This window comes from Dermacentor silvarum, chromosome 3 (assembly GCF_013339745.2).
Source record: "Dermacentor silvarum isolate Dsil-2018 chromosome 3, BIME_Dsil_1.4, whole genome shotgun sequence".
Classification (NCBI taxonomy): domain Eukaryota; kingdom Metazoa; phylum Arthropoda; class Arachnida; order Ixodida; family Ixodidae; genus Dermacentor; species Dermacentor silvarum.
The window spans coordinates 113,396,326-113,468,414 of record NC_051156.1 but is presented as its reverse complement, the minus strand read 5'-3'; the positions used below and the strand labels follow the sequence as shown (position 1 = coordinate 113,468,414).

The 72,089-nt window shown below is 46.8% G+C and overlaps 2 long non-coding RNA genes across 2 annotated transcripts in view; both read right to left on the bottom strand.

Moving 5' to 3' along the window:
* Nucleotides 1-4,548, bottom strand: part of LOC119443977 (uncharacterized) — an 8,057-nt gene extending 3,509 nt beyond the window's left edge. Inside the window, exons 1-2 of the long non-coding RNA XR_005190391.2 lie at nt 4,391-4,548; nt 596-641 (exon numbers count right to left, since the gene is read on the bottom strand). This is a non-coding gene — a long non-coding RNA (uncharacterized LOC119443977). The remainder of the gene's footprint in view (nt 1-595; nt 642-4,390) is intronic.
* Nucleotides 4,549-32,220: 27,672 nt separating this feature from the next.
* LOC125944518 (uncharacterized) lies at nt 32,221-44,368 on the bottom strand. The gene is made up of 2 exons (XR_007466255.1): nt 44,296-44,368; nt 32,221-32,411 (listed from the first exon to the last, which is right to left on the bottom strand). It is a non-coding gene; the product is annotated as an uncharacterized LOC125944518 (long non-coding RNA).
* Nucleotides 44,369-72,089: the final 27,721 nt, after the last annotated feature.

Here is a 72,089-nt window from a genome sequence, read left to right as displayed (position 1 = left end):
ACGTTGAGCTAGAGAAATCTTTGTAAGCTGGATCTTACGCGTCGGTGGCTTAGTGGAGAGGACGCGTATTTTTCAAATGCACGTGACGTCATATCGAGACCCTTTCTGATTTTTCTATAGCTGCCATTTGTACAACAATAAATATAAATAAGGCAGTCGCACTGGCCGTTTTTAACGCGCTAACCGGTACTGTACACCTTTAGGTCGAACGATGGCTATTCCTTTCAGCCACCGCATCACCAGCAGCCGCTCGTAATCTTTTTCTTCCAAGTCAATGACCCTATCCGCATTGACACCGAGTGAAGCATCACTTGAATGTATGAAAAAAAAACAAGTTTTAAACAGATTATTTCGTATCAGAAATTAACCTTCATTTTTGGAGTTTATCTCAATTAATAATTATCGATCGCCACGATTATTTAGGGAAGTTCTCTGATATAAAAGTGAAACTACCAAATAGAAAAACTGTCTTATTTCCAACTGTCTCGTAGTTCTGGTCATCATTTTCCGAATTTCTTTATAAAGCGCCAGGCCATTATTCTTGCGACAAAATGAGTTATCGATGTATGCTACGAAAAAAAAGAGAATTGCTCACCGTTCGGTTGCAATATTGACCTGCTGTTGCCTTGGATTCTTGGGGCCTGACAAATAGAAAAAAAGAACGTGCCTCCATCAGAATAAGCTACTCGTGTCAAGATACGTTACCTACCCAATAAGCAGTACAAATACAAGTTGGTATATATTGCGAAGACTGTATAGTATTTTTCCAGAGCACACCTCACTTTTCAATTAGGTGGTGCTAATGCCAGGAAGCAATCACGACACAAAAACACGTCTGTCGTGATAGTTCGTCCGCTACATGGAACTGAACTCGTGTACATTATAAGGCGGACTTACAAGCATCAAAAACATATTTAACAGTAGACGAAGCTTGCGAAATTTTAAGGTTTGAGGTAGTTTGTTGGAATGACTGTTTATTTCATAAATTGCAAATGCGTTTCAATACATTTGGGAACAAGAATGATGTCTTTCTACTGAGCAGCCAAAACGCCTAGACGATGCAGAAGTGTCCAAATCGTTTCACCTTGCAGCTGGCGTTAATTGCTGACACGTGCTGCACCGCCGAGCATGAAGAGAGGAGTGCACAACGCTGTATGACTTCAATTACGCCCAACCTAGGTCTCGTTTGCTTAGTTACATGTCAAACCCAGAATCAGAAGATTGCTGGCAAGCGAACATATCGACGTACATCCAGCCTTAAATCTTTATGCGTAATACGCGCCGACGGACGCGCCACGGGTGGCGGCGTTGCTTAGTGCGCGCTGGAAAGGAGGCAGCTGCCCGCCGCAGTTTTCTGCTTCGTTGCTCGTGATTGTCAGTTTGATTCATGTTTTCGGGACGGAAGACCCAACACCTGTAGCATGTGTGTAAGATCCAAAGCTTTAAAACACGTCGAAGAAAAACTGTTGCGTGGTGGTGTGCTCAAATACCTGCAAGAACTTGCCGGCAGGAACGGTTACAATAATTTCCATCCAAAGGTCGTTTTCTGTGACGGTTCGCTTTGGAACAGGTTCGCTCGCACAAACGTCATTGGACGGCATTTCGTTGTCATAATATGTGGAGGGCGTGATAACATATTTTGTTGTCGCGCCACACGTTGTCAATCACCTGGAAAGCAAACCCGTCGTCTGCTACGAACAGAACCGCTGACAGGTGGTTCGTTCGATGGTCGCGCACGGTCGCGAGAATGATCAAGAGTGGTGCTAAGGTAACAGTGGCCGCGCGCTAGTCTCAGGCTGGCCAGCGTGACGAGACAGAGGCACCAGACGGCTGCTTGGGTTGTGTTGCTGGCTAGCGTTGGTGAGAGACAGCAACCTGACGAGAGGCAATGGCGCGACGCGTTGGACATGAGCGAGGGAGAATTCCGAGGGTATTTTAGGCTCTCCAAAGACACAGTGCGATGGATGTGCGACGAGCTAGAAGAATATCTCTGACCACAAGCTTTAGTGGCGTTGACATGGGCAAGAAAGCGTGATAGCACCGGATTGTAATTTGAATATACGAGAAAACATAATTCAGTTGGCGGAAAGCTTGATAAGCAGCCAGGGATCTTTGAATGTCATCGCATTCAACTCTTAAAAGCGAAGTTTAACCTCCAAATTTTTTCGCGACGATAGATCGCCGAGCGTTTAACCCATTGCGCCACAAACGCATTTGTAGAGAGCTACACAGACGCGCCTTATATATCTAACACTCCTCCGTGTACCCGCGCTCTTGCTCGGGGCGGTGCCGCCGCCTACGAGCAGAAAAGAGAAGTACTGCATTATGACACTAACGCGCACCGACAGTGAACGCTTCGGTGGTCTCAGCGCTACGACGCCTCGATGCCAGCATTCGAAGGGACGCTGGCATCAAGAAGCACTACCAACGCCTTAGGTGGCGTTCACCGTACTCAGCACAGCTGAGCGTGGCCTCCGCAATTAGCTCTGAAAATGTTTCTGAAGTTGATCGCGGAGGCTGCAATTACGACGCGCTGTACGCGCTGATTTGACTCGGTGACGATTCAGTTACGTGCTTTGTCTTGCGCGTTGTATTAGTGTGTCAGTTACGTGCTTCGTCTTTCGCGTTGTGCTAGCGTGTGCAGCGTAGTGCAGCTTCCATATGCACTTTGTAACGGGTTGTTTTCAGCACTGCCTCTGAAATGAAGCAGCGATTGGCCTTTCCCAACCGTCGGTCAGTCGTATCGTCAAAAAAACTACGGGGCTTTGCGTGCCAAAACGACGATCTGATTATGAGGCACGCCGTAGTGAGAGACTCCAGAATAATTTGGACCACCTCTGTTCAATCCAATTCTTCAACGTGCACTTATATCTAAGTACACGGGTGTTTTCACATTTCGCCCCAATGAAATGCGCCCGCTGTGGCTAAAATTCGATCCGCGACCTCGTGCATCGCAGCCCACCACCATAGCCACTAAGCAACCACGGCGGGTCAGTCGCATCGTTACAGCCATCGCTAGGGTCATTACGGTTGAGGAAAAAGAGAAAGTTTGGGCGAGATCACTCTCCACGGCGCATAAGAAAGCCGCAGTCAAAGAAAGCTTCCTTGACGCGGCAAGATTCCCGAAGTTGTGGAATGTGCGGACGGAACTCTGATCGCAGTCCTTCACCCTAAGAAGCTCAGCCCCGGCGAAACGGAATTCTATTAGAGCCGCGGCCTCCACCCAGAGACCCGCCTTGATTGCTCAAGGTACGGCGCAACACCTAGCAACAAAAAATAAATACCACAACGCATGTAAAACTAAACCACCAGTTGCTGTCCGCGCCGCAAGCTCACAGACACTACTGGAAAGTAAACGTGCAAGTAGTTCGTACAAATACTTTTTTTTATCAAACTAGCAACATGCCTCAGTTACTATAATATCACGTTTTAGTGACGTTCAAAAACACAGTATAAGAAACTGTGAATCACGAAACTAACCCTTCACTGGGTGAACCTTGGCCAGAAAACAGGTTGCACTCAAAGCACCAATAGCAACGAGCATAGTGGCCGATCATCGAAAGCCTGATCAGCTATTTTAATTATTGGAAAACATAGCGGATAACCCCAAAGCAACACTTTTGAATATTTGCAGACATTTTTTTTTTTTTGCTAAAGAAGTACGCTTCCCGCACGCATTTAACTTCGCAGAAACATTTGTCATAGCCTTCCTCCCATTTTCTGCAAACTTATTCTTGGTGAAATAAGTTGTTCTGCCGAGGAGACGGACAAAATTCTGCGTGGCCGTAAGACACTCATAACGCTTCGTGGCGCTCGCATACGTAATTACTTGGAAAAGCCACAATAAACCTACTCACTTTACCCATTACTTGGCCCTTACTTCCACCAAGCAAAAACGAGGAACCTCGCTTCTTAGTTCACTGAGGACACCGACGGAATGTTGTACCACGTTTAGAAATACCGAAAACACAAGGGTTCAATGACAATTTGTAACGCTCCTAATTAAGCGAGGAACTGCAAATTTTTGTGACACTTTACTCCCCATTTCTGTCAACAATGAAGATCATGTAACGCAGAGTTTGGGGACAGTGGGAAATGTAGCTGATAACATCAGCGTGACATTTGCAAGCACTTGCTTTCGAAAATGTTTTGCAAAAGTTGCTTTCATCCGTACGAATCGACACTCACACACAGATTCGCAGTATAGATGCGCGTATTGTTGCTAAGTCTGCTCTTGGTGGCATGTGCAGTTATGCCACGGCTGCGTGCACAACGTTGCGTCCCTCGTAAAAGTCAGTCATACATACTGCGTAGCACGTGATACCGCAATTTCTTACCAAAGACCTCATTAACTGAATCATTTTGCGCGCGAAGGTGAAAACATACGTACATTGAAACGAAGACAATAGCAAACGCTACGCAGACAGCAGTTCTGAGCAGACTCATGTCTGGCCAGCAGCAAACAGTGTGCAATGCACTAATACAAATGTCATCTTCGTGTTCTTCCTTCGCCTTTTATAAGAGACTCTCACATTACAATACACCGGCCTGCCAAGGACCTTTGGCAAAGTCGTTGCATTCTTGTTATCGGAATACCTGTGCGTCTGGCCGTAAGCATATTTTCCGGTTCAAGCACAAACAGAGCGCTAGCACACAGCTGTACAGTTAAGTACCGCAACAATAAAGAAAAAGGTGTACGTGACTACAGCTTTATTTTGCGAGCTTTTCTATTGTTAACATCACTGACGCAATCTGCGTCATTGGCACTGCCTGTCCGGGCACGTGCGTGGATTGTATGCCTAGGTTAACAATCCACTCTAAGGACGCACGCTTTCAATGTACAGTATACCTGGTGTCGCACGTAACTTGAGTCGGCCTTTAAAAACATGAAAATGCCACGTATCTGGACAGAACCAAGATAATGTTGCTCGCCATCGCTTGGAGATACTCAGATTACTTTTTCCATCACGCCTAATTACATAATTAGTCCTAATAAATAATCAACTTCTCAAATATTGTAGTTAGATGAAAAGTGTCGATGAGAAAATTGTAGAGCAACACCAAAAACTCCCGATACACATTTTATTGCTCAATACGGCCTACATAAAAGTGCTTTTCCAAGCATGAGAAAAGTCGGCCAGTCGCACGGCAATATTGCCGCGCGACTGGCTGTCTTTTGGCCGACTGACTTCCCCCATGCTTGGCCGAAGTTGCCGCGTGACTGGCCCCTTTGCGTCTGTATGAGTCACTGGTCGGACGGGTAGCGCATCGAGCGGTTGCGCTCAAGTAACAGGGTTCAAAACCAACCATCGGACAAATTGCGTCAATAGTATATGTGGAAACGTGTACATATGTGCCGCTCTTCAACATCTTCAACATATGTGCCCCTCTTCAACGAGGCTGCGGGATCGAATCTCGGCCGCGGAGGCCGCGTTTCGATGGAGGCGAAATGCAAAAACGCCCGTGCGCTTGCGTTGTAGTTCGCGTTAAAGAACCCCAGGTGGTCAAAATTAATCCGGAGCCCTCTACTACGGCGTGCCTCATAATCAGAACTGGTTTTGGCACGTAAAGCACCAGAAAGAAGAAGAAGAACGCAGCTCTTTCACGCCGGCATGATTCACAGTAGGTGAGGGATGTGTAGGTACCGCTAATGAAAGAAACTCTTCGACGCCGATTTGCAGTAATGGGTATGGTCGGTCGATGCTGGTCTTCAGTTACCTTCTTTAATGCCAACTTGGGTCAATGCGTATGTGCCAGTAGGTGCGCGCCGCTTTTTAATGAGCGTATTTGACGGGAACTCGGGTCACTATGTGCTACTGGAAATGTTCTGCTCTACAGCGACGAAAACATCCCCTAAACTTCTCCGATGCGGAGCGGAATCGAACCCATGCAGGTCACAAGGGTCCCTCAAGGACAGCGACCCAAGGCATTAGCAGGCAGCACCACAAATGCACGGGCTATGTGCCGCTTTTCAATGAACACCTTTCACGCCAACGCTTCAGCGAGCTGCGCCATGAATGCACATGGTATGCGCCGCGCTTCAATGAGCCTCTCGCTCACTTAGCCCACCGAGTATTTGCCATTACGTGTGCCGCACACGAGGGAAAATTTGACCCAGTGCTTGCAGGCACCAGCGCCCCACGCTTCTTCTCTCGGAGGAGATGTGCGGGCTTCTCAGCAGTGCCATTGGACGGCGCAGCGTGCCCACCAAAAAGCGCGAGAAAGGAGCCCGGCTGCCGCACGACGCCTTTCTCAGCGTTCGCACGCACCGGCGCACCGTGAGTTTCGCAGGCCACGCACTAGCTTCGCAGCCGTGGCGCTAGATGGCGCCTAGGGTTCTAGAAGAAACGCGAAAGAGGAGTCCCGCTCATACACAACTCATATTGACGGTGGAATAACGTCGTGTCATCTTCGTGTTCTTCCTTCGCCTTTTATAAGAGACTCTCACATTACAATACGCCGGCCTGCCAAGGACCTTTGGCAAAGTCCTTGGGCAGGCCGGTGAATCCGCTGTGTATGTTTGTTCAATGCTAACGAATTACCATCGACGATCATCGTGAGGTGGTTTCTGTCGCCATTAAATATATTTCCTACCATATACAACACTTTTTATAAAGAGTGCATTTGCGCGCAGTTTATATGTTGTTTATCTATTTATTTAGTTGGTACACGCTGCGGACATATTCGGGCCCGAACAGGAGGGGGAATGTAAAATCATCAACGCATACATGAATCAAGTGAAAAAAAATCTAGAATGAAACAAAATCTACCATAATACAAAAATTGTTTTACAACTTCAGTATGGTATAGTTTGCTCTGGAGGTATAAGAAAATGAGGCCTTTTTGGTAATGTATTCCAGTCGGTGATAGTCCTGAGAAAAAAATTAATGGTTACATACATTGGTGCGTGCGAAAATCGGTTTAATATTACGCATATGTTTGTGGCGGGATGCTCTTGTTGTATCTTCGTTGAAGACATCTTCAGGTCCACTTTCCTGCTCCCCAAAGTACTATATCCCCTTCAGTCACGAATTAAATGTGGCGATGCTAAATGCATGGGTACTTTTTGGGGCCATATGAGGCCCAGTGATGAATTTAAGACAATTAAAAAAACATGAGCAACGCACGCAGTTTTCTCATCGAAAAACGAGTATGCAGCGTTCTTCCCTACTGTCTTTTAAATCCATACAGTGTTATGGAGCTGGCGTATGTAGGCAAGTGTGCAATAAAAAGTAGTCGGAGGACGATCTGTTTTGAATATAGCGCGCCTTTGGGCAAGCGGCTGTTATATTACAAAGCGCATATGCTACAAAGCGCATATGCAAGTTTGTCGGCATTCCTCCCAAGAAGAGCAGTGTTAAAATTTTCCAATACACGTACTCAATGAATGGCCCCTTTTTTATAAGAGGGAAGTAATTTGCCAATTGTCTGGTTTCGTAGACTACCTTTGCACTTCAGTTATCATGGTGAAGCTGGCACCTATTGTACGGACACTAAGAAACGGGGAAGTTTTTCCGGGAAGCAAAGGAAAATTGTGTCTCGTTCTAAGATAATAATTCGGAAACTGCAACACCACAAGGTGACTAAAGGCCTTAAATATTCTCGTATTTCATCTCACAAAAATATACTTAGTATTACAAACTCTACATTTGACTACAATAATTGGCGATTGTGCGCTTTATTCAGGAGACTTGCACATTCTTGATTGTAGAACCTCCGCGAAAACATATGCATGTTTTCTGGCAAGGGGTGACTTGTACAGAACAGAGGTATATGTTGTTTTCAAGTTTGCCAACGGCACGCCACTAAATAAAATCTTTGTTTAAGTACATGTTTATTGTATTGACGGGGTTTTCGAAAGGCTATCGACAAACTGTGAGCACGAATATGTGTGGCTGTGAATACTAGCGAAATGAAGCGTTACTAAATTACGAAAGTTGCCGCACTTGCCTGTTTAAGTACAGCAAAGGTATTGAGTTTGCCCTCCTGTCTGAATAAATTCCGTTTCGCCTTCTTCGTGATATAAAACAATATCGCGATAAGTAAATTTGCTGCTGGGCTAGTTGGCTGAATACAAAAGAATATGTATTAGCGTTAAAAGGAAGGAGGGACTTCGCTCTGTTCTTTCTATTCCCTCCTTCGTAAGGCTTTCTTTAATTGTAGCGCTAATATGTACATCATATATCGCTGTGGCATAGCAGTCCCTAATAAATAATGCCACTGGTATGGACGAATGCCTGTTTAAATGTCGTCATTACAGGTACAATGACATTGAACCAAGCACAGGGACGCCACTTTACTTTAATGTTTCCAAAATAGCGATGGTGAACTTGGCGAAACGATCTCCATAACCATCAGAAATAAGCGCTTGTAAGAGAAAACTGCCATATCGCACCGGTTCACCACAAACGACACCACCTTTGGCTGCCCACACCTTTCAGCGCTGAATATATATATATATATATATATATATATATATAGGAAAATCAGAAGCACAACTTCGCGGTTATCGGTGGACCGGATCAAGGGTCGGTGGACCGACCCTTGAAAAAGGCCGGTCCACCTACCGAAACTGTTGGGTTAATAATAAACCTAAGATAACCGCGAAGTTGTGCTTCTGATATTCCTAAATACGCTTGGCCCATTGAAAAATCCAGTTACTACTATATATATATATATATTGTCACGTACGAGTTTGTACCGCTGTGGACAAAATGACGTTGGTTGGGGAAGAAGAGGCTGAAGTGTCTCGGAGCTCGGTAGATGGTGTCACCCTGGCCACAGAGCTACAACCCTCTGTATATATTGTAAATACATATATTTTCTCCCCGTAACATTTTGGTGGAAGTGAGGGGTAATCTCGCCACAAGCCGGCCCTGGATCTTCGCAGCGGGCGTCACATCGGTTCCGCTGTTATGGCTACTGACGCTGCCTCCGACGCTGACGCTGCCTCCGCCGCTCAGACACCGGCGGAAGTGGTACTAACCCAGCTACGTCACCCGGGAATCTTCACTGGCACTGGCAAGGTCGACGTCGAAGACTGGCTGACGTCGTATGAGCGCGTCGGTAAGCACAACAAGTGGAATGCCACACATTTGCTGGCCAACCTGATCTTTTACTTGGGAGGAACCGCGAAGGTATGGTTCGAGACGCATGAAACCGAAATTACAAGCTGGGACTCCTGCAAGGAAAAGCTACGCAATCTTTTCGGAAGGCCTGTGGGACGTCAAATGGAGGCCAAGCAAGAGCTAGCGTCTCGTGTCCAGACACCAACCGAATCATACGTCGCGTATATTCAAGACGTTCTGGCTCTCTGCCGTAAAGCGGACGCGGACATGCTAGAGGCCGATAGGGTTGGACACATCTTGAAGGGCATCGCAGACGACGCGTTCAACCTCCTGCATTTGCAGGAACTGCTCAACGGTTGAATCCATCATAAAGGAATGCCGGAATTTTGAGCAAGCGAAGAGCAAACGCATCGTACAACGCTTCGACCGACTTCCCAATACGGCTGCCACTTCCTCTTGCAACGACCCTCCGGCATCACATCCGCCTGCCACGCCAAGCTTGACACAGGTCATCCGCCGCGAACTTGAGGCTATGGCTCCAAGTTCTCACTGTCCCCATACGCACGACAACATGACCATCTCGCTCATTCAAGCTGTTGTCCGCCAAGAAATTGCCAACATGGACATCCAGTCTGCCGTCCGCCCACGTCCCACCCCTACCACTCCTGTCATTGCCTCTGCTGCACCTCGCCAGTCGTTCCCGAGTCGATATCGGAACCCATCTGAGTGGCGAACACCAGATGACAGGCCGATTTGCTTTGCTTGCTCCCGGGTCGGTCACATCTCCCGCCACTGCCGTAGTAGCCGCTGGTACTCCTCGCCTCGACCATGCGCTGATCGCCGCTTCAACCGAGACCACTAGCCGCTCGCCCTCGCCGCAACGCCGTCAGTCCCGCTCGCCTACACCTCGACGCCCCGCGTCCCCGTCCTACGCGGGCCGCTTCTCGGGAAACTAAGCAATGCAGCCCCCGGAGGTGAGGCTGCGTTGACGACTCGGACTGCAAAACCTCTGCTGACCCCTGCTGCTCGACCGAACCTTGTTGCAATTTTTGTTGATGATGTGCCCGTGCAAGCCCTCATCGATACTGGCGCTCAGGTGTCGGTTATGCGATCAGATCTTCGTAGCCGTCTCCGTAAAGTCCTGACACCTGCCGAGTCGCCTGCCGTCCGAGTGGCTAATGGCAGTACAACAGCCGTGATTGGAATGTGCGCCGCCCGTGTTACCATTTCCGGTCGTCCTGTGTTAGTCCTGTTCACTGTACTGGCCGAGTGTCCCCACGAAGTGATTCTTGGAATAGACTTCCTGACTGCTCATTCAGCACTTATTGACTGTGCAACCGGCACCCTTCGCCTTGAACTGCCCCATTACTTTGCCGACCCGACCGAAGACCACAATTCCCGACTTCGTTCTGCTGAATTTGTTCGCCTGCAACCTGATGCTGCGACCTACGTCCTCATGTCGCCTTCTCCTCCACTTCGAGATGGTCCTTACGTGGTGTCCCCACTTTGCGACGTTCTCCTAGCACGCCAAATCACACTACCCAGCTCCATTGTCACTCTTGTTAACAATCGAGCGTGGCTTCCCCTTCTGAACTTTGGTTCGTGTCTGCAAGTGCTTCCTGAGGGTGTATATCTCGCTTTGCTGTCCCCTTTGGAAGAGTGTGGAGTAGCTGCTCTTACGCCCGAACCACGATTCGACACTGCTGAAGCTTCCGACCGTCCTACTTCAAGCAACGACAAGTTTACGCCCATGATAGCTACTGACCTACGGCCTGCTTACGCCGACGCCCTTCGCCGTATTCTGATGTCCTATGAAGACATCTTTGATTTTGGAAATCGCCCGCTAGGTCGCACCCGTGTCGTCACCCATCCCATCCTCACTGGTGACGCTCCTACTATACACCGGAGGCCCTACCGTGTGTCAGCAGCTGAACGCCAGGTGATCCCAATGGAGGTGGACAAAATGCTCTCCAAAGATATTGTCGAGCCTTCCTGCAGTCCGTGGGCATCACCTGTCGTTTTGGTTAAAAAGAAGGACAATACCTGGAGATTTTGTATCGATTACCGTCACCTGAATAAGATTACGAAAAAGGACGTGTATCCACTTCCGCGTATTGATGACGCGCTGGACTGCTTACACGGTGCCAGTTATTTTTCATCGATTGATTTGCGCTCCGGCTACTGGCAAATCGCAGTGGATGAACGAGATCGCGAAAAGACCGCCTTCGTCACCCCAGATGGTCTCTACCAATTTAAAGTGATGCCTTTCGGACTGTGTAATGCCCCTGCTACCTTCGAGCGCATGATGGACTCTCTTCTGCGCGGATTCAAATGGACCAACATGCCTCTGCTACTTTGATGACGTCATAGTTTTTCACCGACGTTTGAGAGCCACCTTCACCGACTCTCAGCTATCCTTCATGTTTTTAGACGTGCCGGCCTACAACTCAATTCTGCAAAATGCCATTTCGGCCGCCGCCAAATACGAGTACTTGGTCACTTGGTTGACGCTTCTGGCGTCCAGCCTGATCCTGACAAAGTTCGTGCCGTTAAGGAGTTTCCCCTTCCGCGTTCTCCTACCGATGTCCGCAGTTTTCTAGGGCTGTGTTCCTATTTTCGGCGATTTATCCAGAACTTTGCCGAAATCGCTCGCCCTCTCACAGACCTTCTGAAAAAGGACACCACTTTTCCTTGGGGACCCGACCAGGCTGAAGCATTTTCAACGCTTATCAGTCGCCTTACCAATCCACCTGTGTTGGGTCATTTTGATCCGCACGCCTACACCGAAGTTCGCACTGATGCAAGCGGCCATGGCATTGGCGCTATCTTGTCCCAACGACAGCGGGACACCAATCGCGTGATCGCGTATGCTAGCCGTCTTCTTTCTGCACCAGAGCGAAACTACTCGATAACAGAACGTGAATGCTTGGCCCTTGTTTGGTCCATTGCTAAGTTCCGCCCTTACCTGTTCGGTCGACATTTCACCGTCGTGACAGATCATCATGCCTTATGTTGGCTATCCTCACTCAGAGACCCGACAGGCCAGTCTTGGCCGCTGGGCTTTACGCCTGCAAGAGTACACGTTTTCCGTGTCCTACAAATCTGGGCGGTTACATAAGGACGCTGACTGCCTCTCCCGCTACCCTGTCGACCCACCGGATGGCACCGAAACCGATACAGATACCTGCGTTTTGTCGATCTCCGACTTCTCACGCATCGCCGACGAGCAGCGTCGTGACCCATATTCGCGATCAATCATCGAACGCATTACCTCGGAGCACCAGGACGCTTCTCTCCGTATGTTTGTTCTCCAGGACGGGACCTTATATCGACGCAATATGAATCCTCATGGTGCTGAACAGCTCCTCGTCGTTCCCCAGCATCTGCGCTCGACAATTCTCTCGCAGTTACACGATGCGCCTACCGCTGGTCATTTGGGTGTCTCCCGTACATACGACCGTGTGCGCAGACGATTTTTCTGGCCTGGGCTATATCGCTCTGTTCGAAGCTACGTCGCTGCCTGCGAACTTTGCCAACGCCGCAAGAAGCCTCCATTGTCTCCCGCTGGCCACCTTCAGCCTATAGATATCCCCAGTGAGCCATTTTTCCGCGTCGGCCTGGACCTCCTTGGCCCATTTCCTACCTCATCCTCGGGCAACAAGTGGGTGGCTGTTGCGACGGACTATACCACGTGTTATGCCATAACGCGGGCCCTCCCTACAAGCTGCGCAACTGATGTGGCTGATTTTCTCCTCCATGAAGTAATCCTACATCATGGTGCCCCACGTCAGCTACTCACTGATAGAGGCCCCTGTTTTCTTTCTAAGGTTGTCGACGACCTTCTTCGTTCTTGCTCAACGTCCCACAAGTTCACGACGGCTTACCACCCACAGACAAACGGACTTACCGAGCGTCTCAACCGTACACTTACGGACATGCTCTCCATGTACGTGAGTGATGATCACCGGGATTGGGACTGCACCTTACCTTTCGTGACGTTTGCATACAATTCGTCGCGTCACGATATTACTGGTTATTCCCCGTTCTATCTACTATATGGCCGTCACCCTCTCCTGCCTCTTGACTCACTGCTCCCTTCTGACGCCACCACTACCACGTTCTATGCTCACGAAGCCATTGTTCGCGCGGCCGCAGCACGTCGTATTGCCCGTGACCGTCTTCTGGCATCTCAGACTATCCAGAAGCACCGTTACGACAGTCATCGTCGGGACGCTCATTTCAGCCCTGGGTCCCTTGTTCTGCTTTGGGTACCCTCCCGTCGCGTCGGCCTTTGCGAAAAACTGCTGCCACGATACGTCGGGCCATACCGAGTTCTTCGCCAAGTCACCAGCCTCACATATGAGATCTCACCTGTGCATTCAAAGTCTTCTACCACCCCAGGAACTGATATCGTGCACGTTTCGCGACTAAAGCCCTATAACTCGCACGCTGATTCGACACCCTAAGAAGCATCGAGACGATGCTTCTGCCGCCGGGGGGTTCATGTCACGTACGAGTTTGTACCGCTGTGGACAAAATGACGTTGGTTGGGGAAGAAGAGGCTGAAGTGTCTCGGAGCTCGGTAGATGGTGTCACCCTGGCCACAGAGCTACAACCCTCTGTATATATTGTAAATACATATATTTTCTCCCCGTAACAATATATATATATATATATATATATATATATGCGTGCGTGTGTATGTGTGTGTGTGTGTGTGTGTGTGTGTGTATGCCCTTTATTGCGCAAATGGTTCCAGCGCACTGTATACATTCATGGATATTGGATATTTTCTTAAGAGGGTCAAACAAGTGACATAAACAGCAGCGAAAACGTAACCAAATAACGTTCCACGAAAAATATACAAAATCTTAATATTGCGCAAACTGGCGAACTTCGGCACTCATGGCGACCAGTAAAATACGGAACACCCTGGCAATAAAGACTTTACGGCTACATTTTGCGGCCATCTCAGAAAGCACTTCCCAAGTGAGTAGAGAATAGGTGGTCTTCAAACATATCAGTCTATGGCGTGTTTGCGGCTCCGCACTTAGCTTGCGGTGCCCGTTATGAGCAGAACGCTCGCCTTCGAAAGCTGTTTGTGTTATTCCTAACAAGAAGTCGGCTGCTCCTAGAGTTTGACATTGCCGGTACCGTCCGTTAGATCACGAAGGCGGTGGCGTCGACAAAGCGTCTAAGGTTTGATGCAGCTATAATACTTGAGGGCGCAAGCTGGGCCATTACCTCAACGCTTGAATTGCGTGCATTGCCCCAAAGCAAGGGCATCGCCGCCTAATAGGTGCGCTGGAATGCCACATGGGAATTTAGGACTGTGGAAGCGCCCCGACACCCCAGGCGGAAATATGACGCTGGGCCACACTGGCCTTAGGTGACACGTGCGGGTGCAACTGCAAGCATCTAAGTACAGCCACAAGCTTTATGACGCTGAATAGAGAGAGGGGCGCGGGCCACTCCGAACTTCCAGAACACCCTGGCGAGCCGCTGGCCTACTATTGTAGCTTGTACAGTAAGCGGACACACTCCTTTATAGCGTTGTATCACGCGTCGTCTGCTGAAATAAGTTCGTCACAACATCTCGAATCACGGCCCGTTTGGATAAAGGGCTCTTAACCGTACAGTCGCGTGGTGAAATACCATAAACATTCGAGAAGGAATTTCAATAATTTAGATTGTGGTTTATTTCTTTCTTTTCTTTTTGTATTGCGAGAGTCGTTCTTCACGAATGCAAATGTTTTGGTTTGCAGCGTTAACCGTCCTTCACATTAAAGAAGTTTAACGTAGTAGACAGTTTTACTATATAAGCACCTTCTTTGAGTGATCGGTCTCACGTCTGTGGCATGATACGCGTGCCCGAAGAATAGCAACGGCTCAAAGTCGAGCTTCGTCTGAAAGAATATCTCCAAATGGGCCTAGCTTCACTTACCAACTGACCACTGAAGGCATTCAACAGGATAATAGAGGCACAACGCCATCAAGGTAGGATATGCCATGCTCCCCATCAGCGCCTACCTAGAGCAAGAGATCAAGATAACGATAATCGAATTGTTGATCACGGCATCAGATGGCTTCCTGCCCCCCCCCCCCCAAAAAAAAAAAGTAATCAGGGAGAAGACTGGATTTCGCGTGCATGTACTGCACAGTGCGCCGCCGCCTCAATGAGGCAGGCATGACAACTCGAATGGCCGCGTAAAAGCTGGTCTTCAGCGAAAGCCACAAAGCCGTCAGACTGCAATTTGTGCAAGCACGCGAGACTTTGACCACCGAAGGGTGGATAAGTGTAATTTCTTCCGAAGAATCAACGTTCACCACCAAACAGGACCAACTAAAACTTGTTTAGCAGCTCGCAACCCAAGGTAATGTTAACCAGCTGTCTTCGATCGGTGACAGATGATCGAACAAATACTTTCACATTTCTCGATAATCCAATCACTCCAAAGAGGGCGACATATTCCATAATTTTTGCTGTAGTACGTATGACCTATACTGGTGATACTCATTTTTGCAGGCATAATGCGGATAATACTCAAGCTGTCACCACAAGCGGCCGCCGAACAATTGACTTTTGGAAAGCGGTTTCCCACGAAGGACTTCGGCCATCGGCCGAGAAACACGGACCAATGTTGGTCCGTACGGCAGAGCACTATACTGCACAATCCTAAAAGATGCCCAGATACCCTAAGGACGGCGAGGACGCTTTTCTAATGATCACTTGATGTTTCAGCACGATCTCTGTCCGAGACACACATCGTGGCGTGTGAAATCTTTGCTGTACGAGGGATTCCTGGAGGTGTTGCAGTGGGTTCAAAAAAGCCCAGCTGTAATAATGTTATGTGAAACACTGACAGAAAGCTATTTACCAGATATATTTACATAGTGAGTCCGATGGAAATGGATCTGTGCCACTTCGTTTTTCTCCTCTTTAGTGCAGCCACGCTGAGGTGGCGTTTATCTGCCGTTATCCAGTGTCTTGAACACCAGGCGGTAGAAGCACCGTCCCGATGCACCCTCGGCGAAACGGTAGTTGAATGAGAGTGGTAGGACTTGAACATTGCTACGTGAACGATGTCACTTGATGCTGAGCAGCACGACGTTGAGGGACCAACCGGGATGACCTGATATGTGACATCCGTCACTTGCCGCGGCACGTGGTATGGACGGGTGTGACCCGGCAGCAGTGTTTCGGAAAGGCCTACGTCGAGCGTGGGTGGCCAAAGAAGCACCAGAGCACCCAAAGAAAAGCGTACGTCTCGATGCCTGCAGTTATAGACGCAACTGTGATTGCTTCCTGCGAGGCATGCAGGTGAACACAGGTAATGGCGTCGCCAGCATATTCAGTGGCAGAAGGTGTAGTTAGGTCGGCAAGGGTCTGACGGTAAGGCTGGTTCTCGGCTGTACACGAAATAGCATGGTGAATAGCCTGTGGTGTAGTGGCACGATGAATAATACGGAACCGTCACCTACACTAACTGAAGGTCCCAGGTGTGGTGGCAGGCCGCAACGTACTTCGACAGCATGTCGTTCGGTGACGGCCTGATTAGGGCGCTCAGTGAGGCCGTAGGTCGATGGGTGGTATGACGTGGCGTGTTCCATCAAGCATCAGCGCTGGATGCCATTCGATGACCGTGGAGTAGGAAGTTACGGTCGCGGTCAGTGAGTAATTGGCGCGGAGCACCACGCACTACGATGAGGTTGTAGAGGAAAAAGTCCGGTACATCCATGCCGTAACTTGAGAGGGCTCGAGTCATTGCGCACCGTGTAGCGCAATCGGTAACTACGACAACACAGTCATTTCCAGAAGTAGGGAAGGGGAACCGGCTAAAAAGGTCTAGACCAACCCGGAAAAATGATTTGGCCGTAATGTCAATCGCTTGCAATATATCATAAAATGCTGTGGGGGAAAATGAAGGTGTAGCTGCCCAGACATCCACTTCAGCGTTAATAAAGGCTTGAACTCTGGCAAGCTGCGAAAAAAGTCACAGTTTCGCCCGAAAGGCGAAGCATCAATTGCGATAGAAAATTAGTAGAGAGGTATACGGAGTAAGGATAGTAGTTTTATCAGCTATATAAACTTGCACATATTCGCTTACTTACTGAATTACAAAACATGGTATCAGCACGCACAAGGAAACATGAATAGATTACGCTCCATGACCGCACACAACCGCTGTCAATGCGCTGGCGTGAGCAAGCGCGGCTGCAGCAGCCAGCGAAGGTTAGTGCGGTCTATCGCTTCAACGGAAATTGAGCGGCGACAGCACAGCGCATACAAAGGTAGGAGCCATTTGCCGATCGCCTTCATGATACGGTGCGCGCGACCACCCGCAGCCGCGCAAAGTAAAAGTACGCAGTTGCAGGTAGAGTAGAAGCCGCACGCCTCCCGGCCGCGCAGCCTTCCCGCTTTCCTCCTTTCACTGGCGAGATTGAGTCGCCAGTTCCTCTTGCGCCCGGTCGCAAGACACGCAGTTGGTGCCGCAGCACAACGTCGCCCGCCTCCCTTCCTACCATCCCCCCACACCCTTTCGCGCAACGGAAGACGTCGCGTTTGCTCTCCACCGTGCGCTTACTCTCCGTGAAAGCGCGTGTCCCTCGCCTGCTTTCACGAGCACATACAGCATATGGGGCGCGACGATATTGTCGCCCTTGGATTTTATACGGAACCTCACGGCGACGGCAGAAATCCGCTTGGAGTGTCTATATAATTGCTGTCGCAACAAAACAGAGTCGGAGCATCTGCGGGAAGACACCGCAGATGCTCCGACTTTTTACCGATGCTTTTTATGCTACGCTGCGTGTGAGGATGGTTGCTTCTGTTCACTTGGGCGGAAGCGCTACACGCTGTTGAACTAAAGTGACTTCACGAACATACCTAAGTGGCAGTCCCACTTTGCTTTCGAGGGCCGCGCGTGCACACACGAGAACGATGCAGGAGAGAACCCATGCGCTTTGAATTCCAGCCGTAGAGAAGGCTACAGCACACGATTCGCGAGTGCTATCAGTGATTACGTCGATGCTTCTGCTTAACTTACCAAGTGCGATAGTGCATCAGCTATTTGTCAGAGTGCTTTGCCTGCACGGCGGGGCACGCGCTTCCGTGTTGACTCTCTTAAAGTGGCCCTGAACCCCTTTTTATAAAAGTGGGAAAATGTCCTGAAGTTAAAATAGGCTATCTCAAAAGAAAACGCACGTGTGGTCTGACCTTAAGTTTCGCATGCTACTTCGAGGTTAGTTGAGCGTTCAATGCTAGTCGAAATTATCAGGACTCGACCTCTACGGCAGCGATAAGCAGGGTGGCCAAAGTACGCTTTTACGCTGGCGGCCATGGCCGAGAGGGAGCAGACTATAGCCGGCTTCTTCCTGAAGTACGTAATTATTATCAAGATTCCAAAGCAGATTTTCGCTTACTTCGGCCTGTTTATAAACTATCATCAGTAAATATACACAGTAACAGTAGGAAGAAGCGCACTGATCCAAATAGATCCAAACACCTTTCTTGATTGATGCTAGCTATTGACCAATAGCAGCCGCGTTTTCCGGACGCTTTATGACGAAAAAAAGCCAGAGCTCCGCCTACTCTCAAGTTCCAGCGATCGCGACAGAGGGCGAAAAGTCAACCGCAGCGCGTTTCAGCATGAAACGCGTAGGTGGTGCTACTGTAATTTGACGCATATTTCAATTGGTATTTTTTCTCCTAGGGGCGCTCAACGCGGCTAAATATTTGTTGATAAATGTACATATATTAACCGACAAACATAATTAAGATGTCATTGTTTTGCAAAATAAGCAGAAGTTTGTTTTAATTCAACTTCTGTTATTAAACTCTGTTTTACTTGAACAAAACTTTTGAGACCTCAGTGACGTACAATAAGGAGCTACCCACTGGTATGGATTGCAGTCCGTGCTGTTTATGGATTCAAATTGTACGGCGGTAATATTTGCGAAAGGTTGTCCGTTTCATTTGAGCAGCATCACGAAGGTTCGTTTTGGTTCGATAACAATACTATAAATAATATCAGTATTAAGAATAAAATAATAATTGGAGCCAGTTAATGCGTCCAACATTCGATAGTTGTCATTAGGGAACTCGTTTAAAGACGGCGAATTTTATCAGCTGCACTGTTTCACTGGCATAACGGCTGCACTGCTTCTGTCGTTAGTGATCTGCCGCGCCTGTCCGCGTAATGACGTGTTGCTTAAAAACATGGGCTGGCTAGCACAACAATTTATCGCTGCAACCAAGCACAGTCTGCTTGGAGGCTACCGACGAAAGCAGATTAACCTTGCGGCTTTTTTTATTCAAAATACCCCTAAAGGCCCTCGCGCAGGAGGGTATTACATAGGGGGTGTTCAATACAACAAAAAAAAATTTTATAAAGTGAGATTAGTCAAACGGGGAAAGAACAACGCATGAGCGAACACAAATATCACAAAATAATATTAGCTCCAAATAACACAAAGATAGACATGGAAGAAGCAACAACAAACAAAGATAGAACAATGTGTCGGAAGTTATACAATAAAAATAGCGATAGTTTTATTTTCACTTCACAACTTCCGTCATTATTAGTTCATGAAATTTAACAGAATCAATGACGGTGGCTATGTGTGATGGCAGTGCGTTCCAGTCAACGATTGTACGTGGAATGAATGATTGTGAATAGTTAAAGGTATGACACGCAAAACGCTTCACTTTGAACGGATGGTCACGTCTGGGAAGGATGGCAACTGGTGAAGAAAAGAAGTCGTCATGAAGCAATGGGTGATGATAAAGTTTGTGAAACAGTGATAACCGTGAAACTGTGCCTCGTTGAAACAAGTCTGGCAGTTCTGCACGAATTTTCAATGCTGAGACACTAGAATGACGGGAGTAGTCTGAAAAGATGAAGCGAACTGCGCGGTTTTGAAGTGATTCGATGTTAATTAAGTAAGCTTGGTAAGGGTCCCAAATGGCACATGCATACTCGATTTTAGGCCGTATTAGGGTGATGTAAGCAAGTTTACGTAGGTGCGATGGAGCATGCTTCAAGTTATGTTTTAAGAGACCTAGTGAGCGGTTAGCAGATGCGAGTATGACGTTGATGTGATAATTCCAGGATAAGTCTGAACCAAGGTAAACACCAAGGTATTTGTAAGTAGTAGTAAGTTCAACTGCAGTATTAGTTAAAGAGTACGAGGTGGCAATGCGATTACTGCGTTTAGTGAAGGACATAAACTTAGTTTTAGAAGTATTAAGGCACATTAACCATTTAGAGCACCAAGAGGTTACGCAGTCCAGGTCAGCCTGGAGTGCCCGTTCATCATCTTTACACAAAATTTTGCGATAGATCACGCAATCGTCCGCGAAGAGCCTGATTTTGGATAAAACTGTGTTAGGCAAATCATTAATAAAAATTTTAAAAAGCAAGGGGCTTAGGACGCTGCCCTGAGGAACGCCTGAGTACACTTTCCCAAGGGATGAGCAACTGTTATTGACGGATGTGAATTGGACTCTTCTTAAAAGGAAATCTTTAATCCATGCGAGTACAAGCGGATGAATATTAACCTGTGTTAATTTGATTACCAACCTGTGATGAGGCACACGGTCAAAGGCTTTGGAAAAATCAAGAAAAATTGCGTCAGTTTGTATGCCAGCGTCAACGGAAGAATGTAAATCATGAACGAACCCAGCAAGTTGAGTGTCGCACGAGTAGCCCTTTCGAAAGCCGTGTTGGTATCTGAAATTGATGTTATGCTCTTCCAGATAGTTAATTACCTGCGCGTGAATTATATGTTCGAGAAGTTTGCAAATGGTGCTAGTTAATGATATTGGCCTATAATTAAGTGGGGATGAACGATCTCCAGATTTAAAGATTGGTGTTATTTTAGCGATTCTCCAGTCTCCAGGGATTAAACCAGACGACAAGCACTGAGTAAAGAGAGCAGATAAGATGCGATGAATGCCCTGAGCAACATTTTTTAGTATCTTGTTATTGAATCCAAGGTGATCAGATGCTGAAGTCGTTTTAAGTTTGCTGAGTAAGGAAAAGATACCGGCTTCGTCAATAACTATTTCGGGCATTGAGTTAACGGAAAAAGGGATTACAGTTGGCGATGTCGTAACGTCCTCTTGAGTAAACACTGACAAAAAAAATTATTTAGGACCTGCGCGCACTCGTCCTCGGGAATCGCGTCACCGGTAGCATTTGAAAGGGTGATGTCGGGATGATTACAAGGGTTTATTGTGCGCCAAAACTTTCTTGGGTTGTTGGTTAACATTGATGGCAGATCGTGAGTGAAAAGTTACGGCGGGTTGATTTTAGCAGCGATTGGTACTGACTGTCACAAAATTTGTACCGGGACCAGGAAGCCGATTCTTTCTTTTTATTAGCTTGCCTGTAAAGGCGTTTCTTTTTGTTATTAAGTCGCCGAAGCTGGTTATTAAACCAAGGAACTGTGTTAGTACATGGAATTGTTATGACGGGTACAAATTTGTTTATGAGGTCGGCAAATTTAGTTTTAAACAAACTCCAGTTTTCATCTACTGATCGGGTTTCATGATCGTCGAGAAACACTCCTGCGAAAGTAGACAATTCCTCGTTGATACGATCGTAGTTAGCTCTGCCGTAACACCTAATTTGCTTTTTAGTAACGCTTTTTGAAATGGATGAAAAGTTCAGGTTTCCTGTGATAATGGCGTGATCGGAAAGGCCATCATGATGTACAGTATCAGAACAAAGATTGGCATGGTTTGTTAAAGTTAGGTCAAGTATGTTAGCCGAGGTTGAAGAACGTCGTGTGGGCTGACTGATTAATTGAAACAATGAGAAATCAAGGCAGATGTCCAGGAAAGCACGAGGCTCCGATTCCAAGGAAGCTTCAGATAAGGTAGACCAATCCATAGTGGGAAAATTAAAATCACCAAATATGACTAGCGTTGGAGCAGAAAATTTCGATGATATCTCGACTAATACTCTGCGAAATTCGACTGTGAACATATTCTTATCAGGGGGACGATAAACAGTACCAATAATTATGTTGGTAGCACCATTCTTCAAAGACACCCATGGAGACTCGAGATACGTATGAATAAAAATGGGAATAGCAATAAGGTCTTTACTAAGGGCAAGAAGAACACCCCCACCTCAGCGGTTTTCACGGTCGCAGCGATACAACTTAAATTCAGAGTCAGCGAGAAGGATGGAATGATCGGGAATGCTGTCATTTAGCCATGTTTCCGTTAGTGCGACGACCGATGCAGAGCATAAATCGATCAGCGAGGAAAGAGGCACGCTTTTCGGCACTACACTTCAGATATTAGTAAACAAAAAACTCGTAGTCATGTTCGTATTAAGACGTACACGTGAGCAAAAATGCTGATTAGCCCTAGTAGTTGGGCGAAAGACTGCAGAGTGTCAATGGCTGTCGCTATTGCACGGTTTTGAAACAGGCTGAGAAGCACGTACAGCGCATTCAGCTTCAGTGTCCCAGAAATACGTCTCATTGTTAATAGTAAGTTTGTTAAAGTTAAGGCGCACGCGGTCACCATCTTTCTTTACCGTTTTAGAGAACTGCCGCAGCTTACGTCGGATATCGCGAACAGCTTCTGAGTAGTCACGGGAAACGCTGAATGTCGTGTTTTTCAGCTTGAAGCCGTTGGCCACAACTGTTTCAACTTCCTTTTCGTTGAACAGCTTAGCAATGATAGGCCTTGGTTTATCAGGTGAAAAACGGCCTATGCGGTGCGCCCTAGCTATGGTGGACATGGATATGCCAAGTTTGTTAGTGCAAAATTCACGGGCGAGACGCTCGGAGATGTCCCATGCTTCAGATTTGTTCGTATCGCTAATACCATAAAAAAGAACATTAGAGCGGCGTCAGCGGTTTGCCAGGTCGTCTATTTTTTCTTGCATTTTTGAAATGTCAGGTTGAAAGGAAGTAGAAGCCCCGGGTGATGCTGTCGCCTGGCTTTTTAACTCTAGTTCTTCGACACGTTTAGTTAGAGCCTGTAAATCATTCTGCAGTGAAAGATGAATCTATAAAATTTTGTTAACGCTTTCAAGTAGGTTATTGTTACTGGCCTCAAGCCACTGTACTGTGTTGAACAAACTTTCAAGATTCTCTTCTTGGGCCTTAGTCATCGGCCCAGGATTCATCTCAATATCGCCTCCAAGAACCAAAAGACGCCACATGTGCATTGAAACCGCTCGGAAACGCTTCAAAACATGAGGTTGGGCTGGCTAGCACAACAATTTATCTCTGCAACCAAGCAGTCTGCTTGGAGGCTACCGACGAACGCAGATTAACCTTACAGCCTCTTATCGTGTGCACTGATGATTAAAAAAGCAGTGCTTTGCATTTTCAACTTTCAATTGGTTTGCGTGAGAAGCAGATAAAACGGAATCCTGGGGCACTATAACGTAAAATGATTCCAAACAGTTTTGATTGCAAACTCCTGACGTCAAATTTACGTAACCACCGACGCAAGCATCGGGCGGTGACCCGCAGCGTTGTCTGAATAACCCAATCAAGCACTCTCCTCGTTTATAGGAGGTCACCTTTGTTCGCTTTCAAAACATTGCTTACACTCAGCGGTTTTTCTTATCTAATTGGCTGACAAAAGGAGCACGCTCTAGTGGAGAGGGTTTCGATGGGGCCGAGCCAGCAAAGTGAAAATAGGTAACCGCATGAAGAGGGTGGTGCCGGCTTCTCCGATTGGTCCGCTTCGCCTTACTAGCTTGCGGTGGCTGGTCGAAAATCGTGGCGGCGTGCAACGGAAGAATAAGGATGCCGCTAAAACGGATCCTCAAGCAAGGAATAGTTGGCAAAGCGATGTCGTATGCATGCCGAAAAGGCTCGATAACGTTTTACTGATACACAAAAATGTTTATCATGAGCAAATAAATACACGCTCATCGGCAGGTGCGAGTAGCGAGAGCCTGAGTGATCCGCGGGCAGCCATTTTTTATTCCTTTCGGAACGGGGCAGTCTGTGGCTATTCAGAGAAATTTTCAGTTTTGTTCGGCATAATAATGCATTTTTTTCGCGTACACGTCACTTTGACGTGGTGAGTTTTCGCAGTTTTGTGAGGTCGCGTGACAGACAGGCGAAGTGGGCGTATCCAGAAAACATTGTACCAATAGCAGAGGGATAATGGTGATAAGGCGTCGAATCAGGAATGATTATTTTTCGTTTGTGCGGTTTAATCATGCATAATCAGTGTGTACACTTTATATCAGATGGGGAGATGTCGCGGTTTTCATGACGTCGCGTGACACACAGGCCAAGTTTGGAGTGGCCCAAAAATGTTTTGACCAATCGTGGAGGCTGATTGCAGAAATTGGAATCAAAACAGTTTGGAATCATTTTACGTTATAGCGCCCCTGTAGTGATTTTATAAAAGTAGAAAATTATAACAATTGTAAAGTTATTGATCTTCAAAGGCAATTCAAGTGAGGCCCTTGTTATATTGTGACGTTGCTAAATTTCCTAACATAGAGTACAGTATAAATAATAAATAGTTTTAGCTGTTTCTGCATAAATGATACACCGCGATAAGTTACAGTACAGTTAAATGTACAGTTAGCATGAAATCAATAACTTGGCTAGCCGTGCACCGTAAGGTAAAGGATAGCTAGAAAAGGCAAACTCACACAACCGGCCTATTTCACACTTCACAAACATGACAAATCGCTAAAAAAATTTTGTTTCACTTCAGAAAGCGCATGACAAACCTGAGAACAGTGTGTTCCCAAAAATATTTTAAAGTAGGCTAGCACAATAAGTGCGGCTTAATATTCAGCCAATAAACAGAAGATCCAAGAGAAGGGAAGCGCAGTCGAGGATGGCAGAAAACTAGGTGGGGTGATGAAGTTAGGAAATTGGCAGGCACTAGTTGGAATCTTCTAGCGCAAGACAGGATAAGTGGAGATCGCAGGGAGAGGCCTTTGTCCTGCAGTGGACGTGAATAGGCTGATGATGATGATGATGATGATGATGATGATGATGATGATGATGATGATGATGATGATGATGATGATGATGGTGGTGGTGGTGGTGTTGATAATGATGATGATGAAACAGTGGATGAGCAAGGGAAGCATCAGCGTGGGAACTTCTCTTCGTCTCGGCTATCACAAATGTTTGCTTGTTGAAACGTTGAACGCCATATCCAGAAGCCTAAGGGCTCCAGGCTGAGGCTTCCGTTTGCTCACCTCTGTTACTCAATTGAAGTCGTCATCTCCTTGCAATCTCTTTGTCTTGTTTGAAGACAAACCGCAATTTGTTTTACAGTGAAGCTACTAAGGGCTAGGTTCTAGGAGATCGCGTCCGTAGACCTACCGGCGTGTACAACAATTTCGGCTCCATGTGAGTGTCGGTTTGGATCCATGTGCGTGGCGGTTTCCCGCAAGTTGTGCCTTAGCGCAGGTGTAAAGATGCATGATGGATGGCCCAATGTTATACCCCTCGCCACCGCCGATGCCTCATTCCCAAGTGTCGCGATACTCGGTGGCAGCACGTCCCACCAATCGTTATGCCCCTTTTTGTCGCATGACGTAGAGGTCGAGCTGTTATCAGCAGTTGCACTTTGGAGTCCTTATGGGACGGACGCTCGTTTAACCACATCTTCCAGGATCCTGACCTCAGCATCCTGACGATGCCGTGCCGTGTGCCGCGGCTATGAACGCTGTGGCTCATACGCTAGTCTATGACGATGGGATGGACTTCGCGCAGCAAACGCTTTACTTGGCCATCGCGCCAGGCGAAAACAAGACGCTGGTGTCCTTGCTCTTTGACGAACATGCCGAAGAGGCTCAACATAGTCAACAATGCTAATATGCAAATTCACTATAGCAATATACACTATAGCAGAGCCACCATAGTCACAGCTTCGCTGGCTTTTATCTTCGCAGTAGTGAAGGGCGTTGAATTTTTTTCACCATGAAACCGTAAATTTAATTTTCCAAGGATCTCTGAGCATTAATTTGGCTTGGTTATATCTTTATTTAATATCCTTGTTCATTCGCACAATATTGTCAGAAGTCCTTGCAAGCACTGTAGTCTCCATAATGTTCAATGCTTTTCTATGAGTACTCGACTTGCATCAAAGCCTTTACTGCAGGAACTGAACACTAAACGTGTACCAGAAATTTCAAGACCAGACAATATGTGCTCGACAACTTCGGATGACGTTTTTTTCCTGCACTATGTGCATCTCGCCAATGTGCTAAAAAAGAATGGGACATACTAGCCTGAGCTTATCTTGCTGGTACTACACCTCTGCCAATCACTTTTATGATTATTTTTTTAATCTATCTGAAATTGTCGAACGCAAACAATATATGTAAGTATGAAACCTGTCAAGCGGCACTGTACGCAACTACAGCACAAGGCTGCTTTAGCCCTGCATAAATATCGTTGTCTGAAGCTTCGTTCTCCCTGCTTTAGCGGCACGCCGAACACAATGAGACAACTTCGCTCGATTCCAACTTTCAGTCCAATTAAACAGATGGCTATCTGTGTTTCTGTATGTTTTAAACTCATTCACTGCCAGCATTAAGCTCACCTGACCTGTACAAAATGTGTGGGCATGCACTGCTTCATTCACCATTGACAATAAACAATGTAAGCTAACTTGTTTAAGGTGACTTTGTTTTGCTAGCTGAGATTTCTAGGTCACCTGACGCCATAATAAATATATCTGTAGTCACGTTAGAGTACCCCAGACACGACTACCACCCCGACAGCGGTAAAAAGCGCCCCAAAACCAGCCGGCGAGAAGCGGCCACATTGCTCACTACGTAATGATGATGGCATTAGTTTTATTTTGTCAGCGCCATCTCTTGGCCACATGCTTTAGTTCACAACACCAGCGCTATTGTTATTTCGGTTTCACTGTGGAAGGTACAGTTTTCCTCGTCTGCGTCTTATAGGTGTTCTGTGGTAAAGGGTCCGGGAAAGAGTAAGGAACATGAATTCTGTTGAAAAGAGACAGTTTGAGAGAAAGATGACTTCGCGCTTCGCTTACGAGTTCTACGCGCCGCGCACGACTGCAAAACTTGGCTGAGATTTTCACAGCAGCGTATGCTGTCCGCGGACTATGTTTTTTTCACCAACCCCTAGGGGTGGTTCAGGACCCCTTTGAATCTTGTGAATGCACGAGATACCCACGCGTAGTGGGCAGCTTTAAATTAGCACTGTTTCGTCTTCTTTTATAAGCCGTAGTCTTGCGATGCTTTTTCTAAGCACAGTCCATATCGAAAGCAGATATAGATAAATTTTATTTCTATAAAAAAAACAGAGAGATCGAGCGGAGCTAGTGTGCTCTAGTCTGCTACTCTGTACTGGCGAGGAGGGAAAGGGAGTGAAAGTACTGTGGTGGATGATGATGACAAGAGGAGTGGTGAGTGCTTATGTACATTTAGATGGTGGCCCTACTTGAGCCGCTCGTCTAGCTTCGTGTCCTGCAGAAACTTAAACAGTGCTTTAGTTGCCCGCATTGAAGTTGCAGTAGGAAACGCGAAACGACGTCACTGACGGTATGCTCACAGTCCGCCGTTATCGCTTGCGTGTGATGTTTCAAGTTTGCTCGGCGGCGTGGTTAGCCGCATTCGCTAGCCATTGCCGCTTGCGATTCTTCGAAATTAAGTTTCTTCAAAATTATATCTGTCCGTTACGCAAGACAATGAATGGCTCATACCCCCTCAGGCAATGGCTCATACCCCCGTAAACACGGCATCCCCATAACGACGACCGAAGAGAATGAAATTTTACGCAGGAAGGATTAGCGGCTATAATCACGCCGCCGAGCAAACTCGAGACATCGCACGCAAGCGATAACGGCGGACTGTGAGCATACCGTCAGTGGCGTCGTTTCGCGCTTCCTACGTGACTGTGGCATCTGTGAAATTGTGACAGCAACAGCGCTTTCAGAGAAAGTACATCGTAATGTGTTCTCAAACACGTGATTTTTCAAGCAAAGCTTTATATGTCTAGGTGAATTCAGTTGTGTACACAAAACTATTATCATCATCAGCATTGGCTCGAGCGTCGTCGTCTTCTTGCGCAGCTGGCTCGTTGGCGCCCTTTGGGTTGCGCTCGTGCTCAGCACGCGCTCATGCCACTGCTCCCGCGTTCGTCGTCTTCTTCCTCAGCTGGCAACATTGCCGATAATCATCCGTTGATCCAAGCCGTCATACGCAAATAGTTCGTGATCACAGGCATTATTCCACCTGTGCTGTAAGCCGGCTTGCGGTCGGCAATATCTTACGATCTCCGCGCCAACCATCGACCTAACTCAAATACCGCGATCCACACCAGTGGCACATGCGTGACGATAGGCCGATATGATTCAACTACAACGAGATAGGCCAAATTCTCCGCCATTGTCGCTATCGCCTGCCATCGCCACCTCGTCCCGCGTACACTTAGCACCCGGCAAACAGTCGGTCCTCTTCGTTTTGTGCTCGCAGTGACCCACTGCACCCTGATCTTCCTGCCCCGACTCCACGCTATATACGACCGCTCGCCTGGCCCGCAGAACTGGCGTTCCCCTTTCCGCTGCCCTGTCGCGTGCCCGTCCCTCACTGTCGCCATAGCCTCGTCGTCCAACTTCGAAAAAATGACCAGTGCAGCTCTCAGAGGTGATACTGCATCAACCAACCGACCCGGAAACCCTCTGTTGACCCTGGCTACCCGACAAAAGTGCTGGTGTGGAGCAGAGGTGAAACACCGGGCTTCTAATCCGAAACTCGTAGCTTCGAATTCTCCTCCAGTCCACTTCATTTTCAGGCTTGGAGTGGCGTCTGACACCGGCAAAAAAAAGAAAAAGAAAACTAATACCACATAACATTAATACCACAGAAAGTGGATGGGAAAGCGAAGCCGCGGTAGCTCAATAGTAAGAGCATCGCACGCGTAATGCAAAGACGTGCGATCGTTCCCCACCTGCGGCAAGTTGTTTTTTTTTTTTCATCCACTTTCATTTTCCATTATATTTGTCATTTCTCTATTTCAATTAGTAAGTACGCGTAATTTACCCCATGTGGTCCTTGGTGTCTATGTTTGTTGGCTTCTTATGATATGATTAATGAAAATACGGTTCCTCGGTTCCCTTTCTTCTCGTTTATTACATAACGAGGATATCGAATTCGGCAACATTTATGCCTTCAGCTAGCATATGTGGGTTTATTGACCAGTTGCCTTCACCCCAAAAGATCACGTACTCGTGACGCCTGCGACAGAAAGGATGTTCTACATCCGCCACTAAAGCTTGTGAGTGGTTGCGCTGGCTAACACTCCCAGGGTTACTTGTAGCAGAAAAATCATAAATACCCCCGAAAGTGGATGGGAAAACGGCGCCGCGATAGCTCAATGGTAAGAGCATCGCGCGCGTAATGCGAAGACGTGGGATCGTTCCCCACCTGCGGCAAGTTGTTTTTTTATCCATGTTCATTTTCAATTAATTTATTATTTCTTTGTTTCGATTAGTAAGTACACGTAATTTCCCAGATGTTCCCCTATGTCGGAAAATAGCTTTCATTGGTTTAAATTTATTCGACAGTTTTTGCGACACCTTTCACGACTTTGCATCAATATTTAGTGAGAACTTACTGACATTGTCTCAGTTGAGCTACCAGCTAGAGGAAAGTTGCAAAAACTGTCCACGAGGTAGATTGACGGCAAACGAGGCGAGAACGACATGCCGCGAGGACAAATGAAATAAACCAACAATCAAAACAGAAACATTGCGAGAAATAATGAGCACGGTATTGTATTCAGGGATATCTCACACAGGAAAAGATTACCAATTTCAAGTCCCTTGCAAATTGGCCTTCTTGTCACTACGATGAACTTATGGAGAGCTGCCATAATGAACCTGCCGCATTGTGTGTGTGGTAGAAGGACGACTTGTGATCGGTGTGCGGGGCCGATATTTGAAGTGCGCGGGTGTTCCGGGGCTTGTGCTTTGCTTGCGGGGCCGAAAAGCGCGGGAGTGAGCGTGGCTGGTGCGCGTGGTCGGTACGCGTGCCGGGGGAGGCCATCTGGAACGACGGGGCAGCCAGGCTGACAGAACGGGCAGTGCAGCGAGATGGAGTGGACCAAACGCCGGCCCACGTCCCGGCATCCCGGTCCTGTACTGCAAATCGGGCACCGCCCCGGCTTCTACCATCGTCGCGGGTCCTGCTAAGCTGAGCCCCGTCTTGGCTCGCACGAGCGCTGCCGTGCTGCCGGGCTCGGGCTACGTCCCAGAGCCCTGATCCTGTTCTCCAAACCAGGCGTCGTCCCGGCTTTCACCCCACTGCTGTGCTGGCCTTCGTCCTGGCTCTCAACCCAGTGCTGTGCATGCTGCCGAGCTCGGGCTACGTCCCAGAGCTAACACACCGGAACCGGGCTACGTCCTGGTTCCACCCTGAACTTCAACCGCCGCCCGTACTCACCGCCATCAGAGCCAAGATGCCGAGCCATCGCCACGAGGTCGGAACTCCTGATTAGCATTGTGAGTGCTCAAGCTTGACAGTTACCCAGCTTATCTTTATGGTCCATGCGTTTCTGCATGAGTCCCATGTGCCGTTTCATGTTATAAAGATGTCTCTTTGTGTATCTGGTTGCCTTCTTGTGCGTCTGGCTGACCTGCTCCCACACAGTTGTCCACAGTGTGTGTGTGTTTTTTATGGTAAGCTAAGTTTTGATAAGTAGTATGACATACGAGAAGCATTCTGCGGGCAAAGGATAAGAAGCGGCAGGGAAAAAAAGAAGAGTCAATTGCTCCATGTTCATCAAAAAATAATTGTATGCAGGTCCCTCGCACCCTGGGAATTGATGGTATTCAAAGCGTTTTGTCGGTAGCCGTTTGTCCAGCATCGTTTGGTATTCTGCAAAGCGTTACCAGATGTTGTGTTAGAAAGAATAAAGTGCAGACACCGACTATGTCAAAAAAGCAAAAATGACGTTTGAGGTTTCCGAAACGTTATTCTTGCATTCTTTTTACGTGGTCCGTGTCTGCATTTTATTCTAACATGTTTCCTAACACGTTTGATTGCCGTCAAACGCTTGACTACATATAGAATGCTAGTGGTAGGAGGTGGGAGTCTAGGTGTCATACTAGGGAGTTGCTTCCTTGTGTTACCGCGGTGTAACACGAAGTTAGCTAAGTGGGCCCAAGCCGTTGTCCGACTCATCATGGTCAGAGTGTCTTGCTAGAGAGCAGATGAGGTTGGGAGGCTGAAGGAGCAGTGGAGATTTAATTTCCATTTTTGCGGGATGTACCAGTGAGAGCATAAATGAAGTGAGAACTAAGGCGTACTTTTTTGCAGGAATATCGACACACACGACAACATGGTTATCAGAATACACGTTTACACAGAGATCAGCACGATAAGTGAATACTCACTCATACTGGCTCACTCATTTTTTTTCCAGGTTATATACTCGCTCACGCCTGCTTAACCACATTGATGCTCATTCCCATTCGCACCCACCCGTACTCTCGATCGCTCTCAGTCACACTTATACTCGATTTTATTCACATTTACCTACATTCACTAGTGATCAAACTGGCGTCCACTCATACTCAACAGCGCATTCTCACCTTCGTGCTCACGTCCACTCGGAAGGGCCGACCGTCACTCACGTTCATACTCAGCGCGATTCAATCTCACCAGCGTTCTTTTAAACCCATACATATGTCCAACAACACCTTTGTCAGTCACTCACTCACACTATCCCATGTCTGTGAAATCAGTGTGAAACCAGTATGAGTCAGTGAGCTCGTATGCCGGGCTGTGCGTTTGCAATTGTATCGAAGCATGCATCTGCATCTTTGTCATAGCACATTTGGAAAACACATGTTGGGTAAATGAGCGATTGGTCGGCCCCAGATTTTTACACTAGGAAAGCGGGTAAGGTCCTGAAAGCCCAGTCAGGTGGACCGAAGCCGTCACAGAATTTCCCCTTCAAGGGAGCAAAGATCCACAAAACCGTACGCGCGTTGCCTCTGAGTCCAAACGAGGTGGCAGGTATTTGAACACAAACGTGGTTGCGCACAAATGCGGTAAGATGCACTGCAGTCTTTGTGCCCGGTGCTTTCATGACTATATCCCCACCTCCCCTCTTAGACCTCCACCACTGTAATCATGGCATATCGAAACAGCATTACTTCCAAATGAGACTTTTATTTTTCTTGCATTTGTCATCGCGAAGCCCAGCACGATACGGCCCCTATGACTAAAAAGATTTCACGCAAGTTCCCGGACCACTGAAATTTGCAGGTGTAGTAAGGCCGTGTTCTTCGGAGCTACACCTGCAGGGTTCTTGACAGCCACTTCCGAGGCCATTTCTAAACGTGCACTGTAAGAGATCAGTACGTTATTCATGTGAAATAGCAGTTTTGCATTCATACTCGTAGTCCACTTAACACAACAAAAACAACCGAACCTGCATACGCAATTTTTATTATTATTATTGGCCTAGTTAAATGGTTCAGCCACGGTAAGTAAAAACAGAAAGAAGGAAAATATAACGAGAAACAGAACTACTTCAGCAAATAAAAGGGAATACTATATCCAGACTGATGAACGCAATTTATTTATAGCCCATAGCAATAGGTGGCAAAGGCTTTAGCATACCAGTGAGGAATATTTAAATACGGCGTGAGATTGTGTACAAAAAGGCAAATGGACCTAAGGCAGGATAACAGATGCACGATATCTCACACCAAACGTTCTGCCTGCAGTTACGACGACACATTTACAGACGTATTAAGTTGGTATACTGAACGACGCTTTAATACTTCATAACAGAAGCATGGCAAATAATCAATCAACACACCCACATTCATAGCTGGACAGCGCAAAATAGCTTCGGCATTCTTCTAAAAAGTTTCGGCATGGTTGCACCCTACCAGTGAAATATTATCCTATCCTTGGTGAACAGTGCCCTCGGCTTAGTTTTGCTACGTCATTTCCTATGCTGTTACAATTTCTTTGGAATACGATTACGATTCGTTGGGAGGTTCACGCACATTCGAGTATCCGTCGTTGTATCTACCCATTTTCTAGCCGCACTATTTTTCTCTCCACTAGTGCTCTTTGGCCGTATGCTCGGGTCGGAGAAAATCATTGTCACAGCAGTCGTCCTGTTGACCGACGATAAAAGGGAGAGAGCTGTGTTTGGTAGACTGCGGGAGAGGCGTCATCCTCTCTTGGTCACCGTCCTATTTCTTGCGTGTCGCCGTCTATGCACCTTTCGCTTTGTTGCTGCCGAGTGCACAGCTGGAGTGTGGCGGCCGGCCACATGAGAAAATGGTGGGGGGGGGGGGGGGGGAGGCACTGTGGCTTTCGCAATGTTGCTGTCGAATTGAACAGTGCTGTCGGCTTTGTGTTGCTACTATTTGCTTATTTTTGTACTGCCTCAGGTCGTCGATAGTTTATGCCTGTATGTTTAATATTAGTTCAAAGCAATTTTCAGTCGGCGTTCCGATGTCACACTTCATGTTGGAGAATTACTGCATACTTGTCTCGCGACCACATATCTTGCAAATGCCAACTTTAGAGTACACTCAACAAAAGGTAAGGACTAAAGATAGGCCACTCCGTATTGTAGTTGAATTCACCTATGCAGTGATCATTCATTTGAAGAAGTTAGATCAGATTACGTTATGAATGATACAAGAGTAACAGATTTCATTCCACTAAGAAAAATGCCTGAAGCTTCCTGGCTCGTTAAGCCATAAAAGCAATGTGCAAATTCTGGCTGGGTCCACACCCTTGCACTGCGCAGCGTTGACTTTTCAAAGAAAGCAAAAGCGAAAACGTAATTCTTCTTTTCTTTATGGCATGTTGTCTAATTTGTAAATACTGAGGTTTTTCTGGCGCCGTCGCAGTAGCGGCGTCGATAAAACATGCTACAGTAGCAAGAAGATAACCACATACACAGAAAAATAAGAAATAGGTAACCAACATAAGCAGTATAATCGAACAACTGAACATTTTCCCAACTCAAAATTGCTTATTTGCGGCTTATTTTCTTGCTTATGCTTTACGCACCGTGTCGTGAACTATTGCAGTGGATAGGAAATCTTTGAAAGCCATGGCGAGAAATTAACGCTGCGTCTCTGTAAACATAATTGCTACAAAATAAACGCGGAAAATTATACAATAGGCAAAGAAAATATATAACTACAGAAACATACGTTCTTTACACAATGCATTCCAAAATGACATCTTACAGACGGCAAGAAGCTTTCACAAATCAGCTTTGACAAATATTTTTACGCATCAAATAGTGAGTTGCTGAAAAGCGAAACTAATAAAGCTAGAGGTGAATTAAAATTAGAGGAGCCAATAATGCCTACATTGTCTTGCATTTCAGTTGTCAGTTTTATATCTGCAGGTGTATTTCATCAAGAGTGGTATTTCTCATGATCTCATGGTATTTCTCAGTCATTCTATAGAACGACGTTTTTTGGTGGGAAGCGCAGTAAATAGTAAAAAAAGAAGTCTTATCTTCTAAAAGATATGGTGAAGCCAGTGTCCCTCCTTCACGTGATTTCTAACTAAACATACATGTTTTATTTCATTCATTGTTGTGGTAATGTCGACCTCCTGCGAAGCAGCGACGATAATTTGGGCGATCAGTTGGGTGTAGCAGTTTGGTTGTCCCCTGTTCCCATGGTGGTGCACTTGGTGTATGGCATCACCTTCTGCTGTTCCCGCATATAAAATACGGTTAGTCGGCATGTGCATTCAGTTGCATCACTTATACTAGTCCACATTTCATGCTGTTTGGGCCGGTGGTAAGCTTGCCACGCCAAGTGAAAGGCCATTCATTACCTGCAAGGCTTCACTCCGTTGTGAATCTTCGTTAACTCCTAAAGAGGGAACTCAGTGAGCCCTCAAACGTCGGATTAAATAAATTGGAGGTGACAAGGGTGGTTGAATGACGCAGCGAGTAGCTGGCATGCATTTTACGAGTCAGTGACACTTTAAGTGAGCACTTGGGCATTTCTGAAAGTGCCTGTATGGGACATTCATCCGCGTCGATGACACAGAGTATCATTGTTGTATTTCCTTTTCAGTTTAAAGTACTAGCCATGCCTTTTGATTGCAAGTAGCACGTGACATTCGTGATGAGAAAGGTGATGGCGTGCTCTACATAGAAAAGTCAGCTCAACCTCTTCAGAAGGCAAAGCTCTTCATAAGCTCGACTTTTAAGAGACATGCCAAATACGCAATAATAAAATGTTGAAATATTGTATAGCTTGCCTTTATACCACTGTTCTTGGTGTACGCTAGCTAAGCACCTGTCCTACGAGCAAGGCCCAAAACAGCCATGCACACATTTGCTGGCATAGGAGATCGTGGATTCTAATGGGCTCTGAACAATCGTGAGGCCATACTTCTGTATAGCTACGTAAAGTGTGGAAGGACCCGTTGTTTGTTCCGGTCGTCTGCTACACAAGGAACGCGTTGGCTCCCAATTTGTACGCAATATATTTCACGGGTAAAATCTCATTTAACTCTTTTGGTACAATGCCAATTGACATTTATAACCACAAAGTAATATTTTTAACGCCAATTTCGGCACGTTCCAACTGTTTTTCAGAAAATTAACGCTGTCATGAAGGTCGCCTAGGAAAGGGGCTTTTAGAATCAGTTCAGATTTCGTTTCTCGAGCCCAACTGTGATTTAAAAAGCAACTCTTGTTAACTAAGGTGTACGAATTCTTGCGACAATTTATCTAGCCTATGCCCGTTGGCGCTCTTGAAAATCAAGATTATTGCGTCCGGGTGATGACTTTGCCGCATCACCATCTATTACATATGATCAAAACACCAGCAGTAAGTCGGCCGAAAAATTTTATTGAGAAATTCGCAATCTCGCAGGGTGGCATGGTGATAATTGGAAGAAAAGGACGGCGGGTCGTCTGCTGGGAAGTGCAGCTTTTGAATGTGAGTGGTTTTACTCCGAGTAATTCCGCATGAAATGGTATGCCGCACGTCTTACGTGCAGAACGGGGCATGTTTATGATTTTTCAAACAGCTACAGTTTAAGACAAGCGCCAACGTTGGTCAGCTGTTAAAAATTGAGCTCGTCCAGCTGCTGTTGCGGTTCGACAGAATATCACAATGACATTCCTCTTCCACAACCAGTAGCAGAATTTCAGTGCCGGCATAAAAAAGATTTAAAAAGGCAGAAGTAAAATCTATGCTTTCTAGAGCGCGAAGAGGTAAAAAAGACGCAAGAATATTGCGACTTCAAGGAATCGCAACACAATTTTCAGCGAAGCTTTTTCGTTCGAGCGGTTGTATTATGAACCTAGGTTCCCTGCAGTCAAACCACATATTTTAAGATGCTGCTGGAATATGTCTCGCTCGCTTGAAGCACTGACTGCATTTAAAAATATCAAGCACTGGTTAAGGGGAAATATATGTTCACAAATCGTCATTTTAAAATGTTTTTTTTAATAATTTATTTGCAAGTGCGCTTTAACCGTCTAATCTCGCGTAGCAATAGGAAGTTCAGTTACTGTAATTAAACGATATATGTGCCCCCATGACTCGCCCGTTTGAAACCTTGCTCATATATAATGCTTTTGCGCCCTACGTTTGACAAATATTGGATAAGGTTAGCGTGACATTTACTGCTAAGACCAGAACATACACACATCAAATCAGCAGGAACGCTGGCGTGCCTAACGTGTGCGTGCGCACAACGAAGGCACAACGCCGCATTTGCTGCGCCCCCGGGGCGACTGAGCCTAGCGTCGACGGTGTGTCCACTTCGCTTCGTCCTTTTGGCGGCCAGGTGCGTAGGCGTCTCTGGAAAACCCCTAACAGTTCGCGCAAAAGTGACGCATGCGCCGTCAGCCGATGCGCTTCGTGCTCGATTCGCGTTGTGGATATGTGTCGTAGTATGCAAATCATAACCATAACCAACACGCGGCGATCACCTCAAAGAGCTAGTTAGTAGACCGATATGTACCGCCCGCTTCTAGGACAATCCCACGATATGGGTGTGTGGCATAGTATTAAAATAATCGTCATAATGTACATGGTCGGCTTGTTCATTATGACGATTATTATGGCGCACTCCTGTTTCATGTGCCAGTCCTGTCTGCATTTCCTGAAGGCGCCATCAGGTCTCTAAGGACAATTTTTGTCACTGATGGAATGTCTTAGATATTGTATTGGATTGGCACCGCTTTCACAAGTGCGAACTTTTATCAGTGTGTCATCAGGGTGTCACCTTACCACCCTGCGTCCAATGGAAATGCATAGCGTGTTGTTCAGGTCGTAAAAAATAAGCCGGAGATATTGCCCCCGGCAAATTTCAAACGAGGAGTGCTAGGCTACTTTTCCAGCAAAGGACAGCGGTGTCACAGTCTGACAGGCCTGTCTCCAGGAGAGCTACTTATGGGCCGGACATAACGTACGCCTCTCAAAGCCGTGTCGCGTGATCTCAGAAATAATGTGATTACAATGCACCTCAAGCAGAAAAAGAACACACAAGACAAATAAGCATCCATTCTTAATTTACCAAGCCCAGGTTCTCACGTGCTCATTAAAAATTGAAAGCCTGGACGTTTGTGGTAGCCTGCAGTAGTTATCAAGCCATCAAATGCATCATATGTATACAACGACAAACAGAAGACAGATTTATTTGCTAGAGGCATGGTGACAATCTCCGACATGACGACCGGGTACCCACAGTTGTCTAGGTAGAATTCAGAGCTATTCGGGCAAACTGTCACTTAGCGCCGAAGCTGTGACACATGACAAGACGCCACCAGCAACAGCGAATCCAGGAGCAACGATATATAAATAACAAGTGACCACACAGAAATCGGATTGCGTCTTCTATGTCTGCCGAGCAGCTGCAGTTTGGTGAGTAGGCTTTGAGTTTGGTAGTGTTGTGAGAGTTTCGTTTACCTAAAACCATTGGTAATAATGAAGTTAAAAGCAATACTTTTGATTTGTAGTACAACACACGGGCTCGTCGTATTGGCGTTGCTTGCATCGAGCACATTGTTGCCGGTGAGGGAGGCGTTATCTGACTGCCATGCTCTGTTATTGATTGTTCGTATACAGTAGCGCAAACGTTTTGTCTTTCCCTTTCTTCCTTTCCTTTAGAGTTGCGTGAAACTGCGCCAGAACGTGAGTGCACTCCTGTTTCATTGCTATTGGCGCCGTTGTGCGTAGCTCGGAGCATGCATCAATGATTTCCTTTTTTCTCGTTCATGTCATGCGGGGGAACATCTTGGAAATTTGCCAGTTTCAGGCAGACACACTTTTGGCATATGCTTGTCCTTTCGATAACGAGAGCTGTTATTCCACCTATAAATGCCTTGCACTTCTGCTTTCTGCTCTCGCAAAATTGCGGCTTGTGCTGCACGTTTTTCGCATTCAACAGACGTTCGCGAATGCAGTTGTTTTGACTGGAACATGTATGATTGAGTTGGGGGGAGAAAATTATAAAATGTCAATGCTATTGAAAGTTGTTCTACCTGAACCAACTCGTAATTTGTTCGTCCTCTAAGAAATGCCAACTTCACGGTATCAGCGGGTGGTAAACTACGCTCCTCGTTGAAGGTTAACCAAGAGTTTAGCGCAAAAATTTTATCCACAAAGAGATCAATGTATTTTTACAGCATCAGCTGTCTGTATTTTATCGATTAAGAGTAGTACCTTCAAAACGCATTGCTCATTTTCATCGGGCTTGCTATGCTAGAGCTGAAATATTGCCATATTGCAGCCTATTTAGAAAACTTCTGAATTTAGACTTCAACTTTCTTTTTCATTTGGTTTACGTCCTTCCGGAACACTCCTCATGATCAACCCAGGTCCTGGCACAAAATCAAAGGCAAAGCCACTAGTCATAAAACAGTGCTAAGCCTTGAGCATCGGACTATAGAAGCCGACTGGGCCCTTTAGTTATATGTTTTTCTACCTCAAGCATCTTTTCTGAAGTGCCAAAATAAAGTCAGCTGAGGCGTAGCGAAAGTGGCACTGTGCAAAGATGTTCATACCCTAGAATTTATGCTCAGCGTTCGTTTTATGCCCCACAGCTCAAGCACCCTGTCAATCTCTAGCGTGGAGTGAAACTGTAGCCTCAAATGCCTTTTTCATTTATTATTGCGATAGCAATTATATGGACACTCAAAAGCAGATTTCTGCCGTCGGCGTCGCCGTCGCCGTAGCCGTCACCGTCACCGTCGCCGTCGCCGTGAGGTTCCGTATGACGTCATTTGGAGAACAAATCGTCGCCGCGGTAAGTGGTTCTTGAGGGAAAGGGAAAGGTTGGCCGAACGCTGTATGTGCGAGTGAAAGGGCGCGAGGGGCGCGTCTTTCACGGGGAGTGAACGCACGGCGGAGAACAAACGCGCGTTCTGCGCCGTGCTCGCTTAAGGGCTGCAGAAGTAGGCGTCTCTTTCCTCCTTTACAATCACCATATATGTAGAGCAAACGCACCTTCTTCCGACGCGCGAGAAGCCGTGGGGGAGGGGGAGGGAAGGGAGGCGACGTTTAGCTGCGGCACCAAGTGCCTATTTATATCACAGGCTCCGGCAACAGTCACCAACGCCGCACGCATTTTGAGCGAACGCAGGCAAAACGCCGATGGCGTCGACAACAGTTCTGCGTGTTGCCCATGCTGCTGCATGTCCAAGTTTATACAGCTGATAAAGCTAATATTATTACTCCGTATAGCTCTCTACAAGTTTGCTATCGCAATTGATGCTTCGCCTTTCAGGTGAAACTGCGACCACTTTTTCAACACTGCAGCAAACTTCCTTACTGCAATAAACCGGTTACTTTCTACCTTCTCACTTATTTAACATATTAGTTTATGTCAGCAACATTTCTGCTGAGGCAGACGTTTGTCAAAATTTCAGAATAAGATGCTTGTTCATGATTTCATCCCAAATACTATGCAAGGTGTGCATACATGAATGCATGGCGTACATACATACATACATGCTCTTAAGCCTAACCGAAAACAATTACACTTATTCATTAATTTTTATATTGATTTGGCTCTGTTATTTTTTTATACTGCTTGCTGTCTTTTTTCTTGAAGTACAGGGACGTATATTCTACCCAAAGAAAGGGCTAACAAACATTAATGTTGGTATCAGCCGTTGCATTAGGTTTGTGCCAGCCACCCTTTTCATAGTTTGTTTTTTATTTGTTTTTCTTCAGATGCAATGTATAACGACTAAACCATAGTTTAACTTGCGCATGGTAAAGCAGGAATACTTGCAGCAAGGTTAGTAAAGCGAACTTTTACAGCAATTAGGATACTCTAACAATGACGAATAATAAATGTAGCAGGCTCGTTTGCGTCGAAAAGGACCGCTCGGGAATCAACAAACTCCTAAAATTGTGTGAATATGACGACATGTCATTATGGTCCTGTGCAAAGTAATTATACTAGGCAGTATTTTTTACGGTACACTCATATAAATGTCACGGCGTATTTTTCCTGCGCCATGGAATGAAATTACACTTTTGTATTTCTTTACGCGAAATTACTGGAAATATGACGGCGCATTACTGCAGTGCTGTGGAAGTAAATTACAGACAAGTGTACATTCTACGGGAAATAGTTGGCAGCCGATGCAGCCAGCCGAAGTCCATTAAAAACCAAGACAGATTTTTTACAGTGTAGCAGCTACCTCGGAAATATCCTACCTGTCAATGAAATGGACTGTCACACAGCCGGAATTCGTTCACCGCAGCACTTGTGCGGCAAGCAGACATCTTCTTGTTCTGCTGCTTTTTTTTTCCGTTTCGCAGGATTTCTATTTAACGCGGTAAATAGAGGCGCACCAGAGAAAGCGTGCCGAAAATATTGTAAAACAACGTTGGAGAACTTATTATAACACACACTGTCGAAATTCCTGCCACACGCTTAATACGTTTTTTTAATAATTAATTGAAATATATTACTTAGAAGCAATACAAAAACTAGGCACTTCTTCATGTTGCTGCTGCTTCGGCTCCCCCGGGCTACAGTTTCTCAGGACCAAATAAAGTTCCTGTCACCGTCAATATATGTTAACTACACAACATCTGTTTGCACAGATGGTTTATGGTCGTTAGTGGAAACAATTTCCCAATCAAACTCGGGTCAATCACATAAGTAACAAAATTATCTTGATTTTGTTGCTCTCGTGATCGTGGTGCATTTTAAATTTGAAACTACAATGGCAATCGTATTCAAAGGTAACTTCACTTCTTTTGATTATCCAAGAGCGTTTCTGTTCCGACATATTCATCTTTGAATGTGATGCTCATTCAGCTAATTTCGCATTCCAAGGCAAGAATCTTTACGCGTCAAGCCCCCATTGGAACATTGCTTAAGGCGTGTTGCATATTATTTGCAAATTGGAAGAAAGTGATAACAGCTGAGCTCTTCTATTGGCACGCGAAAAAAGGCAACGACTGACTTTATTCTTTCCACCCACGGCTTGACGCTGTATAGAGATCTACGGCTCGTAACACGAAACTAACTGAGTTAGTGTCAAGTTTGATGATGAATATCTCGGAACAAAAGCAATCCATGAGGTTCAAACAAAGTGAATTTGTCTTCAAAAACGATTGTCGTTATGTTTAAAAAATAAACATATATCATGATCGCGAGAGCAAGATAGTTTATAAAGAAGTGTTCGTGAAATATGCATTCGAAAACTATTTCTTCACAATAAAATGTGTCCATTAAAGCCCACAAACCACCTGCGCAACACGATTTTGCCAAGCTAGCAATGCGTTTTACTTAAAGTTACCGTTGGCTTTACTTTGAAGACTCTTTATACCCTTCCCAAACCCCTTGTAGAATATAAGGCACGTTTATTTTTTTTTTTAAATTTACGCGGAAGCGATTACTCAAATTATTCATCCTGGATATGAAGTCATGTGCATCTGGAACTGTACAGAAGTGGTTTACTCATATTCTTGTCCTTCGATTTCGAGAAATATGACACTAAATTGATTTAGACCTCTGTGTTGTCACAGATGCGCAAAGCTACCTGTAAGTGTGCTTCGAATTCTTTTAGATTAGAGCAGCAGTACTTCTCTACTAATCTTCTGTTCCCTTTTGATATTAGAGCACAAGTACATTGAGCAGAAGTACTACACGTAGTTCCATTTTCATCTCGATGTTTAGGCAATGAATTCCAGTTTCCTCCATAGAAACATGAGAAGATGGCTACTTCTTCCACTTGCTTGGAGGTGCAGCTTTTGGCATCTAATCGCGGTATTTAAATTTTTTTAAATGTCTTTCAGGTTCGTAACATACCAGTAGACCATAAAAACCAGCTTGAAGATCGATTATGTCCCATAGCTGTATTCGGGATTCAGCAGAATATGGCGCACTACGAGTATATGTCATACTCGAACAGTTGTCCACTTTTTGAGACTGCGTTGTCATGAACATGCCTAAACCTTTACCTTAGTATGGTTGATGTGGTGACGTGAAATGAGTGTCTATTTCTTGATATTCTACCGCCGTTCTCGTCTTTATGAAAAAAAAAATTAGGGGAACTGCTGCTTTCTGGTAATATTTTTTTTGTCGTCCATTCTGTTTCCTGGTTTCTCCACTCTTGGACACTGTCAATGGGATGTCTGCTCCACCGTTCAAGGTCCTCTGTTTATGTCTAGCCAATTTCCTGTCCAAATTTGTAGGCCATTCGTTTGTTGATACCAAAATTTTTCATTAGCTTCCTAGACAAAACTGAATGTATTTTATAATTCTATCCTAATCCTGAATAATCCCGCATAATTTGTATTTGGCATACATACCCGGAAAATAAAGCAAACTATACAATTTTTTGACAGTTTGGCTGGCATTTGTAGGCCACAGGGATACATTTTGCAGAACATAGTGGGAGTTATATTGGTGTTGAAACAATCAGTTCTTCCTACTAAACAGGATATTAGCGGTTATGTTCAGAACAATATGGCCAGTTATGCAATTGTCTGGCGGAGCTCCGGGAGGCACACTTGACCAATCAATATACAAGACTTTCAAAGACGCCATCGGGACACCGCCTGTTAGCTCGACTACACATGCAGTACCCAACACTGACGGAAGAGCGCGTGCCCATCCCCGAAGTCTGGAGATACGCCCTGCACGTGTGGCCTCTTCCCGCCAACGTGACACGTGACGGCCAGAGTGGCAGGGGCCTTGCGTGGGCGGAGGCACTGGCCGGCCACTATGGGAACAAACACGGGATCTTCTACGTGGACGCCTCCGGCCTTCACCATGGGGGGTGGTACATGGCCGCAGTCGTCCGTGAAAACGTCGCTGTGAATGGCCTAACATTCAGAGCTCAAGACATAACACATGCGGAGGAAGTCGCCATCGCGTTAGCCGCCGCAGACCAGAACTTGCGCGTCACCATAAGCGACTCGAGAGGGGCCTGCAGAAATATTGAACAGGGGTACATTCCTCTCACTGCATCTCGCATCTTTCAAAACAGTGACTACCTCGGGGCCCCCGCGTCTCGAACGATCGTATGGGCTCCTGCTCATATGGGCCTCGAAGGCAACGAAACGGCAGACGCCGCTGCGCGCGTGCTCACTCTCCGGGCAACGCCTTCAAACCCTTCCGAAATGGATCCGGAACCCAATCCGGCCCTCACTTTTGGAGAAATTACTCAACTATACCAATCCGGCCACGCAATTTATCCTAAGCCCTGTAAGGGCCTTACAAAGGCAGAGGAACGTACGCTCCTCCGCCTTTACACCAAAACACTGCTGTGCCCGGCAGTTTTAAAACACTTTGATCTTGCCTGTACAGGAAAGTGCCAGCACTGTGCGGAGAAGTCTTCCGACGTCCTCCACATGATGTGGGCATGCCAATCAACCCCGAACTTCACCCCAAAACCAAACCCCACCCGGGAGGACTGGTAGGCAGCCCTGCTCGGATGCTCCAACCTGGCGAGCCAGAAGACCCTAGTCGACCGAGCACAAGCCGCGGCGGTCGCTAATGGGCTCCTGTAATGAGAAGCCCACCTAGTGAGTGTGAGAGGTGGCCCCCTCCGGGCCACCTCAAGCTTCCTCCGCGTACTTTAAATAACGTTTTTCAGACAGACAGAACCCTAACTTATAACGAGTTACGAGTGGTGCATTTCCCTGTAATGTTTTATGTTTTAACTATATATGGCTTACAACGCCCAAGCGGCCTACATATAGGCACATCTCAAAGATTAAACATTTATAAACACCACTCACCGTTTGGTTGCACGATTGCAGTACAGGGCCTGGCCCGCCAGAAGCTTGCGGATTTGCGCCTGATCTTTGAGTCCTGGAGTAAAACAAGCTTAGCTGAATTAAATGCTCGGATTGGTGGGTATTCGTTTCAGAAAATGACTGCCTTACTTCCATGCTACAATGCCGTATAAATGAAGCAGTACACAGTCAATAATAGCCTGGTCTTACGTTTGGAGACGGAAAGCATAACATTCGTTCCGATCATTGTGACGTAAATTTCTCGCAAGAAACACAAGAAACTGAATGTCCCTCCTATTTGTAGTAGCGGGACAATAATGAATGATAAAGTGAATGAAAAACGTTATATATCATTCACAAAGCTATGCAAAGCACAGTTACTTAACATTGTTTCTAAGATATGCCCGTACTCTAGAATACCACCAGTAGTGAAGTTGTGTTCTTGCACCTAGCCATACAGCAACAATAGAAAACGTACAATTTGGGGACACGCAATGCGTTTTAGAGGTAAAGTAAAATACTTCACGAAACGGTTACCATGGTGAAGTTATCTGTCTTGTGACGTGTTTGTATATCTTGCCGTTAAAAGCGCGAAAACGCATGTTTTGTCCACTGAACAAAATCTTACTGGTTTGTTTATGGGGGTAAGGATGGGCCTCTAATTTTGATATTTGCATTTGTTGACTCTGCTTAGTGCACTCTGAATTACTCTGATATTTCTACAAGGTTACATTTGGATTTCAGAAATGTCAGAGTAAGGTTCCGTTATTTTTTGCTACGTGTGCGCCTTCGTGTCCACCAGAAGCTCTGTACATGAATTTCTTTGCATTCTAAGAACACAGAAATATCACCGACGCTCTACACAGTTAAATGTTTTGTAAATGCGATGTTTAGCCACGGTCAATATATGTGAAATGAAAATTGTGTTTTCTAACACAAGTGTATTCTGACACTTCTAGACGTCCAGAACGGCCGACGTTACGCAGGGAGAGTAACAAGCTTTTTATTATACACTTCAGTATTCGGACATCCGTGAACGTGAACTGCCGCAAAGTTGCCACACTCAAAATATCGTGACAGTCCCGTGCAGCAGAGAGCACTCGAAAAGAATGTAAGCAGTGTTTTAAGGTTCCATCAATCAGGAAATTTAAAAACTTTCTCATAGAGGTGTACGAGGTCATTGCTGCGAATGTCCCCGGTCAAAATCCGTTAACTTGAATTTTGTAAAAATAAACACTGAATTGGGGAATATGTGCCGAAGTATTAAGTCAGTAATTATATTGCTTGCTCTGCTCAGACCAGTGTAAAATATATACAGGGTGTTCAAAAATTCTCATAGGTTGCATGCGGCAGATAGCACAATTCTAGTTCATGAGCTGGTGTACTCGAAGAGGCGGACATTACTTCCACAAGAAATTGAAATGAATAATAGAATAATTAACAGAAATTCACTAATTAGGTTTTTCATTAATTACCTGATGGCCCATATTGCAATTTACAATTTCTAGCCGTGGAGTTCGAAAGGCCGAATCACGAATTCTCGGGATGACACCAGTTTCGAGATATTATTTCCCGAACTTTGCGGACAAATGTATTGACGTTCCAGTTAGATACTTAACAAACCGTCGCTTTTTGCATTGAAGCACGAAATTAACTGGAACGCCAATGCATTTCTCCGCTAAGTTCGAAAATTAATATTTTGAAACTGGTCTCATTCTGAGAATTATTTCTAAATGGATCCGCCTTGCGAACTTCACGGCTACAATTTCTAAAATGCAATATGGGCCATCAAGTAATTAGTTCAAAACTTAAATAGTAAATTTTTGTGAATTAGTCGATTATGCTTTAAAATTTTTTGGGCAAGTAATGTCCGCCTCTCCGAGTAGACCAGCTCATTAACTAGAATTGTTGTAACTCCCACAGGCAACCTTAACTAAAGTTTGAAAGCGTTCGTCAAACACCCTGTATATATATATATATATATATATATATATATATATATATATACAGTAGCTCTGCAGCGAAGCTAGTGTAGTATGGCGGTAGCAATGATATGGACACTCTAAGCGAATTTTTGGCCATCGGCGTCGCCATGAGCTTCCGTATATATTTAGGTATCATCATCATCCTCAGCCTATATTTATGTCCACTGCGAGACGAAAGCCTCTCACTGTGATCTCCAATTACCTCTGTCTTGCGCTAGCGTATTAAACTTGTGCCTGCAAATTTCCTAACTTCATCACCCCATCTGGTTTTCTGCCGACCTCGACTCCGCTTCCCTTCTCTTGGTATCTATTCTGTAACCCTAATGGTCCACCGGTTATCCATCCTACGCATTACATGGCCTGCCCAGCTCCATTTTTCCCGCTTAATGTCAAGTAAAGTATCAGTTATCCCCGCTTGCTCTATGATCCACACCGCTCTCATCCTGTCTCTTAACGTTAGGCATAAGATTTTTCGCTCCATCGCTCTTTGTGCGGTCCTTAACTTGCTCTATAGTTTCTTTGTAACCGCCAAGTTTCTGCTCCATATGTTAGCACCGGTGGAATGGAATGATTGTACATTTTTCTTTTCAATGACAGTGGTAAGCTCCCAGTCAGAATTTGGAAATGCCTGCCGTATGCACTCCAACCCAATTTTATTCTTCTGTAATTTCCTTTCTCATGATCAGGGTTCCTTGTGAGTAATTGACCTAGATAAACGTACTCCTTTACAGACTCTAGAGGATGACGGGCGATCCTTAATTCTTGTTCCCTTGCCAGGCTATTGAGCACTATGTTTGTCTTCTGCATATTCATCTTCTACCCCACTCTTACACTTTCTCGATTAAGGTCCTCAATCATTTGCTGTAAATCGTCCCCATTGTTGCTGAATAAGACAATTTCATCTGCAAACCGAAGGTTGCTGAGATATTCGCCGTTGATCCTTACGCGTAAGCCTTCCCCCTGTAAGAGCTTGAATACGTCTAAGCATGCAGTGAACATCATTGGAGTGATTGTGTCTCCTTGCCTGACCCCTTTCTTGATAGGTAACTTTCTACGTTTCTTGTGGAGAATCAAGATTGCTGTGCAATCCTTGTAGACATTTGCCAAGGTATTCACGTATGCCTCCTGCACTCCTTGATTACGTAACCCCTCTATGATTGCTGGTATCTCTACTGAATCAAATGCTTTTTCTTAACCTATGAAAGCCGAAGTAGAGAGGGTGATTGTACTCCACAGATTTATCTATTACCTGATGGATGACATGGATATGATTCATCGTAGAATATCGCTACCTGAAGCCGGCCTGTTCTCTTGCTTGGCTGAAGTCAAGTGTTGCCCTGATTCTATTGGACATTATTATGGTTAATATTTTATATAATACTGAAAGCAAGCTAATGGGTCAGTAATTCTTCGATTCTTTAACGTCTACCTTCTTATGGATGAATATAATGCTGGCGTTCGTCCAACTTTCTGGTGCACTTGAAGTCGTTAGGTATTGCCTATAAAGGGCCGCAAGCTTTTTCAAGCATGATATCTCCTCCATCTTTGATTAAATCGACTGTTATTTCATCTTCTCCAGCAGCTTTTCCCCTGGTAATGTCTTTCAAGGCCCTTCCAACTTCATCGCTAGTTATAGAAGGAGCCTCTGTATCCTGTTCATCACTACTTCGAATGAAAGTAGCTTGGCTGCTCTGGGCACTGTACAGGTCATTATAGAATTCTTCCGCTGTTTTTACTATGTCATCGAGAGAGAGAGAATCGAGAAGGGAAAGGTAGGGAGTTTAACCAAGGACGAGCCCGGTTGGCTACCCTCTATGTCAATTGCTGATGATATTACCCTGCTTATCTTTCAGTGCATAAATTTGCCTTGTCCTATGCCAAGTTTTCTTCTCTCTGACTTCATGCTTCACCATTGTTTTACTACTTCCTTATTCTTTTCCACGTTATTATTTCGGATATCCCTTAATTTCTTCTTGTTGATCAGTTTCGCCAGTTCAGCAAAATATATCTGATCTCTCGAGTTTAAGACTTTCCTGTTTTGCCGCTTCTTCAATAGGTCCTCTTTTACTTGGGAGAGCTTACCTACTGGCTGCCTTGGTGTCTTACCTCCCACTTCAATTGCTGCTTCTGAGATCAGCCTACGTACGGTTTCATTCATTACAACTATGTTGTCTTCATCTTCGTGGTCTAAAGCTGCATATTTGTTTGTGAGCACCAGCCTGGATTGGTCTGCTTTTTCCCTTACTGCGTCTAGGTTGGCTTGCTTCTTCATGAATAATTTTGTTCTTTCTCTCTTCAAATTGAGAGAAATTCTAGACCTCACTAACCTATGGTCACTGCACTTAACCTTACCTAACACTTCTACATCTTGCACTATGCTTGGATTGGCACAGAGTATGAAATCAATTTAATTCCTTGTTTCTCCATTAGGGCTTTTCCAGGTCCACTTCCTGTTGCTGCGCTTCCTGAAGAAGGTATTCATTATTCGGAGCCTATTCCTTTCGGTGAATTGTACCAACATCTCTCCTCTAGTTTTCCTAGAATCGATGCCGTAGTTGCCAATTGCTTGCTCACCATCCTGCTATTTCCCCACTTTTGCATTGAAGTCGCCCATGACTACAGTATACTGACTTTGCACCTTTGTCATTGCTAGTTCAACATCTTCATAAAACTGTTTTATTTCTTAATCATCGCCACTGGAGGTTGGGGCGTATGCTTGTACAACCTTCATTCTATACCTCCCGTTCAGCTTTATTACGACGACTGCTACCCTCTCATTAATGCTGTAGAATTTATAAATGTTTCCCGCTATGTCCTTATGGACTAGAAAACGTACTCTCAATCAAATCTGGAAGACCTCTGTAGCAGAGCACGTGGCCGTTAGTCAGCACTGTATAAGTGTCACCAGTTCTTCTCACCTCACTAAGGCCAATAATATCCCAGGCAACGCCTGATAATTCTTCAAACAGCCCTGCTAAGCTAGCTTCACACGATAGGGTGCGCGTGTTAAACGTTGCCAGTTAAGTTTCCATTGGCGGCCTGTCCGGACCCAGAGATTCTGAGCACCCTCTGCCGCGTCGCAGGTCTTACCGCCGCCTTGTGCTCTGCAGCCACTGGGGACTGAGGGTATTTACGTGTATTTAGGTATATGTGTGATTTATGCTATATGCCGTGCCGTGTATTTAACATGCGGTATATGCGGGTTATTGCCGCAACAATCTATCACTAAAGTAGCTCATACCATGTCTTACGTTCTTGACTAAATTATTCCTTATAATTTTGAGAATGGCTGCCCACAAACAAACCCCATGAAACGAAACACTGACAAAACATGCCCTTTAACCTAAATCTTCTCAGACTTAAATATTAAATGTCCGAAACAATAACAGAGCTCATACCTCAAAATGATGTAATTTTATGGGCGCGGCTGTTCACTACCTGCGGGATCGAGCCAGAAAAGAAGTTTGAAACCCAGTGGAGTCTAAGACTTCTCTAATATAGAACATAATTGGTCCTAAAACGCATTTGTTTCTACCAGTTTCATATGCGGGATTTCTAATTAACGTTAACAATTTTTTAATCACCTGTGGCACATAGCACGAAGCTGCTTATTAATATGTGTCCTTTAAATATAAGTACATTACTTAAACTAAATATCAAACTGCATAATTGGCTAATTACAAAATTTTACTAATCACTTTTTGCCTAGTTGCCTTAGGGCACATATGGCAATGCAAGAATTCAAGCTAGCAATTTCAAAAGAATTTTGTTACTAGCACCTGTTCTGAGATATCCGCACTCAAACTTGCAGTAATCGTTGTTCTATTTAATTACCTAACTGCTTTTGATGCATTGAAGCTCAAAAGGTACTGGAAAGGTAGTGGAATTGCCATGCAAACTTTGACAAACCCACATCTCGTAACTAGTATCATCGTCACAATTCGTTCCAAATGGACATAACTTTAAATGTCACCAGCTACAATTGCTAAATTTTAATATGTGACGTAAGGTAACTAGTTGAAAATTATTAGGCGCAAGTTCGTTAAAATATTCGTGTTGACTTCTCGAGCAAACAAAGTTCGCCGCTGAGAGCATTATATCTCAAGGAGCAGATTTCTTCTACATTCCACGGATGACATAAAAATAGCATTTCAGGGCTGAATATTACAAGCTTGAATAGAGTTCATTATAAATTTGTCCACCTTTACAAGAAACGTGAACGTTCGCTGGCGCTGTTATAATAATCGTTTAAATCTAAATTGCTAATGATTACATGGCATCGGCAAGGGGTCCATCAGGCGTTGGATGGACAATTCGATCAGCCCTCCTACATAGCGATGGCAAATTCTGACGTTAATGCCCTCAAATCACTTATGGGCGATTTCTCAGTTTTTCACTGGTTCCTTCGGAAGCGCCTTCCCCTAGCCCCAGCAACAATGAAGCACTTCGATTCATAGTGGATCCAGATCCGAAAATCGTGGTGTTGAGTAATTGCTACATTGCGAACAAGGTTTTCGTACGTTACAACACAGTTCTCTATAGCACGGACAGTCTTTAATATCGCTGCAGATGTCGTCACAAGAAATAGAAGAACATTTTGAAAAGCGATTCTTTATGAAGATAAACAATCTTTGAAGGGCTGCAGAGGACGTGTTGAAAGAGCCAGGGCCGCTCATTTTATTTACTCAATTTGTGTGCTGTTAATAAAGTGGGTCGAAAAGTAACGTTGAAGTAATCGATCACTTTTAGCAGGTGCGCACTTACTTTCGTGAAGCTCTAATTGACTACCGTAATCAATAACATTTTTAAACAAGTATTTTCTCTTTTAATCGGCAACTTTTTTCTGTAACGTTTTAAGCCTGGCCCACACGTGCCTTTTTCACGTCGTAGACATGGCATCCTACGTTGAGTTGTTCGCCTTTTGTTACATTTACGCGTCGGAAAAAAAGTATCCGTGCCGGGTACAGTGGGAAACCAACCCTTTGTGAACGGCGGGGCACTGCTCACCTTCGTGATCTCTTGGTTTGCTGTGAGGCTATCGTGACCGTGGCGCAAGGCGTTCCCGACGCGGACCACAAAATTACCAGAAGCGACACTGTTCGCGAAGCGATAGACGATGCTCCGGCCGAAAGCCCACGCATTACACTTTCATGCAGTGGTAGTTTTGTGATTTGACTAAGCAGTTCCGCTGAATATTCCACTGCCACTCCACTGCCATGCCACAGTAACAATATTTAGCGTAACGCAGATGGCTACTAATAATATTTGATTATGTATATGCATAGCAAGGACCGCACAAAGAGCGATGGAGCGAAAAATGTTAGGCGTATAACGTTAAGAGACAGGAAGAGAGCGGTGTGGATCAGAGAGCAAACGGGCATAGCGGATATTCTAGTTGACATTAAGAGAAAGAAGTGGAACTGAGCAGGCCATGTATCGCCTAGGGTAGATAACCGGTGGACCCTTAGAGTTACGGAATGGGTACCAAGAGAAGGGAAGTGCAGCCGAGGATGGCAGAAAACTTGGTGGAGCGATGACGTTAGGAAGATCGCAGGCGCAAGTTGGAATCAGCTAGCGCAAGACAGGGGTAATTGGAGATCACAGGGAGAAGCCTTCGTCCTGCAGTGGACATGAATGTATGGTGATGATGATGATGATGCATAGTTGTAACAAATTGTGTATTTATTGGATGACTGTACTAATGTTCCGGCGCTGTCGAGCACACTGGGGCTCTGAAGATCTCTAATAAAGAGCTTATTTTCCCCATCATTTTCGATAGGAAAAACGCATCCACATTTTGTGATGACGCCTCTGTAACTGCTCATTCAAGCTTACAACACGAGGATGAAACAGCAGGTGTAGAGACAAGTTCGCAGAATTCAACAAAAGTCACTAGATTGAGGGTATCTCTGGCTATTTGGAGGGTCCGAAATGGTTAAGTCTGGAGAAAAGGATCACTTAAAACAGGAATAACTGCACATATATGAAGAAAGTGCTCTCAGCGGGTACGATGTATAGTAAAGTCCAAGCATACATTTTAATGGCGAGAGCTATCATGTAGATAATCACGGCCACATTCATCTATGTGTGCGTAACAAAAAAAAATTGGCGGTTCAGCACAAAGGGTGAAGAATTGCCAGCGATAGCAAGGTTTTATCGTTGCCCTGGAACTGCTCGGGCAGTGCTCTCACTATAGGTGGCTGCTACATGTTGCCCCGACGAAGCACGCCAGGTAATTCTTGTTGGCTGAAGGAACATCACCTTCGCCGTTGCCAGGCGTCTCGCAACGCTGGCGTGATGGAGAGCGCCGCCAAAGGCGTCGCACAGGTATAGTGCACTAGAAGAGACTGACGGAAAACCGTTGGCGTTTTGCCCGCTTCGCTCAGCCCAGTTACATTGTAGCTTCGCAGGAATGTTAGTGTGCTGAGGGTGCGCATGCACTAGACCACTACAGGAACTCGGGCCTACCCGTTAACCAAGGTGCGGAACGGCCGGCCCTATAGGGCCGGGTAAAGTAGCCTTCACGTTGGGCTCGGGCAGGGCAGGGGCCTGAAGCTACGGGGCTTCGTGTCGCGCCCAGGCTTGAGACGGCGGGCTTGAATCGGGCCCGATTTCCGCTTTGGTACACTCTGAATCTGGTTCCTGATAGCTTGCGTATGCATAGCTGTTCCGGATATTTACCTGGAACAAGCTTTGTTTTTATGTGGAATAAGCCACTTAAGGAAGCTTTATCTGGAATACCAGGTTTGTTTTGCTTGTTGCTGCTTGATTTCTGTGGAACGGGTGAGAACCAAGTTGACCAGCCGCTGCTTTCATTTAGTTTTTTTTTCTCTCACTGCGAAAATGTTTGACTAAAGCATATACCTCGCAATTTTTTCTGTGTTTTTATTTGCACTCAGTACTATTTTTATATTCGGAATGCTGTTTTATAATCGCAGTAAGAAATGTAGCATAATAATTATATGCATTACTTGTCGTTGCAAAAGCGACGAAAAGCTTCCAAAGCGGGGAACGTTCATGAGAGTGGCTTGTTGGGCAAGTTGCTAAATGGTTATACTAGGAGAATGCCAGCAAATTTGAAAAAGGCGAAAATCGACAGGCAGACATAGAAAAAGCGGCAGTAATATAGCTAGACGCTATTGAAATCTGGCGCCAACCATAAAAACAAAAGGTCTGCGGGTAGTCCATGAATTAGGTTAACTTGATAAATATTTTCTCAGGGCTCTATTATGGCTCTGGAGCGTCATGTGACGCTGGATGGACACACAGAGGTTGCGTCCGTGCCTGCCTACATTAAACATGCGCTCGTCTTGTTCGACATGATGTGATAGCTTCATTAGACTGCTGTAACAATGTGTGCACTTGCAGGAATATAGTGTTACTTAACAAGGCGTGAAACGCAATCATTCTCTTAGCCAAATCTCTTTCTTTAACAAGACAGATGAGGTTGGTAATTCTTTTCAATAAAATTTATTTTCTTTCTTTTACAGGACATGTGAAAACAATTACCTAATGCGTCAACGTGGAATACGTCAACGTAAATAGCACGCTGGGAAGCACTTGATAAGAACATGAGTGAGTACAAGGCACTAATACCAATGAATACGTATTTTGATAGCCATCATATGGCTGCCACATTATCGAGATCGACTGATGTTATTTCACGCATCGCAGGCTGAGTCTTAATAAGGCTCGTTGAGTTAGCATGAAGGCCTTGGACATAGCACACGACCAATCTTATTTATCACAACGACACTTTCTTTGCCTCTTCCTGCGATTTTCCCGCTTCTGCTTCTGCTGGCTGCTGTCTTTCCGAGTGGCCGGTACCGGAGATTGTGCAGGCAAGCACCGGATCTAGTGAAAAACATAGGCGTTCCGGCAGGAGCTAATGCAGATAAACGTGTATGTTGGCTTCAACAATAACACTACCTTATCTTCATTCTATCGCCCTCAAGCCATTATGATCGTTCCTTTGTTCAATCCCCGGGCATATAATTAAAGCTTGTATATCTTTCTCCGTTCCTTTGTTGTGATGCCATCGTGAGCGTTTCACCAACTTCAATCTCTCCACATCACAGCGCTGTGAAGTCGTCATCAGCACGCCGGCATCAGCATTCCATCGTCATAAGGCAGCCATAATTTCGCCGTCGTCAAGCCATCCCGGTCATGTACGCGTCGCTGTTGCACTGATGCACAATCGTCACAACGCCGCTCTCGTTATAGTGGCATCATACCATCGTCGTCATCGCGTCATCCGTCACGCGATCGCCGTCAATGCGGCCTGATACAGTCATCATGTATTGTGGCAGTCGTGTTGTCACCATGGTCGTACCATCGTCGTCATTAAATCCTCTTTATGCTATATATTGTCGTTACGCAATAATAGTCATGCATTTGTGTTCACGCTGGCCCTCGTCATAGCGTCGTCACACATTGTTGTCAAGCAGTCATCCCTTTGTCGTCCTACCGTCGTGCTTCCAGCTTTGTTATATACAATTGTTCTGCTATTTCGTTAGTTAAACGAGTGGCTGGTTTCATCGGGGGTCTTCCAGACATATAGTTCCCCGCAACCATATGTGTCGACATCATTCAGAGACTGTGAGAACGGAATAAGTTGCTTCCGCTTGGAATTGTTCTTGTAGTCTCCATCACTAAACTGACGGCTGCAGGCAGCAGAGGAAGCGGGCAGGTCATTAAAATGCGCTTTCTAAAATGCTATCCCGAACGTGCGATGGTCGTCAAAAGCACGCTTGCCTTAAAAAAGGCAGTCGAAAGAATCCATCGCAAATACTGTGACCATTGGATTACACGTAAAAAAAAAATGCGGCAGAGCCCACCTCAAGATGGCTGTGGACAGTAATGCGCTTAGCATTCAAGCAATGAGTGACCCACTCTCTTGCTCAAGTCACGTAAATTTAAGACCTGAGGCTTCCGTTACCTTAGGCTACATCGGACACACCGTCTCCGGTATCAGCCAACTTTGCGATTGCAATTGCATGCTCCCAGGTCACCCATAACCATGACGGCTATAACCACGAATGTACGATGACGATTAGGTGAAGATGAAGGACGGACGCTGATGACACGATAAAGGTGGTGTGACGACGACGACCTGAAGATAATGCGATGACGATTGTGAAATTATGATGATGGTATAGCGATGACAGCGTGACAGCGACGGCATGAGAAAAGCAGGATCACGAAGAGTATAGTAGGACAACAATGGCATGACGAATACTAAGTTACGAGAACGGGATGATGAAGCTAGACTGATTACGATAGCACGATTGTGATCGCCTGGAGACGACGGTATTAGAACGCATGCATGAAAGCGAGTGTCTGCCGACGACGGGACGACGATTGTATGACAACGATGGCATAATGACGAATGAATGAAGATACGATGATTATAATGGAATGATGTAGAAGGATGACATCGACGGAATGACAAAGGCGGTATGGCGAGGGCGGCATGACGACAATGGGATGACGTTTCGGAAGTGATGACGTTGGCAAAACGACAGTGCGACGGACGACGGCATGACGACTATGGCATGACGATGACTCTGAGAGGACGATGGCGTGACGACGGCAGCATGGATAGAGTCGGAATGAGGGAGATAAAATGACGGCGATGGAAGAACGTCGACGTCATCATGACGACTGTGTGACGACGAATGCATGACGACAACCGTATGACGACGAGACAGTGGCTACGATGGCACGACAACAACCACGGGACGACGACAAATGTATTACGACGGTGCCGTGATGACGAATGTATCACGAAGGCATGTGTGGCGAAAGTCAAATGACGAAGTTGTACTTAAGGCATTTAAACGGCCTAGGCGATGTCACAACAACTGGTATGGCTACTATTGCATGAAGACATCGTGAAGAAACTGGAGGGATGAGGACAGGCATGACGAGAGTGATATGACGAAGCCAGCATATGACGATGACAGAACCACCTCGACGGCATGTACTTGAGCACATGCCTATGACCCAAGCTGACAGACAACTTAGATCACTGGGTTGGCGTAAGCGGCTAGATACATAGATATATAGATAGGCTCAAAACGCCTCAAGTAAGCAAACAGTGCTAATCGCATTAATAAATAAACACAGGTACAAGCAGAGGTCGTGGCTATAATAGAAGCTGTCCCCGCATTTTTTTTGCATGGTAGCGAACTTTTCATAATACCGGATACCCAAACCGCGCGCAGAGCCATAGCTACCAACCGCCTTCAACTGGACATAGTATTTACTGGCTGAGCACCTCAAAATAATCCGGGGCAGCAAAATCAGGGTACATCGATTCCTACCAATGCAGGGCTTAGGGAGAAGGAAATGGCACATGCCATGTTATGTGCGCCTCTTTCGGACCCTCCTTTCTGATGGTGGAAGCCAGTCAGGAACAAGAAAAGGAGGATAAAAAGAAAAAAACAACTCGGCCGAATACAAGAGAAAAAGACTTGTGCTCGGAATCAACAGGATGCTTTACCCACCACATGATAAAAGCTATACATGGCGGTGCTGTAGAAACGGGCACAAGCAAGCTTTTCTTAAACACCGCAATTTAGAAATTACATAAGCGGTAGACCAGGGTAAACATTCTTGTCAGGCATGTGGTGGCTTTACAGACAATGCTCACGTACTGTGAGACTGCTCGGGAAGCCGCCAAGCCATAAGAACAGCCTGGCATCCTCCTGGCTTCCGTTCCCAAAAAATAACAGCCGACAACCCTGGAAGAGTGGCTGACGGGACCCCTCCGCGAAAATAAGAAAATCCATGGTCTGGCTTAAAATAAATCGGGACTAAGCTGAATGAGGATACGAAAAAAGCACGCAAGTTTGCACACGGTCGTGCAAAGCTTACGCACAGCGAAAGTGTCAATCCTCAAGTCTTACTGGCTGCTACTGCTAGGTATTTACTTGGTTTCTGCTAAGTCTTAACTTGGTTTACCTTAACTACGCATGTAGGGAAGGCACTTTCAGAAGTACGTTCTCTTTCGCGACATTTAGAGTGACTAGCGCTGGACGCGTCGACGCCGACGAGCAACAGCGTTCCTGACATGTCACAAACCCAGGCAGGAGTGCTGGAGCCATGTCTGTGTCGTGCGAAGCGAGCACGCACCTGCGCCGGCGGTTACTAGGCAACGCGAGGTGACGTCATCGCTACTGCTTCGGCGCATGCGCGGCTAGGCAACGCGGCTGGCAACGGCAGCAGCTCTGCGCGTTGCCTCGTTGGTGCTGGTACAATTTGTTTCTCTTGCTATCTCGCTCTCATTTTCTCTTTCCCTCTCCCGAGCATTGCGCGTGCTATGCGCATGTTCTCCTTCCCTCTCCTAAACGTCCCATATCAAGGCAACATGTGCACGACACGGAGAGGAGGCGAGGCAGACGCCGCTCCGCGAGGTGGTTGCTAGGCAACGCAGTGACGTCAAAGCTCGGCGAGGTTTTGCGACAGCATGGGCTCTATAACGTAAAGCTACTCCAAACTGTTTACTTGCGATAGCAATTATATGGACACTCAAAAGCAGATTTCTGCCGTCGCCGTCGCCGTGAGGTTCCGTATGACGTCAATGGAGATGAAATCGTCGCCGCGTGCTGAACGCTGTATGTGCGAGTGAAAGGGTGCGAGGGGCGCGCGCTTTTACGGGGAGTGAACGCACGGCGGAGAACAAATGCGCGTTCTGTGCCGCGCTCCCTTAAAGGCTGCAGAAGTAGGCGTCAAAAAAAATTAAATTATGGGGTTTTACGTGCCAAAACCAGTTCTGATTATGAGGCACGCCGTAGTGGAGGGCTCCGGAAGTTTCGACCACCTGGGGTTCTTTAACGTGCACCTAAATAGAAGTAGGCGTCTCTGTCCTCCTTTACAATCACCATATATGTAGAGCAAACGCGCCTTCTTCCAACGCGCGAGAGGCCGTGGGGGAGGGGGGGAGGGGGAGGGAAGGGAGGCGACGTTTAGCTGCGGCACCAAGTGCCTATTTATATCAGAGGCTCCGGCAACAGTCACCAACGCCGCACGCATTTTGAGCGAACACGGGCAAAACGCCGACGGTGTCGACAACAGTTCTGCGTGTTGCCGGTGCTGCTGCATGTCCAAGTTTATACAGCTGATAAAGCTTATATTGTCACGTAGTAGTGACGCTGAAGAAAACAGTCGTAAAACTGTGTACGACGAAACTGGTTGTTTATTGGGCGAACCTGTGCCCACAAAAGCAAGGTACACTCAAAGCACAACGATAGCGGCGAACACAGTCGGCGATCGTCGAAAATCTGATCAGCGGCGAAACGCGTCGGCTTTTATACCTGAGTCATCGAAGGTTCCAGATTAATCCCTGATGCCCGAGTGTCTTCCAGAAAGTTCTAGATAATTCGCATCGGTCACACAATCAGATAACATAAGCGTCTGTGAAAACAGGCAACGGAAAGAAGCATCGATAACGTTCTAGAAACCTCCGACACAGGCGCGTCCTGCGCCGAGCGATAACGTTTAACATTTGTTAGCCGGTGGAAAGCGGCCACCGGTGAAAGATAAAGATGTATACGTGTCAATACCCTCCCCTTAAAAAGCATCGTCCCGATGCTACAAGCACGAAAGCGAAAACAAAACAATGCGTTATAAACAACAAAAAAAACAATAACAAAGTAACAAAGTACCTAATGTCGTCAGCGGGCGTAGAAAGGTTTAAGACGCACCACATGGATGACTTCAGGTCGTGCCCGGCGCCGCTGTGATTGCGAAATGCCGTCTGGCACGACCTCATAGTCCAGTGCGCCAATACGTCGGATTATCTTATATGGCCCGAAATAGCGACGCAACAGTTTCTCGCTAAGTCCTCGTCGGCGTATCGGAGTCCAGACCCAAACACGGTCGCCGGGCTGGTACTCGACGTTGCGTCGTCGAAGATTGTAGTGTCGGCTGTCGGTCCTCTGCTGGTTCTTGATGCGCAAGCGGGCGAGCTGTCGACCTTCTTCGGCACGCTGCAAATAGGTGGCAACGTCGAGATTTTCTTCGTCGGTGACGTCCGGCAGCATGGCGTCAAGCGTCGTTGCCGGGTTCCTTCCGTAGACCAGGTTGAACGGCGCCATGTGCGTCGTTTCTTGCATGGCCGTGTTGTATGCGAAGGTCACGTACGGAAGGATGGCATCCCACGTCTTGTGTTCGACGTCGACGTACATTGCCAGCATGTCGGCGATGGTCTTATTTAGGCGCTCGGTGAGGCCATTCGTCTGCGGGTGGTAGGCGGTGGTGCGGCGATGGCTTGTCTGGCTGTATCGCAGGATGGCTTGAGTTAGTTCAGCCGTGAATGCCGTACCTCTGTCGGTGATGAGGACTTCTGGGGCACCGTGACGCAGGAGGATGTTCTCAACGAAAAATCGGGCTACCTCGGCGGCACTGCCTTTGGGCAAGGCTTTTGTTTCGGCGTAGCGGGTGAGGTAGTCCGTAGCTACGACGATCCATTTATTCCCGGACGTCGACGTCGGAAAAGGCCCCAGTAAGTCCATCCCGACCTGCTGGAACGGTCGGCGAGGTGGCTCGATCGGCTGTAGAAGTCCGGCTGGCCTTGTCGGCGGTGTTTTGCGTCGCTGACAGTCTCGGCATGTCCTTACGTAATGGGCGACGTCGGCAGAGAGGCGAGGCCAGTAGTATTTTTCTTGTATCCTCGCGAGCGTGCGGGAAAAGCCGAGGTGTCCAGCCGTTGGGTCGTCATGGAGAGCTTGCAGAACCTCTGGACGCAATGCTGAGGGTACCACGAGGAGGTAGTTGGCTCGGAGAGGCGAGAAGTTCTTCTTTAGAAGAATGTCGTTTTGCAAGAAAAACGACGCCAATCCTCGCCTGAACACCTTCGGCACAATGACGGTCTTGCCTTCCAGGTAGTCTACAAGGCTCCTTAGTTCCGGGTCGGCTCGCTGTTGTTCGGCGAATTCGTCGGCACTGATGGGTCCCAAGAAAGTGTCGTCATCCGGGTCGTCCTGAGGCGGCGGTTCGACGGGGGCGCGAGACAAGCAGTCGGCGTCAGAGTGCTTTCGCCCGGACTTGTAAACGACGGTGATGTCGAATGCTTGAAGTCTCAGACTCCATCGTGCGAGGCGACCTGAAGGATCCTTCAAGTTAGCTAGCCAACACAAGGCGTGGTGGTCGCTCACGACTTTAAAGGGCCTGCCATAGAGGTAGGGGCGAAACTTTGATGTAGCCCAGATGATGGCGAGGCACTCCTTTTCTGTTGTGGAGTAATTTGATTCCGCCTTCGATAGCGACCGGCTAGCGTAACTTACAACCCTTTCTAGGCCGTCAGTCCTCTGCGCAAGAACGGCGCCGAGTCCTACGCTGCTTGCGTCGGTGTGGACTTCAGTATCGGCGTTTTCGTCGAAATGCGCAAGTATTGGCGGCGATTGCAGGCGTCGCTTCAGTTCTTCAAATGCTTCGATTTGCGGCGTCTCCCACTTGAACTCGACGTCGGCCTTCGTGAGATACGTCAGTGGCTCAGCGATCCGTGAAAAATTCTTGACGAAGCGCCTGTAATAGGCGCACAGTCCAAGAAATCTACGCACTGCCTTCTTGTCAGCGGGCGGAGGAAAGTTGGAGATGGCCGCAGTTTTCTGAGGGTCGGGGCGCACTCCAGACTTGTTGATTACGTGGCCCAAAAACAAGAGCTCCTCATATGCGAAGCGGCACTTCTCTGGCTTTAACGTGAGTCCGGAGGTTTTGATTGCTTGAAGAACTGTTTCAAGGCGCCGCAGGTGTTCTTCGAAGCTTGAGGCAAACACAACGACGTCGTCCAAATAGACAAGGCAAGTCTGCCATTTCAAGCCTGCCAGTACTGTATCCATGACGCGTTGGAAAGTCGCAGGTGCCGAGCAAAGACCAAACGGCATGACCTTGAACTGGAACAGTCCGTCTGGTGTTATAAAGGCAGTCTTCTCCCGGTCCCTCTCGTCGACTTCAATTTGCCAGTAGCCGGTTTTGAGGTCCATCGACGAAAAATACTTTGCGTTGTAGAGTCGATCCAACGCGTCGTCAATCCGTGGGAGGGGGTATACGTCCTTCTTCGTGATCTTGTTGAGGCGACGATAATCGACGCAGAAACGTAGGGTTCCATCCTTCTTCTTCACTAACACCACGGGGGACGCCCACGGACTCTTGGACGGCTGGATGATGTCGTCGCGTAGCATTTCGTCGACTTGGTGCCTTATGGCTTCACGTTCGCGCGCCGAAACTCGGTACGGGCTCTGACGGAGTGGGCGGACATTTTCGTCGGTGATGATGCGGTGCTTGGCGACAGGGGTTTGTCGAACTTTTGACGACGACGAGAAGCAGTCCTTGTATTGCAGGAGCAGAGCTTTTAGTTGTTCTTTCTTATGCCTGGGAAGGTTCTGATTGACGTCGAAAGTTGGCTCAGGTATTATAGTCGTCGTTGCAGGTGCACTGGAATCCGTGAAGGCGAAAGCACTGCTGGCTTGTACTATTTCGTCGATGTAGGCGACCGTGGTGCCTTTGTTAATGTGCTTGTATTCAGGGCTGAAGTTCGTGAGCATCACCCTTGCTTTCCCTGCACGTAGCTCAGCTATGCCTCTAGCGACGCAAATTTCACGGTCGAGCAGTAGGTGATGATCGCCCTCGATGATGCCCTCCATGTCTGCAGGCACTTCGGTACCGACGGAAATCATTACGCTGGAGCGAGGCGGAATGGTGACTTGTTCTTCAAGCACATTCAAGGCATGGTAACTTATGCTTGTATCCGGTGGTAGCGCGTTGTGCGTTGAAAGCGTTATCGACCTGGATCTTAAGTCGATGACCTGCACCGTATTGGTTTAGAAAGTCCATGCCTAGGATGACATCCCTGGAGCAGTGCTGCAGGATTACGAAGCTCGCCGGGTAAGTGCGGTTGTTTACCGTGACTCGGGCTGTGCAGATTCCAGCCGGCGTTATTAGGTGGCCTCCAGCTGTCCGGATATCAGATCCTTGCCAGGCCGTCTTCACCTTCTTTAACTTGGCGGCGAACGCGCCACTGAAGACGGAATAGTCGGCTCCAGTGTCGACGAGAGCGGTGACGTTATGACCGTCGATGAGCACGTCTAAGTCGGTAGACCGTCGTCTAGCATTACGGTTAAGTCGTGGCGTCGGATCACGGCTGCGTCGGCTTGCTCCGCTGCTGCTACGTCGCGTCGGCCGGTCTTCTTGCGGCGGCGAAGTGCTGTCAAGGCTGTTGCTAGGCGGCGTGCTGGTATCTCGTCGTAATGATTCGCGAATCGTCGTCGTCGTCGGCGGAGGATCTTCGGCATTGCGTCGTACAGCAACCGCACCTCCATCGGTTGCTGCCTTTAGTTTCCCCGGTAAGGGCTGGGAGATCGGCCCCGGGTGGGACCGGTGTACTGATGACGATGCGGCGAGATGTAGCGGCCTGGTGACGGCGAGCGTGAGGGTCGTCGGGGTTGCCACTGGGCTCCGGCGAGGTAGTCGGCAATGTCGCGCGGTCGTTCACCCCGCACTGGACGCGGCGCGTTGACGGCGAACCCTCGTAGGCCCATCTCGCGGTATGGGCATCGGCGGTAGACATGGCCGGCTTCCCCGCAGTGATAGCAGAGCGGGCGGTGGTCGGGGGCGCGCCAAATGTCCGTCTTCCTCTGGTAGCTGCGCTGGGCGACGGGCGGGCGTGCTGGCGGCGGCGGTGGTGGACGTCGGAACTGCGGCGTTACGGGGCCCTGGCGCGAGCGCGGAGGGGGGCCTTGACGACGGGCGACGGCGGCGTAGGTCAGCGCTTCCGGCTCGGGTTGCGGCGATTCGGGAAGTCCTAGCGATTGCTGGATTTCCTCCCGCACGATATCGGCGATGGAAGCAACTTGAGGCTGCGACGACGGTAGCAACTTCTGCAGCTCTTCGCGTACTATCGCCCTGATGGTGTCTCGTAGGTCGTCGGAAAGTCCTTGGACTTCGACGTAGTGTGGCGTCGAACGGCGATTGTATTGCCGGTTGCGCATGTCCAGTGCTTTCTCGATCGTCGTAGCCTCCGAGAGAAAGTCTTGGACTGTTGTTGGTGGATTCCGTACCAGTCCGGCGAATAGCTCCTGCTTAACTCCCCGCATGAGCAAGCGAACTTTCTTGTCTTCGGGCATAGCTGGATCGGCGTGCCGGAACAATCGAGTCATTTCTTCAGTGTACATACCGATGCTCTCATTCGGGAGCTGTACACGGTTTTCCAGCAAGGCTGCAGCTCTTTCTTTACGGACGACGCTCGTGAAGGTGTCCAGGAAGGCGGCTCGGAAGAGGTCCCAGGTTGTTAGTGAACGTTCCCTATTCTCGAACCAGGTTCTGGCGCCGTCTTCAAGAGAGAAGTAAACATGGCGCAGCTTTTCGTCGCAGTCCCACTTGTTGAACGTAGCGACCCGGTCGTATGCCTCCAGCCAGCTTTCGGCGTCTTCACATGGCGAACCGCGGAAAGTCGGCGGCTCCCTGGATTGTTGCATCACGACCGCAGATGTTGGCACAGGGGCTGTCATGGTAGCTGCTGCCGAGGTCATGACTTTTGTCCTCTTGGTCTTCTCAGGTAGGGGTTCGTACTCCGGTGGCAGGTTCAGTAGCCTGCGACTAGCTCGCTGGTCGGGGTAGGCGTCGACGTCTTCTAGACGGTGTGGGCTTGGCTCACGGCTGGACGGGGGGGTCCGGTACAAGGACATAAAAGCACCTCCACCAGATGTCACGTAGTAGTGACGATGAAGCAAACAGTCGTAAAACTGTGAATGACGAAACTGATTCTTTATTGGGCGAACCTGTGCCCACAAAAGCAAGTTACACTTGAAGCACAACGATAGCGGCGAACACAGTCGGCGATCGTCGAATCTGATCAGCGGCGAAACGCGTCGGCTTTTATACCTGAGTCATCGAAGGTTCCAGATTAATCCCTGATGCCCGCGTGTCTTCCAGAAAGTTCTAGACAATTCGCATCGGTCACACAATCAGATAACATAAGCGTCTGTGAAAACAGGCAACGGAAAGAAGCATCGATAACGTTCTAGAAACCTCCGACACAGGCGCGTCCTGCGCCGAGCGATAACGTTTAACATTTGTTAGCCGGTGGAAAGCGGCCACCGGTGAAAGATAAAGATGTATACGTGTCAATATCATTACTCCATATAGCTATCTACAAATTTGCTATCGCAATCGATGCTTCGCCTTTCAGGTGAAACTGCGACAATTTTTTATTCCAATCTGCTGACGTCAAATTTGCGTAACCACCGACGCAAGCATCGGGCCGTGACCCGCAGCGTTGTCTGAACAATCCAATCAAACACTCTGCTCGTTTATAGGAGGTCACCTTTTTTCGCTTTCAAAATGAATTACATTGCCTACACTGAGTGTTTTTTTTTTTTTTCTAGGGGCGAAGCTCCTTAGGGTGTGGGTCTGTCCCTCCTCTGTAGTATGTAGTAGTAGTAGTCGTCGTAGTAGGTAGCCACGTCTACTTTTATGAAAAAAAAAATTCCGAAAGTTGTGTCCGTAGCGCGGAATCGAACCAGGGACCCCTCGCTTCCGAACGCGCGGCGCTAACCATTACACCACGAAGCTTTTTTTTTTTTTATTGCATTGGTATAACAGTCAACCACGTAGTGACAAATTCATAATTTCAGAACTGCTTCATGTGTAACAAGCATTCCATACGGGGAACCCAATCGGGTACACACTTTTTCCCTTTTTCCATTTCGAGGAATCAAATGAGAGACTCGCGAAAGTACTCTATTGCAGGGCAAGCATCAACGTCTGCATGGCGAACAGCCATGCGTGACGTCCAAATACTATGCAGAGCCATTAACATAGTAATATCATCTGAAAAACCATCCTCGTTATCAACCATTAGGTACCTTATACCCTGTGCATCCAAAGGGAAATCCTTCTTTAAGGTCCTTTGCAGGACATCCCAGAAAAACACGCCATCCCAGCATTCCAGGAACACGTGTTCAATCGTTTCAGGTTTCCGGCAAAAAAACAGTGGTCACCCCACGGAACGAAGAATCCCTTATCAGAAAGCCAAGTCTTAACTGGCAAAACGCCTGCACGTAATTTAAAGAAGAAGGTTTTCACCCCGGGACGCACAGGCATGTTTTTTACACGTTTCAGCACTTTGCGCTACTTTCCTCCCGAGAAATGAGTCCGGTACAATGGAATTGGGAGAACAATATCACATAAATCATTATACAATTTTTTACGAGACACTGCGCTTAAATATTCAATCGAAAAATGGGCCTCCAGGAAGCGGCACGACTCAACAACCTCTTTAAGGTAACCCCGTAGTCGACCTTCCATTTTATTGGAAGAGATGACAAAGTTGGCCAAAGCACTGACCAGTCGTACTTGGCAAACTGTGCGCAGGAAAATATCCTGAACATCTCGAAGGTACAAAAAACGATTTACAAGCTGTCTCAGAAATAAATGGATAAGCTTAAGCCCCCATCACGAACACGCCGAAAAAGGTTCGTCCGACTTGTTCGTTCCCATGTCGATCCCCATATAAACACGGCAAAAACTCGATGAAGTCTTTGCACATTCACTCGAGAACAGTAGAGCACTTGCAACACATACCACTACGCCACGAAGCGCACATGGACACATGCACCACGATGACAATAAATACCCAACATTAACGAAAAACTGTGCGTTTCTAGCGCTTTTGTGCTAGCGCGTTATGGCCCGTGTAAAAAGCTGGTGTAAGATGCTGTGGCCTCTCCGCCTTACCCCCGTATTCATAAACGCTCCTCGACTTGAACTTGACTTGCCACCGCCTTGGGCAGCGCGTTCGAAACGCGTTGAAGGCGGTGGCAAGTCAAGTTCAAGTCGAGGAGCGTTTATGAATACGGGGGTTATACTCTCTCAGCAGTCATCTGATGGCGTCGGCAAACGCGGTGCACGTTCCGGCATGTGTAAACGGCTGCGTAAGACGCTGTGGCCTCTCCCCCTTACTAGAGAGTACTGCACGTTTCTAACGCGTTTGTGCTAGCGTCCCCTTAAGCGGGAGATGGTGCAATTATAATGAAGGGCGCTGTTATAAAATAGGAATGACGTCACATATGGCGCGTGTCATTGGTGGAAGTCAATCGTTCGATTTAGTGCGGTGAGATTGGGCGAATTACACGGAAGATTCACGGTTTACCGATGATTCCCTCCGGAGCTTCGCCCACTCATCATCATTCACCCCGTGGATATGCGGTGTTTTTTTTTCTTATCTAATTGGCTGACAAGAGACGGGGAGCACGCCCTAGTGGAGAGGGTTTCGATGGGGCCGAGTCAGCACAGTGAAAATGGATAACCGCATGGAGAGGGTGGTGCCGGCTTCTCCGATTGGTCTGCTTCGCCTTACTTAGCTTGGGGTGGCTGGTCGAAAATCGCGGAGGCGTGCAACGGAAGGATAAGAATGCCACTAAAACGGAACATCATCAAGGAATAGTTGGCAGAGCGATGTCGTACACGTGTAGAAAGGGCTCGATAATGTTTTACTGCCACGCAAAAAGGTTTATCACGCGCAAATAAATACATGCTCACCAGCAGGTGCGATTAGTGAGGGCCTGAGCGATCGGCGGGCAGCTATCTTCTATTCCTTTCGGAACGGGGCAGTCTCTGGCTATTCCGAAAATCTTTACGTTTTGTTCGGCATATTAATGCATTTTTTTCGCGTACACGTCACTTTGACGCGGCGAGGTTTCGCAGTTTTGTGAGGTCGCTTGACAGACAGGCGACGTGGACATTGGACCAATAGCAGAGGGCTAATGGCGAAAAGGCGTCGAATCAGGAATAATGACTTTTCTTTTGTGAGGTTTAGACATGCATAATCAGTGTGTACACGTTATATCAGATGGGGAGCTATCGCGGTTTACGTAACGTCGCGTGACAGACAGGCGAATTTGGGAGTGGCCCTAAAATGTTCTGAACAATCGTGGTGGGCTGATTGTAGAATTGGAATAGAAAAGTTTGGAACAGCTTTACGTCATAGCAACCCAGGCGCCAATTTCATGGTTAGCTAGAACAGCTTCGCTGCTAAAACTAACCAACCCTTTGCTTACCGGTAAATGGGGGAAAGAGAAGCTTGCCCTGGATGCACATAAACTAACCATGATGCTACGGCTGCAACGGAGAGGACGACGCCACTGACGGTATGCCTGCAGTATGCCGTTGTCGCTTGCGTTCGATGTCGCGAGTTTGCTCGGCGGCACGGTTAGCAGCATCCACGCGTCATTGCCACTTGCAATTCTTCGGAATTAAATTGCTTTGAAATTAAATCTGTCCGCCACGTAAGACAATGAATGACTCATACTCCTGTAATCGCGGCCTCCCTATTACGACGACAGAAGAGAAATAAAACTCTACGCTGGGATGATGAGTGGCAACGGAGCCAGCTGTGGAAGCAGACGACTGACGACGAACGCAGGAGCAGTGGCAGGAGTGCGTGCCGAGCACGAACACGAGCGCAACCCGAGACGACGACGCTTAAGCCAATGCATATGATGATAGCTTTCTGTACACAGGCGACGGACAGACGCTGTTTCGTTTCGCCTAGCCATATAATGTTTCGCTTTAAAACAGTCTACAAGATACGAGGATGAGATCAATGATGTTCTGTCGGCAGTCGTACTCATTAAATTGGAATATTTGTTTTCCTTTCTGCTTAGTTAAGCATTTTTCCAAATTTCGCCAAGTCATGATTTACTTTTCTAATGGCGTAAATTGGAATGGTAAAGCTTGCTTCGCATTATAAATCACTGTCGTTTGCAGCCGGCTCCTTATTATTTTTTATTGTCTGCTTATTTTATGTACACTTACTGCCTGTTGAACGCCGAGGTGAATCATGGGCTTTGGCGTTCTGCAGCTGAGAAAGAGGTGGGCGGTTCTATTCTCGGCATTGATGGCCACATCACGATGGGAGGCGAAAGGAGTATGCAAGCACTGATGCTCATTCTGTTACGAAGCGGGGCCCGGACGATCGTGCACCGAGAAATCCAGACATCTCGAGCGCCGCTTGTCCGGCATTTCTAACCATTACCGTATTCAAATTTGTAATGTGCTAATATTACAGCGTAGAAAAATGCGCCAAACATATTTTGCAACTATCGGTCCATATTAATTCCAAGTCTTCATGTGCTGCTGAGTATCAACTGTGCAGACAGTGAATGCTTCAAAATTAATTCCTAAACATAATGTATCATCATAGGAAAAGAAAAGCTCAACGCCTTCGCAATAATTTTAAGCCCCTGTGGAATTTGTTTTTCTATTCATACGCGAAGCTGAAAGCATACTCACATTATAATTACAACAGCCCGCCAAAAGAGCGAGACACAACGTTCTGGTCATGGCGGTTCGTAATTAGCGGCAGCAAATTCCTTCGCGCAGAAAGTAGTCCGATTCGAAGCTTCGCGCACCTTATATGGCTGTTTTCGCTGTAACAATCCCAGAAGTCTTTTTTTTTTCCTAAAAAAATACCATGACGCCATACTTATCACCATTTCTCAATACCTACTGTCAAAGAATACAGACACACAAAGAAAAAAAAAACATCTGCGCAATTCCTCCTTTTTTTTTCTCGTTGCGATGCCGAGGCGTATGGTGGAAACGAACCGTTCCAACGATTCCACACACTTCTGCATTTTTTCGCATTGTCCGGTGGATGCGCTACGCAAAATACAAAAAATTATGCAAAGCGTGCCTTATAAGACACCGGACGCTTCTGGCATCCGTGCTTTCCAAACTCATGTTGGATATAGTCTGATCTTTATCTTTTTTTGAAAATGGGCTTCAATAGCATTCGATTTCACATTCGATTTCTTTCCCATTGTTTACTTTGACCCGCCGCGGTGGCCTAGTGTCCAAGACGTGCTGCTTTGGAGCTCGAGGCCGCAGCTTGATTCCCGGCTGGAGCAATCGAATCGCGTTGAAAGCCAATGGCTAAAAAAAATGCTCGTCTACCAAGATTTACTGCAACGTTACCACTTGGTCAAAATTAATCAGTAGCCCTTCTCAAGCATTATAATCAGATTAATTATAAGCCCACTAATACACGCAAAGTGCCTCGAGCGGCCAGTCGCGCGACAATCTTGCGTGTATTCGCGGGGCTCTTTCACGCTCGGATCAGCATTTTTATTTAGCACGACAGAAAGCTGTATCGGGAGTAAACGTAATATTTGATCGCGTAGCCCTTGCAGGAGCACGTTTAATAAAACGTTATGCGCACAGCTAGAAAATTTCGTGGCTCCAAACTACTGATTTGCTTTTGCCACCTGAAGCGATGTTTTTGAAAAGTTGATTAAAGTGACTTTATTAATTGCACACACAACTGCTCAAATTACTCCGTATCCAAAGGTTACCATCTGAACACTCGAATGAAAACAATAATGTCAGCATGATTTACATTGGGGTATTTTAAGGCAAAAGCCGTAAATCTCTATGTTTCAAGGTCGCTGTGAGGTACAGAAAATAAACGGAGCGACGTTGCATCACGCCTCACGCCTCGTGCCACTGCTCGCGCGTTCTTCCACAGTTGGCTCCGACGCCGCTCATCATGCCAGCGTTCCCTGACTGCCCCTCGCGCTGCACGCCGGAAGGCGTTAAAGTAAAAGGCACCGGCGGTGCTGGGAAGGAGAGAAATGTCAGCAGCGGGCGTCCGTAGAATGTCCTGGAAACGGCGGCAACATGCTCGCAGCGTGGTCGCGGACCTTGTATATGTCGCCACGTGGGCTCAGAGCTTCATTCCACATCGCTATGGGTCCAACTAGGCTTTCGCCTTCATATTCTTAGCATCCCCCGTAATTTTTTTAAATTGATGCCGGTAAACAAATACCACCCGAATATTCGTGCGTATTATGCACTTCTGATAATACAAGTGCGAATTCTTGGACCCGTTTTTTTTTTTTTTTTTTTTGACGTGAATGCAGTTCATAAACGCTTGTGTTCAGCCGTGCACACTAAAGGCAAATAAAAAGTACAGCTAAAGATATCGAGTAATGCTCTAGAACGTCTAAGGCGACACTATAATCACGAACAGAGCTTTAGTAAGCGAGAAATTGAGGTAAATGCAGGACACGATAAGAGACTCCCCCGCAACAATGAGGTATGCTTACCCGATGACGAAGGCACTCCTCGAAAAAGTTATGTCGCTAGTACTCAACCACTCGGATTAAAGAGACGATTTCGTTAGATTATAACACGAAGAAAATGTCACTTTTTCACTTGTTAAGTTCGACGACATTTACTTGGATCTTTTATTTGTGTGCATATAAACGGGCATAGGAGGACATTACAGAAACTCTTCCATATTTGTGGAGGCCCGCCCGGGGGCGTATTTCCATTTGCTAGTAGGTACAGCGTTTGACCGCTGGCGCCACGCTGCGCCGCTCGCGCGTGCCATGTTTCGAGCCGCCGCCGTTGGAACGGAGGAGGCGTTGACGGAGAAAACGCTGGGCTGGTGGTGACTTAGCCTGCTGTTGGGATCGGTGGTATTATAAACGCATCACTGTTTTGATGATCCAAATATAATCTCACTATCAGGAAGGGAACAGTCTACCTGACTGGAGCAGTATTTTTAACACGAAAGTGTTTTATGCCGGGGTCCACCAAGACTTCACTGACGTATTTCCGTCACGGAAATACGTCATAGAACATAATACAAAGAAAGAAACCAGAAGAAAAAGTTCCACAAACATGCAAAATTTCGAAATCGAACCCACAACCTCTCGGTCCGCGACGATAGATCGCCGAGCGTTTAACCCATTGCGCCACAAACGCATTTGCAGAGAGCTACACAGACGCGCCTTATATATCTAACACTCCTCCGTGTACTTGCGCTCTTGCTCGGGGCGGTGCCGCCACCTACGAGCAGAAAAGAGAAGTACTGCATTATGACACTAACGCGCACCGACAGTGAACGCTTCGGTGGTCTCAGCACTACGACGCCTCGATGCCAGCATTCGAAGGGACGCTGGCATCAAGAAGCACTACCAACGCCACCTAGGTGGCGTTGGTAGTGGCGTTCACCGTACTCAGCACAGCGGAGCGTGGCCTCCGCAATTAGCTCTGAAAATGTTTCTGAAGTTGATCGCGGAGGCTGCAATTACGACGCGCTGTACGCGCTGATTTGACTCGGTGACGATTCAGTTACGTGCTTTGTCTTGCGCGCTGTATTAGTGTGTCAGTTACGTGCTTCGTCTTTCGCGTTGTGCTAGCGTGTGCAGCGTAGTGCAGCTTCCATATGCACGACGGTTGCTCATGGTCATCGACGTTGGTAGTCGTGATGGAGGAGACGTGCCACCAGGCGTCAGCGTGGGTGCATCAACGCCTAAGGGCGCTTTAGCCACAAAACACCAATAGACATTATATATCAATGTGCAATAAACATTACACTACTTCTGTGAAGACACGTTTTACTTTCGTGTTATATACCGATTCCTATATAAGAGGGATCAACCACATTTTTTCTCTGATCCACACCACTCTCTTCTGTCTCTTAACGTTAGGCCTAACATTTTTCGTTCCATCGCTCTTTGTGCGGTCCTTAACTTACTCTCGACCTTCTTTGTTAATGTCCAAGTTTCTGCCCGTATTCAGATTGATAACCGGTCTACCATTTAGAGTTACAGAATGGATACCAAGAGAAGGGAAGCGCAGTCGAAGACGGCAGAAAATTAGGTGGGGTGATGAAGTTAGAAAATTTCCCGGGGCAAGCTGGAATCAGCTAGCGCAAGACAGGGGTAATTGGAGATCACAGGCAAAGGCCTTCGTCCTGCAGTGGAGCTAAATATGCGCTGATGATGATGATGATGATTCTGT